The 58049-nt window shown below is 47.3% G+C and overlaps 2 protein-coding genes across 7 annotated transcripts; one reads left to right on the top strand and one right to left on the bottom strand.

Moving 5' to 3' along the window:
* Nucleotides 1–2966: 2966 nt before the first annotated feature.
* On the top strand, nucleotides 2967–47063 carry ITGB4 (integrin subunit beta 4). Of its 3 annotated transcripts, XM_036756717.1 has the most exons (41): nucleotides 2967–3076; nucleotides 8415–8497; nucleotides 9102–9184; nucleotides 10213–10314; nucleotides 11238–11442; nucleotides 11804–11900; nucleotides 12565–12736; nucleotides 14149–14412; nucleotides 14715–14804; nucleotides 15517–15639; nucleotides 15994–16158; nucleotides 16390–16466; nucleotides 16703–16905; nucleotides 23439–23542; nucleotides 23807–23905; nucleotides 24086–24215; nucleotides 24651–24773; nucleotides 25160–25266; nucleotides 29076–29109; nucleotides 29389–29571; nucleotides 29920–30023; nucleotides 31096–31154; nucleotides 31437–31460; nucleotides 32425–32573; nucleotides 33176–33355; nucleotides 34100–34248; nucleotides 36860–37055; nucleotides 37633–37796; nucleotides 38228–38408; nucleotides 39285–39422; nucleotides 40316–40498; nucleotides 40588–40719; nucleotides 42032–42232; nucleotides 43193–43423; nucleotides 43623–43778; nucleotides 44260–44409; nucleotides 45440–45628; nucleotides 45767–45919; nucleotides 46085–46249; nucleotides 46359–46472; nucleotides 46619–47063. In XM_036756717.1, exons 2-41 carry the CDS (start codon nucleotides 8425–8427, stop codon nucleotides 46759–46761), a joined length of 5595 nt encoding a protein of 1864 aa, XP_036612612.1. In that variant the 5' UTR covers nucleotides 2967–3076; nucleotides 8415–8424; the 3' UTR covers nucleotides 46762–47063. The 3 variants fall into 3 exon arrangements, with proteins under 3 accessions (XP_036612612.1, XP_036612611.1, XP_036612610.1); XM_036756716.1 differs by lacking the exon at nucleotides 42032–42232; XM_036756715.1 differs by lacking the exons at nucleotides 2967–3076; nucleotides 42032–42232; nucleotides 43623–43778 and having other exon boundaries at nucleotides 8425–8497.
* Nucleotides 47064–47224: 161 nt separating this feature from the next.
* GALK1 (galactokinase 1) lies at nucleotides 47225–51392 on the bottom strand. 4 transcript variants are annotated; one of them, XM_036756027.1, is made up of 9 exons: nucleotides 51141–51392; nucleotides 50832–51006; nucleotides 49298–49487; nucleotides 48910–49032; nucleotides 48495–48630; nucleotides 48161–48342; nucleotides 47750–47900; nucleotides 47485–47647; nucleotides 47225–47407 (listed from the first exon to the last, which is right to left on the bottom strand). In XM_036756027.1, the coding sequence occupies exons 2-9, from the start codon at nucleotides 50994–50996 to the stop codon at nucleotides 47336–47338; spliced, it is 1182 nt and encodes a 393-aa protein (XP_036611922.1). In that variant the 5' UTR covers nucleotides 50997–51006; nucleotides 51141–51392; the 3' UTR covers nucleotides 47225–47335. The 4 variants fall into 4 exon arrangements, with proteins under 4 accessions (XP_036611922.1, XP_036611919.1, XP_036611920.1 ...); XM_036756024.1 differs by having other exon boundaries at nucleotides 48910–49029; nucleotides 50832–51391; XM_036756025.1 differs by lacking the exon at nucleotides 51141–51392 and having other exon boundaries at nucleotides 48254–48342; nucleotides 50832–51132.
* Nucleotides 51393–58049: the final 6657 nt, after the last annotated feature.

Genomic DNA, 58049 nt, shown 5'->3' with positions numbered 1-58049 from the left:
AGACACAGTGCTAAGCACATTATAAATACCTCATTTTGATCATCATGATGACCCTGTGAGGTAGGAGATATTATTATCCCCATTTTACAGTTCAGGAAACTGAGGTTGAGAAGAGTTAAGTGACTTACTCAGGGTCTCACAGCTTAGTATGTATCTGAGGCTAGATTCAAATTCTGGTCTTCCTGACTCCAGGCACAGAGCTTTATCTACTGTACCACCTACTTGGTAGCACATACCATCTCTTTTGGGGTCAATAATCAAGCATCTGAAAATGTTTTCCAGATCTCCATATACCTTATTCTCTCTTCTAAGCTCCAGTCCCACGTCTCAAGCTGCTTATTGAACATTTCAAACTTGATGTCTTATATTCGTCTCAAATCCAACATTATCAAAAATTCTTCCCAACATTCTTATTGAAGGCACCACTAATCTGCCAGGTATTCCAGGCTAGAAACCTTCATCCTCGATTCCTCATTCTCAGTAACTCTACGTATCCAAGCATTTGCCCAATGTTGTCATTTTTACATTCGTGAGAATTCTCACATACATCCCCTTCTCCCTACTCACATAGCCACCACCCCAGTGCCAGCTCTTAGCTCCTTCCACCTAGAATAGTGCAGTAGCCTTCTAATTGGCCTCCCTGGGCTTCAGTCTCTACCCCCTCCGATCCATCCTCCACTCCACCGACGCAGGGATTTTGCTGAAGTGCAGGTCTGACTGTGTCACCCCTGCTCCATGGACTCCAGCAGCTCTCTGTTTCAAATCAAATACAAAGACCCTTTGCCCTTTACAATCATCTCATCTGATCCTCACAACAACCCCGAGAGATAGGTGCTATGAGAGGTAGGTGCCATTGCTAGCCTCATTTTATGAATGAGGAAACTGGAGCAAACAGGTTAAATGAATTGCCCAGGGTCACACAGCTAGCAAGTGTGGGAGGCTAGGTTTACACTCAGGAGTCTTCTAGGTCCAGTGCTCTATCCACTGCCTCACAAAGTAATTTTGATGGGGTCAGAGCTCAAATAACAGGGGGCGTTCATGCAAAGCGTCCTGTAGGAGGTGGCACCTGAGCCAAGCTTTGAGGGAAGTAAGGGATTCTTCAAGGTAGAGGTAAGGAAGGAGTGCATTGCAGATATGCCTTACATTTCTATGGTGATTTAACATCTTCAAAGTGCTTTCACATAATTCAGTATAAATATTTATTAAGCTCCTATGCTATGCAGAAGGACAGTTAGGTGGCACAGTGGATAGGCTTGGAATCAAGAAGACTCATCCTCAAGTTCAAATCTCACTTCAGACACTAACCCTGTGACCCTGCACAAGTCACTTAACCCTTCTTGCCTCAGTTTCCTCATCTGTAAAATGAACTGGAGAAGAAAATAGCAAACCACTCCAGTATCTTTGCCAAGAAAACCCCGTATGGAGTCATGAAGAGTCAGCCATAACTAAAACGATTGAACAAAATGCTATGCAGAGTACTATGCCAAGGTACTAGAAGAGAGATGCATCTTTTAGTGAAGGCATAGTCTCTTCCCTCACAGAGATTACAATGCAGTAGGAGATGACACATATACAGAAAAACTATGAAACAAAATATTATTTAAGTACATAAGACAGGAACAATACGCTAGGTGAGGTCCAAGGGAGGAAACGCCAACTCCAACAAGCAGGGGGACCCAGAAAACTCCTTGGAATGGGGGCATTTGAATTGGTTTTTGAGGAGTACTTAGAAACTCAATGGGCAGGAGAGAGGAGTAAGGTATTGCATGTACAGGGAACAGCATTAGTAAAGGCATGGGGGCAAGACATCACAAGGTATTTGCAAGGAACAGTGAACAGTCGGACTTGTTTGGCTCACAGTGTCTGTGGAGAGGAGGAGTAAAAGGATAAATAAGTAGCATGGCCCCAAGTTGTGGTAGCCCAGGCATACATCATTTCACTTGATCCCCACACCAGAGAGCTCTATGAGATAGGCAGAGGAGGTACTGTCCCCGTTTTATAGATGAAGGGACTGAGGCTTAGAGATGATGACTTGGGTGGGGGCTTCATGAGAAAGGTCTTCTAGTTTCTTACTCCAATGTTCTTTCCAAGCTCACCAGTCCCCATGGAAGAGCCCAAACTCCCCAACTTTCTCCCAGATTTGGTAAATCCAAGCTCCTTTACCAGAACCGCAAGGTGGAGGGAGAGGCACGGTTGTCAGCATCCCTCTCCGACAAAAAGTGGGACCCGAACACTCGGGTCATCTTTCAATGATAGTTCAGAGGTGAGAGGTGGGGACTCATTGGAGCATAGTCTTAGGAGACGTTTAATTATCCCCAGACACCAGCCTTGGAAGTCTGGAGGAAGAGCTCTTAGGACAGTGAGGAGGTACCAGAGGAACAGTGGACAGCAAATGAGCTTTTCAAAAGTTCCAGCAAAGTCAGAGCAGCCCAAGGTACCTGAGCTGAGAACCCAGGAGTTCAACAGGGAAGCCTCCGCTGAGTGAGTCCCCCAAGCTGGTGGAAAGGGTGAGAGAGGGAGGGCTGACTCCTCCTCTTCTGTTCTGAAAACAAAACATTCTCTCTTCCTCCCCATCCTCCTCCCCACTCAATGAGGATCAGGGACTGAGAGCTGTTTCCACTCCCCCGCCCCTTCGCCCCTTCAAACAGTCCTGCTCCCACCTCCCTTCCAGTGCCCACAGGGCGGGGTGATGCCCTGCTGGAACACCAGCCCTTTTCCTGGAGGGGAGGGGGGTGCAGCCTAGAGGAGACGGCGGATCTCTGCTCTTGCCCGAACAGGTGTGCATCGCACAGGAATGCGTGCTCGGTGACTCACCAGCGCCCTCCTACCTGAGCTGGATAAAGCTGTCTCTTCTCTGCCCACCCCTATGTCTCTCTCTTCTTTTCCTCCTTTCTTTCCTCCCTCCCTCCCTCCCTCTCTGACAGTGTCGTGCGCTCTCTCTCTTTAACACACACGCACACAAACTCACACATACATACTCACACATAACATACTCACACACGGGAGAGCAGCTCCTAATAGCCAGGGAGGAGGGGGGAAGACAATCAGAAGCAGAAAGGACGAGACCCCAGCAAAGGTATGTCAAGTCTGCCAACTGCTGCCCCACTTCTCCTAGGGGCTGGGCGCTGGGGCAGGGGAGGGGGGAAAAGGGGCTGGGGTGGGAAGACCGAGGCTGGGGGCCACAGGGCTTGGCAGCGTCTGGCTCCAGAAAGTTCCTGCAGGAACTTTGCCTAGGAGTCCAGGCATGCATGCAAGGTGGGTGGGTGGATTTAATTAGCCGCCCACTCTGCTAATTACCACCACCACCCCTCAGAGGAGAGTAAAGCTGCTCCCCAACTGCCTTTCCACTCCAGTGGGGGTTGGGGGATTACTAACGGGGTCTTTTGTTCCCTCTCATCCCCTTCCTGAAAGGTTGGCATTTGCCAACGCCCTGTACTCAGTGGCCCTGGCACCTTATGGCCAGTCCTGCCGGTGGAATAATGGCTGTCCCCAGGAAGTAATGGGGGAGTGGTGGAGGGCTTCTGGAATTAAACTGATCTGGGCATTCCAGGGGGCTATGAGCTCAAAGGGGAGGTAGTGGGTAGGGAACAAGGAGGAAGAGGCATGGCCCCTATGCCTTGGCTCCACCAGAGAGAATAACAACTGAATTTCTATAGGCGTTAACGTTTGCCAAGTGCTTCTCACACGGAACTGTGAACCTTACAAAAGCCCTATGAGCTAGGAGGTTCTCTGGGCATTATTAGTCCCATTCAACAGATTAAAAAAAAAAAAAAACTCAGGCTCAGAGAGATTAAGTACTGTACAACTGATAAGTGTCAAAAATTGGGATTTGAACCCGGGTCTTCCTGATTCCAGGTCTAGCACTCTATCCATTATACCACATTTTCTGTGGTGGGGTGAGAAAGAAGAGAGAGAGGTGACTGGCTTGTTCTGGAAGGGGAGCATTGAGGAACTTAGTCTCCGAAGATGCAGAGATGTCCCAGGGAGCCTAGGGCTACGGACTCTGAGTGGGCTGCCCATGGGACTCTTTACTAAGTAATGGGAAGCAGCTACCCAGCCCAACTGGTCCTACATGGGACAAGCCCAAGGGGTGCCGGTGGTTGGAAGGGTGCTCCTGCTGTGACCTACAGCCAGTGTATGTCCCCTGACCCTTTCCTCCCCTCTGCCGAATCTCATACCTCCCCTTCTTTCAAAATCTGCTCCAGACTCACGTACTGCAATAAGCTTTCTAAGATTAATTCCTCCACCCTTCCCATCCCTCTGCCTCTGGTCCTTATCTTTACTATAGCACCGCCCACCACCACCATTCCAGGAAGCTTCTCCCTTCCCCAAAGGCCCTTCCACAGTGAAGAGGATGCCCTGGTGGGTTTATGTTGGTGCATCTGGATCTCTGTCCCTTATCCACATAGATTTGAGCCTCATAACAGCCCAAGAGTGGGGTGGAGGGAGACAAGGACTGTTTCTCCTCCTCCAACTCCATTTCTGCCCTGTATGGCTCTTGTGATTCCTCCAGGCAGGGCTGGAAGTGATGACTGGGTATCCTTGAGGGATCTAGGGGGTAGTATGGAGGGAGGAGTTAGAAACTCCTAACCTTAGCCTATGAACACAGGATAGCCTGGCATGAAGCTGGGATGCAGAAATGGAGGGATCTGGAGGTCCATGAAGAGACTCCACAAATGAAGATGGAAGGTCCATCTTCTTAGTCATTTTTTGTTGCTGTTCAGCTCCATTTCCTGAGCCTATGTGGGTAAGATCACCACAGCCACAGAGTTTCAGAGGCAGTATTAGACTGCAGCTGTGGTAGCAATACTAGGGATCTGAGGTTGGAGACCCGGACAATCCACTCTATCTCAACTAAGAGCCAGCCCCTCTCAGACAGAGCACCGAAGATCAGCTCTTCACGGGGAGGGGTAGTGGGGAATGAGGGTAGGGGCAGAAGATATCTTCAAGAGGCCTACCTCTAAGTACCCTTCCTAACCCCAGGGACTTTAGCCCACAGCACCTATACTTACCGAGCCAGTATGTGTGTTCTCTGAAGAAAGTGTGTCTGTCTATGGGCATAAATTTGTACATGTGTGTGTTTAAATGTTCTATGTATGGGACAGCAAGAAGCAGCAGTCTGGGGACCACCGTTCTCATCTAGGCTATCCCACTCAAGAAAGTAATTTAACCTAAGTCTCATTACCCACGTTCTGCCTGGGTAGGAACAAATTTAAAGGCCCCTAAAATATAGCTAGGTGGTAAAGTAGATGGAGCAGTGGGCCTGGAGTTAGGAAGACCTGAGTTCAAATCTGGCCTCAGACACTTACCAGCTGTGTGACCCTGGGCAAGTCACTTAACCCTGTTTGCCTCAGTTTCCTCATCTGTAAAACGAGCTAGAGAAGAAAGGGCAAACCACTCCAGTATCTTTGCCAAGAAAACCCCAAATGGGGTCATGAAGAGTCGGAAACGACTGAAAAAGAGCTGAACAACAAAAAATATACCTGACTTCTTTATACCAGAAAAAAAATCTCTCACATGAGGGTTGCATCTAGAAAATGGGTCTTTAATAAGACCAGCCCTGCCCTACCTTACAGGGTTCATTATGAGGGTCAAATGAGATAACGCCCATGAAAGAGCTCTGTAGATTGTAAAGGGCAGTAGACTTGTAAGGGGTCATTGTGAAGATTTGTGGCACATTGGAAAAAACTCTGGCCTTGGCATCAGCAGTCCTGTCTCTGGGGACTGACTAGCTGGGTGACCTTGGGCAAAATATTTTATCCTTTTGAGAGTCTATAAAATAAGGTTACACAAAATATAAAATGCTTTGTTCACTTTAAAGTACCGTATCAATGTTGCTTCTTATTATCGTTGTTTAAGAACTTTAATTGGACAGGCTCTCGGGTCCCTTCCAACTCTGATATCCTGGGATCCTTGTGTAATAACGCCCGTAGGTATGTGTCTGCCTTACTTCATTGTAAGTAAGGGTGGGTATGGGTGCGGCACTTCACAAATCCCATGGCTTCTAGGAAGCCATTTCACCCCACAGTCCACACCCTGACTGGCTCAGGGATTACCCATTCTACAGTTATTTGCTGCTTTCTCACCCTTAGGCAAGGGTTTCTTTCTCCTTCCTGGTCTCTGGCCCAGTGGAGCTCCCTCTGCCTCTGGACTGGATAGAATATTAATATAGTCACTGCAGCCTCCATGACCTTTGGAACCCCAGGACTGGCTCGAATTGAAGGGACCACTCCCATTAGACCCAAGCCCTAATCTGACAAGAGTCTGAGCCTCTCTTTCCTGAAACTTCAGCCACACACCACTCACACCTGACCCCTGCTACAGAGCTCTCCCAAGGGAATTGTCCCACTGAATTAAGACACATCTTTACCCTGCTGCTTTGGGCATGTTAAGTCACTTCATCTTCTCTGAGACTTGGTCCTCTTCTTTCTTAAATGGGACAATCTACTTAAAGCATTGAGCACAATGGATACAGTGCCAGACCCGGAGTCAGGAAAACTAATCTTCGTGAGATCAAATCTGGCCTGAGACACTTACTAGCTGGGTGACCCTGGGCAAGTCACGTTCACCCTATTTGCCTCAGTTTCCTCATCTGTAAAATAAGCTGGAGAAGGAAATGGCAAACAAATCACTTCAGTCTGCCAAGAAAACCCCAAATGGGAATCATGAAAAGTCGGGCATGACTGAAAAATGACTCAACAACGATTTAAAGCACGTTTCTAACTTGAAGGGGCAATATAAGTTGTTTCTGTTATTATTCTGAAGACGTTGGACCAGAAAATCTCTCAGTTCCCTTGAAGACCTAAGTCCTATGACTGTAGGAACTCCACCCCAGAGACTAGAGCTGTAACTGGGGATTCTTTCATTCAGGGCAAAAACACTGGAGGGAGTTGGGGTTACAACAGCACAGCCCGCTGTCCAATGGTGGAAAGGACAATCAGTGCGGCAGTAGGACCATCTTGGAATCTTGGGTACCAAGCCCAATTTATTCCATGCTTGTTATGCTTGGACACAGCAGGTTCTATAACCTGACTTTACTTGGAGACCTATCCTCAAGAAAGAGATTGAAAGAGTGATTTGGGTTCACAAGACTATATGTTCTCGATGTGAAGAGGGTTTCTAGGAAAATGTGGTGGGGTTCTCTGATTTTTTTATTTCTTTCAGCTCTACTGGCCTGGGTGACTCACACCGAGTCTCTTCAGATTGTAAAATGATCTCAAAGACATCCCTTCTTCCTCATCTGCCCCCACTATCCTGGGGCTTCCCTCCTTTGCTTCTCCCATTTTTTTCTTTTTTCAAATTTTTTTTTCAATTTTTGTTGATGTCTTTTGTTTTTCCACCAGCTTTATTTCCAGATATGTCTCTCCCCCCACCCCTCCCTATCAAGCTATTACTCATAACAAAGAATAAAAAGGAAATGAAGGGGAAGCAGATTAGTAAAATCAACATTAGTTAACTCTAAACGTATATGTAGTTTTGTTCCATACTTACAATTCCCCACTTCTGCAAAGAATTTCCTCTGGTTTTTTAAAGAAATAAGTAGGAAACAGTGGTTCCCTGGATGTCTTAAGGTAAATCTTCAAGGTGGAAGAGTGAGAGTTACCACAACAGGCTAGCCCAAAATGGGGATGACCACTGGAAGCAGATGTTGTTCAAAGAGCTGATGTTCCCATTGGGGTAGGGAAGACATACTCCTCCCTGTCTCTTTCTACCTCTGTCTCTCTGTCTTTCTGTCTCTATTTCTCTCTTTCTGAATCTCTGTCTCTGTTTCTCTCTGTTTCCGTTTCTCTCTCTCTGTCTCTTTCTTTGTCTTTGTCTCTCTGGCTTTCTCTCTTCAATGTCTTCTCAGGCTTCTACTCTCCACTTAGGGACTGGCACAAAGGCATGAAGCAAACACCAGGTTTCATCCTATTGAGCTAGGTCAACCATGACCAGTGCATGACAGTGCCCAATGACTGGCCTTCTCTTTTTAGCCTCCCCACCCTGGTCCCTATATTCCATTGAAGGACCCTTGAGTAAAACACTCCTGTCACTGCCATTCACAATGAATGACAGATAGCACAAGCCTAGGGACAACTGGGCAAGGGGGGGCCTGTGCCACCAACTAGATTGGTACCCAGACCTGAGATATCCCCAACCCCCTCCCACTTTCTCCCAGGCCAAGCTTTGATTTAGTCAAAGCTAAGGGGTGGGGCGGGGGGGTGGGGAATGGGATAAAGTCCACATGTCACAACAGGAAGAACACAGCTGGGCATGGGAGACAACAGTTCTACAAGTCTATGACTTGGCAGGAAGGAGTTTCTCTGAGAAGAGGGGCTTCTTCCAAAAATCTCCAGAAGTGACACTATTCTTCATCCTGTGCCATGTGGTGCTCATGACACAGGCATACAGAATGAACACTGTGGTTGTTTCAGGAGGAAGAGGATGCCCTGGCCAGGGTCATGGGCTGGTCTGCTGTTCTGGGCAGTGCTATGTTTCACCTTCCAAGGGAACATGGGTAAGTCAGAGGACCTCTCCCTGAGACACCCCAGAGGACGTTGGTTAGCCTCTTTCCCCTTAAGCATTTCTGAGGTCACTCAGTTGCCCTGACCAGATGGCCTACCAACACATCCTGTCAACCACTTTCCATTCATTCATTCTTCCAACCACCCAACAGACGTTATTTAAGCACCTCCTGTATACAGTTAGGCACAGTGAAAGTACAAAGATGATTAAGACAAAGTCCCTACCCTCAGGAAGTTTAAAGTCTAATATGGAAGACAGGTATGCAGATAAAGATAAGAGAGGAATGAATGTGATAAGTGCCATAAGAGAGCAATCAGCAAAGTGCTATAAGAGTTCAAAGGAGAGGGAAGGTGTAGATCATTCGCATAATAATTACCCCTTTCCAAGATTCTCCAAGCACAGTCAGCTAGAGGCCCCATTACATGAATAGGAAACTAACACCAAACACCCACAGGGATGTTCAGCCAGAACACTGAGCCACCCAGCTTGCTCCCCTTCTTTCCTGGGAGTGACTGTTTGACCCAATGGCCTCTCCAGTTCAGGCCTGGCCTGTGCCCAGACCCCACCCCTGTCTTTGACTCCTGTTCCCCATCTAGCTAATCGCTGCAAGAAGGCCCTGGTGAAGAGCTGTACCGAGTGCATCCGTATAGACAAAGACTGTGCCTACTGCACTGATGAGGTGAGGACTGCACCCCCACCCCCAGCCCTGACCACTGGGCCTTCCCCACATGGTGGCCTGCAAGTATAGAACCTGTGGCAGGACCCCAGATTTCCCCCACATTCCTTCCTACAAGCCTGTGGCCAGATCCACACTTACCATACCTTCTGCAAGACTCTGGTGCCCAGGATAGAATTCTGGGAAAGGGAAACCCTATATGCATGTATCATATTGTATAAAAGGAACTAGTGGGCAGAACCATAATTAGCATTTCTGGCACCTGTGGCAAGCAAAGAAAAAAAGGTAGTAAAGAAGACTAGAGGAGAGATATCCTTAGCAAACAAGGTCCTATGGGGAAAGAGACCCCCAGTATGCCACCTATGAGAGGAGATAGAGACCCTGAGACACCCCAATGCCACTGCTGGGGAGCATGCTCCCAGGAGAGGGTGTAGAGTGGGCTAGGCCAGGGAGGGTGCTCACCTACAGTACAAGAGGGCCTCACAATCCCTCGTTAAGCCAGGCTTCACCTTCATTGTGGTTCACATACAGAGTTCAATCCTCTCCAGTCAGGTGGAGTTGCACCAGGGCCAGAGGGTCTGGTCCACCCTTCCTGGTCCCCACCTCTCCAGCTGCTAGGAGGAGGCTGAGGTTGGGAAATACTAGCCAAGATGAGATAGTGGAGGAAGGTGCTGGAAATCATCTCCCTCAGCCCTGAGCCTCAGGCCCTGGAAAAGAAAGGGATGCAATAGTATATATTCCAGAAGAGTATATACTCCAGCAGCTGGAGTTGGGGGAGTAAAGATAATCATGCTTCATATGTGAGGGCCCTGGGCTCAGAATTGACAAAAGACTGAAATATGGGATATATGCCCCCTTGCTCCAGTGTCAGGTGCCCTAGTACAAAGCCTTGGTTATATGGGCCTCGTCACAGCTCTTAGGGGGGCTTCTCAACTGAAAGCCAAGACCAAGTATTTGGATGAAGAAATAGGTGAGGGTACAAGAGACACTGAGAACTATCCTATCCCCTTTTCCATTCTTCCACTGACTAGACATTCAAGGACCGTCGCTGTAACACTAGAGAGGAGCTGCTGGCCATGGGCTGTGAGGCCGAAAGTGTGGTGTACAAGGAAAGCAGCTTCCAGATCACAGAGGTGAGAGCCAGGGAGGAGGGGTCAGCATGGGTGTCAAAGTGAGGTCACACACTAGAAATAAGGAATCACATCCTCAGAGGCAAGTAGGTGGCTCAGCGGGTGAGAATGCCAGAAGAAGTCTAAAGACCCGAGTTCAAATTCTGCCTTAAATATTTCCTACCTGTTACGACACACCGTTTCACCTCTTGACTTCTATTTCCCCATATGTCAAACGGAAGTAATAATAATATTGGCTACTTTTTTTTTTAGGGGATGTTCAAAGGTTATTTTTTTTACATAATACTTATTTGAGATGATGAAGAAACCTAGTCTGGTAGAAGAAGCATTGGCCTAGGGAGTAAGGAGACTTTAGGCCTAGTCCCATGCTCTGTTACTAATTGGTCAGATGACCATGGGCATTTCCCTTCTCTGGGTCCAAATTTCACCATCTATAAAATGGATTAGAAGAGAACACTGGGGAAAAAGAAAACAACCACTGGAAGTGGAGTCAGGGGAGCTAGGTTTAAGCTCAGCTCTGATCCTCGTCGCCAACAGGACCTTGGTCAAGGGCAAGCCACCTCCCCTCTCTGGGCTCCATTTTCTCATCTATCACTGTGACATTCTGTCGTTTTTTAGAGGCCCCTGGGCAGCTTTCCACAGGGGCCATAGAAGGGATGAAGGAGAGATTGCTCATCCATGGGAAAGGAGGGGGTCACTTTGAGCTGGGTCCAGAGAAAGAAGCTGGGCCAAGGTGAGAGAGTGATGCCTGCTGGAATGCCAGGAGTCAGGGTACCAGGGAGAGATGCTCAAGCCCTGTGTCTCCCTCTTGCTGTGGTACACAAATCCAGTGTATCTATATGTGTGTGTACGTATGTGTATGCACATATACATTATACATTTGTACACATCCATGCACATATGTCTATACATGTTCCACTTGGCAGTACACCGAGATTGATACCACCCTAAAGAAGAGCCAGGTGTCACCCCAAGCCATGCAGTTGCAGCTGAGGCCCGGAGAGGAGCAAAGCTTTGAGTTTCAAGTGTTTGAGCCCCTCGAGAGCCCCGTGGACCTGTACATTCTCATGGATTTCTCCTACTCCATGTCTGACGATCTGGCTAACCTCAAGCAGATGGGCCAGAACTTGGGTATGTCAGGGCACCTGGAAGCAAGGGCAGGATAAGCGTCACCACCAAGGCCAGGCACATCCCCAGGAAGCTAGGCCGCTGGCAACGTGTCCAGCTGTTTCCTTCCCCAGCTATGGAAATACAGACTCTGCATAGACACGTGTTCCCTGGGGTTACTGAGCCCTCTCCACTGTTCTCCAGCAGGGGTGTCAAGGAATTGCCATTAGAGCTACGAGTGGGTCCCTGAAGTCACCTTGGTGCCCAGGATGGGGGTTTGCAGGATCCAAACTCTTTAGCCCTGGCCCATTGTCCTGCTGGAGATGGGGTCAGAGTTCTGTCTAATGGACTTGCCTGTCCTCTCTTCACTGTCCTGTATCCCTAGCCGGGGTCTTGAGCCAGCTCACGAGCGACTACACCATTGGCTTCGGCAAGTTTGTGGACAAAGTCAGCGTCCCACAGACAGACATGAGGCCAGACAAGTAAGTGACCTACCCTGAGAATTCTATCACTTGGTACAAGTTCAGTTAAGACTGGGGGAGGAACTGTTCACCACCAATGCTGATCCCTGAAATATAAGGTGGCCCAGGTCCCTGGGCAAACCCGTACTACCCCTACCCCGCCCAGTCAGATCAGTCACAGAGGTGTATCAACATGGGCTCTGCTAGACAGGAATCTGCCAACGATAGGATGCTTGTGCGGTGGCAGCCCAGCGCTAGTCAAAGGAGAGGGTGAAAGGAGAGCTCCCTCCCTCAAGGTGCCATCGGGGGTAGGAGAAGGCAGTATGCTTCCTCTCCGGCAGTCCTGGAGGTCCTCCACCTGTCCAGCACAGAAGGATAAAACATATCCCACCCTATATCAGTACCCTTGGAGGAAAAAGCACTCTCATGTTGGCATCTTGAAACAAAGCCTCATTTGCCCCATAATAGTTAGATATCAGGCTGAACAAGGCCCCACTAGCTGTGCTAGACCAGGAAGGGGCATGGGGGCATGGTATTCTGTTCTCCAGTTCCCATGCACCCCACTGGAGAAAGAAATAAAGGGTGTTGTTGAGAGTGAAGGGAGGGGCTCCTTTACTGAGCAGGGAGGAGACATAAAGGTCTGGTACCCCCTCCCACCTGATGTCTCTGTCCTCCCCACCCCAAGGCTGAAGGAGCCCTGGCCCAACAGTGACCCGCCCTTCTCCTTCAAGAACGTAATCAGCCTGACTAAAGATTTGGAAGAATTCCGGAACAAGCTGCAGCGGGAACGAATCTCAGGCAACCTGGATGCACCCGAGGGTGGCTTTGATGCCATCCTGCAGACGGCTGTGTGCACGGTAAGGCCAGTGAGGGTGCTGCCAGCCTGCGCATGCCTATCCCATCCCCCTCTCTGCTAGGGGGCCAGTGCTTCAGAGCACAGGGGGTTTCTTTTTCTGCACGTCAGCCTGAGTGACTAAGAGGCCCCTTCTTAGTCTCTGGGCCTCTTTGGGAAGAAGGAAAACACAGAGCATCATTGTGTAGGTGGTGGGGAGGTCTCTAAGGCCTGGGATGCACAGATTTCAATAGCATCTATGAACTTGGAACTTGGAATATTTTTTAAATTTATCTTATATTTATTTTATTTATTTATTTTTTGTTAAATTTCGAGTTCCAAGTTGTCTCCCTGCTTCCCTCCCAACCCCGCATTGAGACAGCCAACTTTTGATACAGATTTACATGTGGAACCATACAATACATACTTCCATATAGCAGCTCTTTCTCTGGAGGGGAATAGCATTTTCTGTCGTAAGACCTTCGTAGCTGATTGGAATATTCATAGCTTCACCATTCAGTTATTCTTCGAACAATATTGCTGCTACTGTATCTGACGTTTTCTTGGTTCTGCTTGTTTCACATGGTATTATTTCAGCAAGTCATTTCTTATAGCACACGAGCATTGCATCAGAAACTTGTAATACTTTGATAACGGTATTTTAATAAAATTGGCTTCCTTTGTAATCCTATATATTTTATTTTATGCATTTAAAAACGTTATTCCAAGAAGGAGTTCATAGACATCACCAGAATGCCAGAGAAGTCCATGACACAAAAAAGTGAAAAATTTTTGCTCTGATAGGAAGGACTTTGGGGTTAATGGGCAGGGGGTGGTCTCAGGTCATGCCCAACCTGGCCTACAATCAAACTACATCACTTTTGTCCTGAGCTGGATGGTTTGAAAAACTGTTAGTGGATCTGACAAGATAGCCCAAAGGATAGAGCATCAGATATTGGGTTTGAATGTTGCCTCAAGAAAGAAGGAACTAGGCACTTATTAAATGCCTGCTGTGTTCTAGGCATTGTGCTAAGGTCTTTACAAATATTATCTCATTTAATCTTCACACCAACCCTGAAAGGTAGGTGCTATTATCGCTCCCACTTTATAGTCAAGGAAACCGAGTCAGACAGAGTTAAGTGACTTGCCCTGGGTCACACAGCTAGTAAGTACCTGAGGTTGAATTTGAACTCAGGACTTCCTGACTCCAGGCCCCGTACTATCCACCCAGGTAGCTAGCTATATGGTTTCTCCTATCTCCTAACGCTGGTATTTTGAAGTGTTCAAGCCAAATAAGAGAGGGATGTTTCCCACTGTCTGGGAGACACAGGGGCATTCGTTCACGTGGCATCAAGCAAGCAGCATTTGCTCCAGGACTATCCTGGAAGGTTGAAGAGGGCACCTTTAAATAGGTATGCTTCTCTTTACCCTCCCCAGAAGGAAATTGGCTGGAGGAAAGACAGCACCCACCTGCTGGTGTTCTCCACAGAGTCGGCCTTCCATTATGAGGCAGATGGTGCCAACGTGCTGGCAGGCAACATGATGCGGAACAGTGAGCATTGCTACCTGGACTCCACGGGCACCTACACCCAGTACAATCAGCAGGACTACCCCTCAGTTCCCACCCTGGTGCGCCTGCTTGCCCAGTACAATATCATCCCCATCTTTGCTGTCACCAACCACTCCTACAGCTACTACGAGGTATGTGTATGTGCGTGTGTGCATGTGCACACATGTGTAGGTGTCCTGAGAGAAGAACCATTCTCAAAACCTTTAGGGACTGTTGTAGATTAGAGATCCCACAAGTCTCTTCTCCCTAAGTTCCCAAGTTTAAACTTTAAAAAAAAAATACTAGTATTAAGTTCATGATAGAGATTCCTAGATCTTTTCAATGGGCTGGATTAAGTAATCACTAAGGCTCCTTTCAATCAGCAGAGACTATCATTCTGTGTCTTCTTCATCCTCCTTATCATCTTTTTCTTCTCTCTTTTTTTTAAAAACAGAAGCTGCATACCTATTTCCCAGTCTCCTCTCTGGGCTTGTTGCATGAGGACTCCGCCAACATAGTGGAACTACTTGAAGAGGCCTTTTATGTAAGGGGTTTGGGGTTAGGAGAGGAGCTTGGAACTTTGGGACCTGAGAGGGAGACCGATGGCTGAGAGTAGGGCCACATGGGACATGGTTGGACAGGGCCAGGGACTCAGAGTTGGAGTCAAAGATGGGGACTGAGGGTAGAGACACAAATTTCACCCCCATTCTCATTCCTGGCTACCTTTCCCTAGAAAATTTCCTGTCCTGAGCTGATCCTCTGTCTTTGAAGGGCTAGCTCTCAGCTGAGACCCCTTCCCAGGGATAGCCTTGCTCACACCACCTTCAGTCTAATAATGTGAAGTCTGGGACCCAGGGGTGTGATAGTCTTCAAAGAAAGCTGCCCCCACCTCACCTCCCACCCCCAATCTCTCTTGCCTCGAGGGAGGCTCTGGTACCTACCAAAGATACCAGGTGAGCTCCAGCGGTATGTCATCTCTGATCAGCATTGGAGTCTACTGTTTTCATTTGGGTGATTAGGAATACTTATTGATAAAGATAAATGTGTGAGCACTGTGTGTGCAAGGAGAGCTGGTGAGTGCCAGGAAGTGAGGCAACTGGGGGCCCTGGCTGCCAGAATCTCCCTGCCCTTGAAGAAAAAAGATAGGGAGGGTAGAGTCAGTCACTCTTTATCAATAATATTTTTATCAACATTAGAGAGAGTAGGATGAGGGTTGTTCTTTCCTAATCCTACTATCCACTATACCTCCCCACCAGCGTATCAGATCCAACTTGCATATCACAGCTCTCAATATCCCCCGAGGCCTGCGAACAGAAGTCACCTCCAAAAGATACATCAAGACAAAGACTGGGTCTTTCCAAATCAAGCGTGGGGAAGTGGTATGTTTCCATTGGGGCTGGCATTTGAGGGACCTGTTGACCACAGGGTTAGGGCAGGGATTTATTATAGACCCAGGCCCTGATAAGGAGTAGGCAGTCACAGTTTTCTTTCCTGAATGGAATCAAGTTATTTTCCAGGATAGAGGATAGATCAAGTGGTCCTTTCCCCCAACCCACCTTCAGAGAACCATGAGCTGTAGGGTTTAGGCAGAATGGAATATATCTAAGAGGCCAGAATAAGAGTATGGAGGGGGCTCCCTTTTCTCTAGAAAAAGCCCAGACAGTCCACGTGTACCTGCCACCTTTGACCTCTGGGGAAAGGAGACCTTGGCTGATGGGGCTCTGTTATTACAGGGAACTTACCACGTGCAGCTGCGGGCTGCGGAGCAAGTGGACGGGCGGCATGTGTGCCAGCTCCCTCTTGAGGATCAGGAAGGTGAAATCCATCTGAAGCCCTCTTTCTCCGATGGACTCAAAATTGATGCCAGCATCATCTGTGACGTGTGCCCTTGTGAGCTGGTGGGTAGTGAGACCTGTCAAATGAGAATAATATTTGGAAAAATGACCCATGGAGCTGAGAGCCGGGGAGAGTGGGGCGGTATTCAGTGACCACAGTCCACACAGGGGATGGGGACACCACCTGCTGCCACCTTGGTTCTGGGCTTGGTTCCTGCAGGAGAAATACCATTCAAGGCAGGCAGGCCTTGAAGTCAAGGCAGCCAAGTCCAATGACACCCCTATCTTTTACAGCAAAAGGAACCTCTGTCAGCCAAATGCAGCTTCAATGGAAACTTCACATGTGGGCACTGTATGTGCAAGGAGGGCTGGTGAGTGGCAGGGGGTGGGGCAAGTGGGGGCCCAGGTTCCCAGAGTCACTTTGCCCTTGATGAAAAGAAGATAGGGAGGGTAAAGAGTCTGTGACTCCAAGAGGTCTCAGTGCTGGAAGCACCAAGGTGTGCCAGACAAAGGAGGGAAGAAAGGGATGGAAGTGAGTAAGGTCTAAGAGAGAGAGCAGAAAGGCGACTGTTTCTCCAAAAGTCAGTCTTTCCCTGGTCCCTCCCAGGAGTGGCAAGGCTTGTAACTGCTCCACGGGCTCCCAGAGTGACACGAAGCCTTGCATACGGGATGGGGAGGACAAGGTTTGCTCCGGGCGAGGAGAATGCCAGTGTGGGCGCTGCGTATGCTATGGAGACGGACGCTACGATGGCCAGTTCTGCGAATACGACAATTTCCAGTGTCCCAGAACCTCAGGCTTTCTGTGCAATGGTAAGTGGGGGTCGAGGGTGAGGCTGGTGACCAGAATGAGAAAAAAGCCTGAACTCCCTCATCTATAATCAGATTCACTGGTGCTTCTTCTTCTTTTCTCATTCTTTCTTGCACTTTTTTACTTCCCTTCATTCCTTCCTTCAATCAATACATCAACAAGGATTATCAGGTTCCTATGATGTGTCAGGCACTATGCTAGGATATAGGGTGCAAAGATTTTTGCCAAGAAAACCCCAAATGGGGTCGTGAAGAATTAGACACAACTGAAAAAAAAACTGAATAAAATTTATTTACTATCCCACTCACCACAGTGGCTCTTCTAAACCTTTTCATCCCCTCTGAAACCTCCCATGGCTCCCTTTCCCCCTCCATCTCCCAGAATATTTCATTTCCTTCCCTCTCTCTCTGAGAACCTTGCCTAATATTTTATTGACTAAAACTGAGGCCATTCACAGAGAGCTCCTTCTTCTCCCCTCCTAATTTCATATCGCCCAGATGCCTTCTGCCACCATGTGCTCATTCACCCCTGTCTCACAGGAAGCCGTGACCCTTCCATTTGCCAAGGCAAATCCCTCCAAATGCACAAGTCACCTCATTCCTTCTCATCTTCTCCAGCAGATTGTACCCTCCTCATCCCCATCTCCTAGTTTATTTTCAGTCTCTCCCTATCTTCTGTCTCATTCCCTACTGCCCACAAAGATGCACATGTCTCCTCCATCCTCAAAAACCCTCACTTGATCTATCTCTCTCCACTAGCTTTTGTCCCTTATTATTCTCCTTTTGTAATTAAACTTCTTAGAATGGTTGTCTGTATGCTTCCTCCTCCTTTCTTCCCACTCTCTTCTTAAATCTCTACAATCTGGCTTCTGATCTCGTCATTCAGCTGGAATTGTTTTCTCCAAAGTTACCAAAGATTTCTTCATTGCCAAATCTAATGGCTTTTTTTCAGTCCTTATCTTGACCTCTCAATAGTCTCTAACACTATCAATCACTCTTCTGTTTGATGCCTTCTTCTCTTTAGGTTTCCATGGCGTTACTCTATCCTGGTTTTCCTCTTACCTGCCTGACTGCATCTTCTTAGTCTTCTTTCCTAGGTCTTCATCCAGGACACACCCAATAAAGGTGGGTGTCCCCTAGGGCTCTGTCTTGGCCACTATTCTCTACTCCCTCTATGCTATTTCACCTGGAACTCTCATCAGCTCCCACAGATGCTGAATGTCCAGTAAACATCTTAAACTCTCTGTTTCCAAAACTGAACTCATCTTTTCCCCAAAACCCTCCCTTCTTCAGAACCTTCCCATGTCTGTTGAGGGTACCACCATCCTCCCAGTCCCCAGACTCAAAACCTAAGCATCATCCTCTACTCCTCACTCTCTCCCAGCCCTCATTTGTAATCTGTGGCTAAGTTCTAACAATTGTACTTCCTTAGTATTTCTCCTATATGGCCCCTTCTCTCCTCTGACACTGCCACCACTCTGGTGCAAGCCCTTGTCACCTCACACCCAGCCCACTCTACCTTGTCTCCCTGCCTCAAGTCTCTCCCCAGTCCAGCCCATCTTCTACTCAGCTATCAAATGAATCTCCCTGAAGTGCGGATCTGACTCTGTCAGCCCTCTAATCAGTAAATTCCAATGGATTTCTATCATGTCCAGGATCAAACATAAAATTCTCCCTTTGGCATTTAAAGCCCTTCATACCCTAGCTCCCCACGCAACCCTTTCCAGTCTTCTCACACCTAACAACACCCCACGTACTCTGACCCAGTGACAGTGGCCTCCTTGCTGCTTCTCTGGGTGTCCCTCAAGTCCCAGGTAAAAAATCCCACCTTCTCCAAATCGGCTTTTTCTGTTCCCCTTCAAAGCTAGTGCCTTCCCTCTGTTGATCATCTCCAGCTTATCCTAACCCCAAATGGTGTCATGAAGAGTTGGCCATGGCTGAAATGATTGAACAACAACAACAAACTTGTTTGTAAATAATTGTGCGCACGTTGTCTCCCCAATTAGATTGCGAGTTCCTCAAGGGTAGGGACTTTTTGTATCCCCAGTACTTAGCAAAGTGTCTGGTACTTAGTAGGCACTTAATAAATGGTTATCAACTGACTGCACTCAATAGAGATAGAGAATGTGATGACACAGGACTGGAGCTCAAGACAAGAGATTGGGGCTGGATGTATAGATCTGGGAGTCAACAGCAAGTGATAATAATTAAACTCACAAGTCGTTGAAGAGGTCACCAAGAAAGAGTGTAGAGGAAAGAGAAGAGAGGATCCAAGACAGAGACTTATAGAATGCCCACATTTAGGGGGTGTGCTGTAGATAATGATTCAGCAAAGGAGATTTAGAAGGGGCAGACAGGTAGAAGGAGAACCAAGAGAGAGCAGTGTCAGGAAAACCCAGAGAAGAGTGAGCATCCAAAAAGACAAGTGGTTAACAAGAGTGTCCAGTACTGCAGAAAGATCAAGAAGGAGGAGATTTTGCAATTGAGTGATGCATAGCCAATTTGGAGAAAGCAAATTCAGTCGAGTAATGAGGTTAGAAGCTAAATTGCAAAGGACTGATAAGAGAGGAAATGGAGACAATGAATGTAGATAACTTTTTCTGGGAATTCGGCTTAAAAAAGAAGATATACAATGATAGCTTGAATGGGGTTTTGGTGGGGTTTTTTTTTTTTTTGGTTTTTTTTAGGATAAGGGAAACTTTGGAGTGTTTGATGGTAATGGAGAGGGAACCGGTAGATGGGGAGAAATTGAAGACCAGAGAGAAAGAGGAGATGATTATAAGAACAATTTGCTGAAGAAGAAGGTGGGAGGAAGTGGGACCCCAGCATTACAGATATAGAGCTGGAAGGGATCTTAGCTTCCAGAATAACCCCCTCATTTTACAAATGAGGAAACTGAGGCTCAAGAGTGCCTGTAAAGGGCTTATCCATAGTGACTACGTTCATGTCTTCAACAGATTTTCTTTCCTTTCTGCCTTAAACTCACGCATACAGATATCAATAGCAGCTAACTAATAGATAATATTATAATCTCTTCTAGTCATCACGATGATACATTCACATGTGTGTCAGTACAAATATAAAACTCCTTTGGATCGCCAAAGAGCTTAATATTGCCTCAAAATATTTGTCTTTAAAGTCCAGGGCAATTGGTGTCATAGGTTCACTTTTGTTTCTCTCAGCACACCCCCCCAACCACTTCAGGGAAACAGTTATGCCCCAAATTCCTGGAATTCAGTCACTTCAGAGCTCCCAGATCAGAGAAGAAATCTTTATCTTTCATATCCACGGAGCAGAAAGTGGCTTCATTGTTCTGTGGTACATTGGAGGGAAAAAAATCTCCTCTAGCTAGAGTGTTTCCCCTTATTACTCATTCCTTTATAGCGAACACTCAAAATGCAATGTCAGCTTATCTTTAGATAAATCTATTATAAAGCTTTAAACTGCAAATAAAAAAGATATAAAAAAGAGCTGGACACTCCCAAAGGATAAATAATGTAATGCTAGTTTGCCAGGCAGTAATAAGGCAGGGCAGGAAGGGGAGGAGGTGGAGTGGATAATTTCACCAGGTGTCCAGCAGCGTTGAAGAGCACCCAGGGATGGGGAGCCTATGGCCTCAAGGCCACATGTGGCCCTCTAGGTCCTCGAGTGTGGCCCTTTGCCTGAATCCTAACTTCACAGAACAAATCTCCTTTATAAAAGGATTTATTCTGTAAAACTGGGACTTAGTCAAAAGGCCACACCCAAGGCCACTGGAAGGCCACATGTGGTCACGGGTTCCCCACACCTGGCCCAAGGCAAATAATAAATTCTGCCCAGAGAGATCATTCCTTAAGCCAATAAGTGAGCCAGACAAAGTTCCAGTTTCTCAGAATTATAATCAATTTTGTAGTCAGTCTGCCCTTCACTTCCAATCAACTCCCCATGATGGCCTGCATCCACACCTACATCTGTCTCTCCACAGAGACTCAGAGTTTCCCAGGCTCCCCTTTCCTGTATGATTCCCACATCTCTCAAACTTTCAGTCTCCTTCCAGTTGGGAAAACTACATTTTCCAGCAGCCCTTATTGATGAAAGAGGGTTATATTCATTTACATATAACACATATATAGTTTTTAGATTTTACAGTATATAATTATAGTAATTTTGGTCCTTTTAAAAAACTTTACATTATTTATCATGGACATTTTATACAGCTGTGCATTTTTCATATATCGAAGTATCCCAGTACAGTATTCTCCAGACACTGGACTTTACTTTGTTTCTAGTCATTTGTTATTATAAATGTGATAGTTATAAACATCTTTGTACAAATAGATTTTTCCCTACTTTGCCTTATTTCCTTCATGGTCCTTCCTCTGGTGCGGAGGTAACATTTGGGTTCTCGAAACGTAGGCTAGCAGTACATTAGTAGGTCCCATCAAGCAGAAAAGGCTTTGAGTATAGGCCTGGCAAGAGATTTTGTGCCTGTTGTCCAAGGACCAACCTAGTTAAGTCCAGAGATGTTCATTGCCAGAAGGTTGTCCATTTGGGGTGCTTTATTTTTCATTTATAGAAATTCATAAAGAAGACTGGGATCTCTGTTAGTGTAGGGCACACACACACACACACACACACACACACACACACACACACGAAAATCAGGGATCTTTAAAGTGTTGAAATGTCAACCTGTATCTGCCATTTAGCTTGCTGGGAAAATTACACTTCCTCACAGCCCAGATGGTCACTACAAGGCTACCAAAATATGAAGTACTATTTCCACTACCACTACTTCCACCACCCCCAGCCATAGGACCATGTGGTCAAATGGTGTGACTATTTTGGTGGTTTTATTGCGCAGAGTCAGATTGCTTTTAAGAAAGAGTATGTCACTTTGCATGCTCACCAACAGTGTCTGAGTGTGTCGGCTCCCTCACAGTCCTGACAACCTTAGGTTTTATGCCTGTGCACGTGTGCATGGGCATGTGTGCATGCATGTATATGTGTGTGTGTCTGGGCATGTGTGCGTGCATGTATGTGTGTGTACACGGGCATGTGCACATACATGCATGTGTGTGGTCATGTGTGAGTGCATATGTGCACATGCATGTATGTGTGTGTGCATGAGCATATGTGAGTGCGTGTGTGTGTGTGCATGTATATATGTGTGTGTGTATTTTTTCAGCTTTTGCCAGCTAATGGTTCCTGTTTTCATTTGCACCTCTGTAACTAGCATTGGTGCTGAACATTTCCTCGAGGGCATATTTACTACTTGTACTTCCTCTTCTGTGAAGTTTTGTTTATATCCTTTCTATTCAGTTCAACTAAAAACATTTATCAAACATTACCATGTTCAAGGCAGTCAGCTAAGTACTAGGATCTTATACCATCTATGGTCTTGACCATTGATCCAAATTCTAGACTTTCTTTAAGGAAGGCCTCCCTCAAGTGTCATGGACTGAGAACTAAAAGCCCTGAGCTTACTCCTGGCTCTACTGCTAACTACTGTGTGACCTTGGACAAGTCAATTGCCTCCTCCATAAAATGAAAGGATTGTACCAGGGGTTATTAATCTGAGGCCTGTGAAGTTAGGTTTTTTTAATTACATTTTTATGTATTTAAATTGGTTTCCTTTGTAATCCTATTTACTTTGTTTTATGCATTTGAAACATTATTCTGAGAAAGGTTTCACCAGACAGTCAAAGGGGTCTATGACCAAAATATGCAAAGAAACCCTGGTATCGGTGATTTTGAAGGTCCCTTCCAGCTGTAATATCCTGTGGCTCTTAGTCTCACCTCTTTCTTTCATGGAGCCTCCTTTCATTACTCCAACCAGTAATAGTCTTTCCCTTCTCTGAATTCTTCTTGCACACATTTTAACACACAGTTATTTTGTCAGATAGGTCTTGCTTTTTTGAAAGCTCCCTAAGACCAGCAACTCTGACAAAAACTAGAAATTTCATCGAGAGCAAAACTAATTAGGGAGATTGGGTGATGGCACAGAGGATAGACATTCACGTATTGAGAGGATTGGATAGGGCATGTCAGCAATACAGAGTGCAGTATAACCTCCCCTGCTTTCCTGGGGATTGGAAAAGAAAGTTTCCCCTGAAGGGAGGGCGGGAAATTTAAGGCATTGAAACTCTTGGGAATGGCATAAAGGACGATGAAGTGTGGGGAAGATTGTCTCCAGACCTCTGTGAGAAAGAACTAAGGCAAGACCCTTGGAAGGAAGCATACTTCTCCAGCCTCTGAATCAGTCTTAGTCACCCTGCCCTAGCTATTTCTTTGCATAGGCATATTCTGTATTTTCTCATAGCCTTTAGTAGAGAACTGCCTGGACATAGCAGGCACTAGATAATTTTAAGTGGTTGGATGAATAGATGGAGGGCCTTTACCCCAGGCCCTACCGCTGGCTGGATTTATAGCCCTTCTTCTTGGTCCTTAGCTGTCCCGCAGCTACCAAGTTTTGACTCCCCTTGCTTTCCCCCATTGGGCAGGAGATCTAGACTGGAAGTGTGAGTTCTGCTTTCCTTTCTTCCCACTCCTTACAGACCGGGGCCGCTGCTCCATGGGCCAGTGCATATGCGAAAGGGGCTGGACAGGAAAGAGCTGTGAGTGCCCCCTCAGCAACGCCACCTGCATCGACAGCAATGGGGTAGGACGGGGAACAGTATGGTCAGTCACTATGGCCATGGGATGGGATGAACAGAAGATATTTCTTGGGGAATGAGGATTGGGAGTCTCCTAGAAGTTGGGGCAAAACACCAGAGGACTGTACCAATTTTTGCCACTCTCTAAAAAAGAGATTGGGAGGGCAAGGCATGGAGGTTTGTGAGGTCCTCTTCCCCAAAAATGACTGGGTTCTGGCCAAACTAGGACTTTTCTGGTTGCTGAGTGGTAATGGATCCTCTCTCTGCAGGGCATATGTAACGGGCGAGGCCACTGTGAGTGTGGACGTTGCCACTGTGACCAAGTCTCCCTCTATACTGATACCACCTGTGAGATCAGCTACTCTGCGGTGAGCACAGGATGGGACTGGGCAGAGGGAAGGAGTGGGCATGGGAAATGGAGAAACACAGGAGTAAGGCTGGAGGGCGGGAGGCAGAAGAGGGTCAAAGGGACTCTCCAGAGGTGGTTCTAGAGTTCAGGGAGCCTCTTCACCCATCCGGCACCATTTCCGGCTGCTTCCCCCATTCAGGCATTCCTAGGAGTATGTGAGGACCTGCGTTCCTGTGTTCAATGCCAAGCCTGGGGCACAGGTGTAAAGAAGGGGCAGAAGTGTGCCAGCTGTAACTTCCAGGTGAAGATGGTGGAGGAGCTGAAGAAAGGTAATAGGGAAGCTGTGAGCATACCCTAGGGATGTTGGGAGAGTGAAGGACAGTGGCACATAATATCCCAGGGATGGGCCAACACTTCCCTATAGGCCAGGAAAGTTCTCAGAATGGCCCTAGGCAAAGCTAGGTGCCCAGCTAAGTGCCTTGGGTCCTCCTTATTAGAGTGGAATGCCTTTCTCAAAGCATGCCCAGCACAACCCCACTGGGCATTTTCTAGGGACTCAGACCACTCTTACCCTTCTCATCCACTCAGGAAAGCTTAACCTAGTCAGATTCCCCCTAGACCTTTGCTTCATTGCTCTCTGGGATCTCACTTACTTCGTTTTCATCCCTCTCCCATCCCTGGGGAAAGAATTAGGAGGCAGGAGGGTGGGAGCAGTGTGCATAGTTAGGAATTCTACCTAATGGGGTGGCATGTTGTGCATGCAGCGGAAGAGGTGCTGGAATACTGTTCCTTCCGTGATGAGGATGACGACTGCACATACAGCTATACTGTAGAAGGGAATGAAGCTATTGGGCCCAACAGTACCGTCCTTGTGCATAAGAAGAAAGGTTAGTGCCATTTAGGCCCCTGGAGAGAAATGACTTTGATCCGAGGCCAAAAGAGAGGAAGAAAGGGGGGGAGCTCCTGTCCCAAGTGGGAAGGGGAGCAGGATGGGGGAGAAAGTAGCCTCCCCTAAGGGGCAAGGTCTATCTAGTTACCCAGAAAGAGGATGATTTCCTTCTGCTCTTCCCCAAGGGGGTCCCCAAACACACTCTTGATCACCCTGGGCAAGTCACTTATTTCCTTCTTTACTCCTTAGATTCCTTGGCTGTAAAATGAAAGAATTGGTTTCCAAGGTCTCTAATATTCTGCAGTTCTACAAGTTGTTGTTTCATGGCCCTCTTCTTCCCATCCCTCCCTGTTCCATAACTTTTTGTGTCTGCCCCTGTCCTAGAGTGTCCTCCTGGAAACTTCTGGTGGCTCATCCCACTGCTCATCTTCCTCCTGCTGCTCTTGGCCCTGCTGCTTCTGCTCTGCTGGAAGTACTGTGCCTGCTGCAAGGTAAGCCCCCTCCCCATCCCTAGCTCGCCTTACCTTCCTGACCCACTTTGCTGAGACATATTCACTAAGGCCCAGCTTTACCCTGTCTCTCCATGTGGTTCTGGATCAATTAATTGACCAATGTGCCAACTAACATTTATTGGGTGTCTTATAGATGTCTAGCATTGTGCCACCTTATATGGGGATAAGGAAGACATAGGCCCTGACTTCTAAGCAATTAGAGTCTGACTGGTTACAGGAGATGGGCATGCATGAGACTATTAAAGAAACAAAATGGTAGCAATGAGGTATAAAAGACATATCTCTTTGATGTAACACTAAGAAAGGGGGGAGGCACAGCTAGGTGGTGGCAGTGAATAGAGCACTGGCCCTGGAGTCAGGAGGACCTGAGTTCAAATCCAGCCTCAGACACTTGACATTTACTAGCTGTAAAGGCAAGTCACTTAACCCCAATTGGAAGAAGAAGGAAGGGGGGGGGAGGGGAGAGGGGGAGGGGAGAGGAGGAAGAAGAAGAGGAGGAGGAGGAAGAGGAAGAATGGTTTGTGAAGTGGGAGAGAAATAACCAATGGACAAGCCTCGTGTTCCACTGGTACCCATGAAATGTCGAGAGAGCTAGAGGAAAGCCTCTACTACGCTGGGTAGACGCCTATGGAGGATTCATGGGAGTTTGTGAACAAGAGTCATTTGGGATGTGATGGTGTAGATGAGTTGCAATCTGCACCCTTGAAAGTTGTATCTATACTGGTCAAATCACAAATCCATCAATCAGGAAGCATTTGTTAAGTGCCTACTATGTGTCAGGCACTATGCTAGGTGCTAGTGACACAAGGAGTTGGCCACGAGTACATATATGGACATATACAAAATATATGCAAAGATAATACAAGGTTACCTCGGCTGGAGTTAGGGTTAGAAAGGATGGAGGCATTACCAGCTGGGGGATCAGGAAAGGCTTCATGTAACATGTAGTACTTTAGCTGAGTCTTGAAGAAAACTATGGAGTCTAAGAAGCAGAGGTGAGGAGAGAATGCTAACTGGACACAGGGGATAGTAGGTCAGTTTGGCTGGACCATAGAAAGGCATAATATGTAATACATCTGGAAAAGGTTAGGTTGGGGCTAGGCTGTGAAGGCCTTACAGGTTCAAGGAATCTATGAATCAACCAACCAAACAATAAGCATTTATTAAGCACTTACTACATGCCAAGCATTGGGTTAAGTGCTGGGGATCCAAAGAAAAAGCCTTCAAAGAGCTTTAGGGAATGCTCACATTTAGGGTGATGACCCAGCAAAGGGGATTGAGAAGCAGCAATCAGACAAATAGAGGAAGCAAGAAAAAGCAACGTCAGGAAAACCTTGATAGGCTGGGGTCAGAGAGGAGAGTATCCAAGACAAGAAATGGTCAGAAGCTAACAGCCACAGTGTGCGATGACTGATTCTGATGGACTTAGTTCTTCTCAGCAATGCAAGGACCTAAAACAATTCTGAAGGACTCATGATGGAAAATGCTATCCACATCCAGAGAAAGAACTATGGAGTCTGAACGCAGAGTGAGGCAGACTTTTCTTTTCTTTTCTTTTTCTTTCTCGTGGCTTCTCCCATTCTTTATAATTCTCCTGTACAACATAATTAATGTGAAAATATGTTTAATAGAAATGTATATGTAGAGCCTATATCAGATTGCAGGCCATCTTGGGGAGGGAGGGAGAGAAAATTTAAAACTTATGGAAGTGAATGTTGAAAATTAAAAATAAATAACTTTTAAAAAGAGATGGGCAAAAGTATCAAATGCTGCAGAGAATCAAATAGGATGAGGATTGAGAAAATGCCATCAGATTCAAATTTTGTCATTAACATATGATCGACAACTTTGGAGAAAGCCATTTCAGTTGAGGTATGAAATTAGAATCCAAATCGTTAAGGACTGAAAGGAAGTGGAGACAGTGAGTGCAAACATCTTTTTCTAGGAGTTTGGTTGAGAAAGAGGGAAGCAATAAAAAGTAACTTGAGAGGATGATGGGCAAGAGTCCTTCTGTTTGTTTTTGTCTTTGTCGTTAAGAACGAGGAGATGCAGGCATGTTTTCAAGCAGTGGGGAAGGAACCAACAGATAGGGAGAGATGGAAGATTAGAGAATGAGTGGGGTTGATTATGGGGGCATTCTGCTCAAGAAGCTTAGAAGGGATTGAATCAAGCCTATATTGGTTGGCCTGGTGGGGAGAAGGACCACCTCTATCAGACTGCTGTCAAAAACAGAGTGGAGGAATGATGTCAAGAGGTTACAAGACGTAGATGAGAAGAGAGAGCTCACAGAGAAGACCTGATTTTCTCTTTAAAGGTTGAGGCGAAGTCAGCTGAGAGGGTAAAGAAAGGGGAAGTGGAGGAGGCTTGAGCAGAGAGGAAAAAAAAAAGGCTTAGAATAGCAGCCACAGGGAGTTAGAGAATCAATTAGGGAGGAGTAAACAGATTTCCTTACCATAGTGAGGGCCCAGTTGAGATTAGATAAAATCTATTTGTAGCAGACTGTCAGCTGGATTGCATGACTTCCTCCAGCGCTGTTCAATTAAAAACTGCTCAAGTAAAAACGGAGGAGGGGGGATAGTGAGGGGATGGGCCGGTGTTGTCAAAGAAAGAGTAGTGATAGGAAAAGGAGTTAAAGGATTTGACAATAAAGCGTTCAGGATGCGACGCTGTGGAAAGGTTGCAATCTGCACCGTTGAAGGCTGCATCCACACAGATCCATACATTGGTCTGTCAATCAGGAAGCATTTATTAGGTGCCTACTATGTGCCAGACACTATAGCAGGCACTAAGAGTACAAGGATCATGCCAGATAGCCAAGGAAGACAATAGGTACATATTGTGAATAGAACACTAGGCCTGGAATCAAGAAGACTTGAATTTAAATCTGGCCTCAGACACTAGCTATGTGACCCTGGGGAAGTCACTTAACCTTTGCCTTAGTTTCTTCATCTGTAAAATGGAGATGATAATAACACCTACCTCCTAAGGGTGTTGTAAGGCTCAAATGAGTTAATGTTAATAGAGCACTTGGCACAGTGCCTGGCACATAGCAAGCAATTTAATGTTTGTTTCCTTCTACATGGATATAACAAAATACATACAAAGAAAATACAAGGTCATTTCAAGGGGAAGGGGAGAAAGTTCTCTTTTTAAATGTTCTATTGATATCTTTACGTAGCTGTCATTTCCCAAGGACTACTCCCGACCCCCCATAGAACCTTCTCTTGTAACAATTAGCAAAATAACCACATTGGCCACATCTGAAAATATATGCCCCACTCCATACCTGTAATACACCACCTTTCTGTCAAGGGGCAAGACATGCTTCACCCTCAATCTCCTGAAAGCATGACTCGTGCCTGCATTAATCAATAAATCTTTCAGTATTGTTGCAGTAATATAGGGCTGAACTGGTTAATTAAAGGATGGGATCTGGGAAGGGAAGAAAGGGGAGCCAGAAGAGGAGTGACAGATAACCTAGAAGGACTGGAAGTCACTATGGATAGGATAGAAACCAGGCAAGGGCTAAGTGAAGTGGGACAAGACCTCCATAGACATGTTTCTGAACACCTCTACCATCATAACTTCTAATACCTACTCCCTTTGCCCTACCCCAGGCCTCAGGCCCTGCCACCATCTAGTACTACTAGGTGTCTCAGGAAAGGAATAGCCACCTTGCCCCTGAGGCATGAAAGAAGGGGCCCTAAAAGAAGCACATAACCCAGGGCTAGGAGCAGCTCAGGTGACTAAGCCTCCTTCCCTTTCTGTTCCTTCTGTCTCTCTCACAGGCCTGCCTGGCCCTGCTCCCCTGCTGTAACAAAGGTATTGAACGGGTACTGTTGTGGGGAGGGGGAGGGAGAATGGAGCTCTGGCTGAAGCCATACACTTCCTTGAAGGCAGTGATAGAGGAGGGGAAGAGGGAGCAGTGACTCCCAGACGGATGATAAATTAAGCTCAGGATGATGGAAACTGAGTTAGTGGCTTCAGGTGTCTTTCCTGATCTGGTATCCTTGGGTACGAGGAGGAAGGGGTATTGGCGCTGTACCCCGTGAGTATCGTAAGGGTGTTGCTGGTACTGAAATCTCCCTGCCCTTCCTGCAGGTCACATGGTGGGCTTCAAGGAAGATCACTATGTGCTGAGGGAGAACCTTATGGCCTCAGACCACCTGGATACGCCAATGGTACGCAGTGGGAACCTGAAAAGCCGTGATATGGTCCGCTGGAAGATCAACAATGTACAGTCTTCTGGTATCACCACCCACGCTGCCAGTCCCAAAGAGCTGGGTAAGAGGCATGGCCAGGGGGTGCCTTCCTCAGAAAGGCATCCTGAGCAGTGATACTGTGGATACTGCTTGCTTTGAATTTGGGGGCCCAAGGGCTCATCTTAGTCCCTTATCAGGGCATCTGACAGGGTTCTAAGAACCTAGAGCAGCCAACTATGGAGCCAATTTCCATTTTTTCTCACCATGCTAGTACTTTTAAACACTAAAAATCCCACGCCAACAATATACCAGGCTTGCTATTCTACTAGGCTACCTATCCATGACAAAGTTCTGTGAGTTCTGAGTGGTGGGAATTCTATAGTGGCCTCCATGAAAGAGTGCCCGCATGACCTGTCCTTTCTCCAAACAGTCCCGTATGGGTTATCCCTGCGCCTTGCCCGCCTCTGCACCGAGAACTTGCTGAAACCTGATACTCGGGAGTGTGAACAGCTGCGCCAAGAAGTGGAAGACAATGTAAGGCTGAGGGCAGTGCCTGGTGGAGGGGAAAGAATAAAGAATCTCTGGGCAAGGGTGAATATGGTAGATCAAAGGAGAAGGTGGAAAAGAGTATGTGGGAAGGAGTTAACTCAAGGGTAGGACTCTTCTGGAGAGTATGTGCTCAGCAAGAAGGGGTAGCCTACGAGGGACTCTACCATTTGCATTTTCCCAAAAAATAAAGCTGCAATGGTCTGAGCCACTGGAAACTCTGCTCCGAGGCTTGGGTAAATTTCCTTACCCCAGGAGGATTCTGACTAGAGAGTTCATTCTTGGTTCTGAATCAATTAATCAATCTTTATTAATTGCTTACTTTTTGATTGGCACTGTACCAAGCACTACGGATACAAAGCAAAAGCAAAAACTGTCCCTACCTTCAAGAAGCTTACATTCTAAAGGGACAGATAACATGGAGGGATGTATGTGAATTTAAATAGAGCCAAAGTAGATTGAAGGGAACTTTAGAGAAGAGGATACCAGCAGTTGAGGGGAACTAGGAAAGGCCTCCTGTCAGACATGATGGTGCCTACTTGTAGCTCCTTCTGCTGGGAAGGCTGAGGCTGGTGGATTGCTTGGGTTCTGGATTTCTGAGCTACAATAAGGCAAAAGTCAATCAGGCGTCTGCACTAAATTTAGTACTAATAGGGATGGGCCCTTGAGAGTGAAGGGTTAACAGGAGAGATGTACTGGGCCAGGTCAGAAAGATGGAGCACTTTAAAATTTCCATATTGGTCAGTATTAAGATGAGGCCTATGTGAGTGGCTGTTATCCTTCCAGTCTGGATGAGATAGAGAGACCCAGGCTCAAAAGGAAAAAAGAAGGGAAGGAAAAAGAGGAGAAGGGGAAAAAGGGAAGGGACAAGGCCTCCTTTGGCTGAGGGTCAAAAGATGCCAGAGATTCTAAGAGGCACAGGTGAAGAGGGAAGATATTTTAGGCATGGGAGACGGTGAGTGCAAAGACAGTTGTGGGAACAGGGCTGTAGGTGGTCTTTATTGTGCCAGACTCTTCCAAGGAGACAACCTCACTTCCCCTCGCCTCTATTCTCTTCCAGCTGAACGAAGTTTACAGACAGATCCCTGGGGTTCATAAGCTTCAGCAGACCAAGTTTCGGTGAGCACTTAACATCTGGGTCCATTGGTTGCCTGTGCCATCCTGGTCCAAGATTCTCTGGATGGTATTTCAGAAGAGTAAGGTGGTCCATCCCATTGGTCCTGGGTCAGCGCTATACTAACTCTACAGCCTGGTAGTGGATTGTGGGGTGGGCCACTAGCACAGGAAAACACCAAAAATCCTAAATATCCCTGCCCAACCCCCCCACCCCCACCTCACTCCAGCCCTTCTCAAGTGTCTAAAAACAGCACAGCCCACTCATTTCTTCTGTTTCTCCCACAGGCAACAGCCCAATGCTGGAAAAAAGTGAGTGGATCATTAGCTGGTGGCCCTAGGACTATCACTCTCTGTCCCTTTAATCTGAACTCTGTTTACCTGCCTTAACATTTTCTTTCCTTTGGGGGTTGGGAAGGGGTTGAGGGAAAAAAAGAGCAACGCATCTGTGTCCCCCAGTGGAGGACTTGCATTCTACTAATTCTGTGCCAACTGAGGGCCCTGTGCCTAGCGCCATTATCCTTATGTTCTCCCAAAAAAGCATATGGCATCTGAGCACCCACAGTGCTTTGTTTTCTGAGTCCCAGGTCCTGGGCACCCTTGTCAATATATATCTGATTATGGGAAATGCAGAGGACTCTACCAAGAAGGAATTGTATAGTGATGGGGAGGGTGCCCCCTTGACAGCCTTCTCAGGTGGGTGCTCAGCTGCCAAAAACCAACAAACAAAAAAACCAGATTAGTACCCCTCCCTCCTTTCCTCTTTTCTTCCTTCCTTCCTTTCTTCCTTCCTTCCTTTCTTTCTTCCTTTCTTCCTTCCTTCCTTCCTTCCTTCCTTCCTTCCTTCTTTTCTGACAGGTTAACAAGAAAAGTAACCAATATCCCACCCATGACCTCCCACTGTTCCCAGTTGGTGGCCTACATTCATGTTTGGTAGATAGCCAAAAATGCGGGGGAGAGAAAAGGACAGAAAAGAAGACAGGACAGAATTGGGAGTTGGTGGGGGGCAGGGGAGATAGAGACCTGCAAGTGGGAAGAAGGTACAAATGGGGACAAGAAGAACAGAAAGAAGGAGCTCTCAGGATCTGCCCATCCATGCGTAGTCATTCAAGAAACCTCCTTCTATCCCACAGTCACTGTGCTAGGAGGTGCTGAGTTGGATAACAAAGAATAAGAAAGCCACACTGTCGTCTTATAGATCCCTCTAGTGGACCGAGATAAGACATGTACGTGGAATCTGGACCTTGATGATCTCCTTTTCTTCCCCTGGAGTTAGGCAGGACCATACGATTGTGGACACAGTGCTGATGGCCCCACGGTCAGCCAAGGTGCCTCTGCTGAAGTTGACAGAGAAGCAGGTGTCACAGGGGGCATTCCATGAGCTTAAGGTGGCCCCTGGCTACTACACCCTCACCGGAGATCAGGGTAGGTGGCATGGCCCATCAAGCTTTGTGCTGACCACATTCAGAGGATACTCTGACTTGGGTGTAATGAAAGGAGAACTGGATCGGCAGTCAGAGGTCCTGAATTCAAATCCTGACTCTGGCACCTACCATCTGTTGACTTGGGCAAGTCATTTAAACACTTGAGGCTGGTTCCTTCATCTATAAAATCAGGGGGTTGGAATGGATGATCATCAGATGGAGCACTGGATAGGAGTATTGGACTCGGAGTCAGGAGTACTTGAGTTCAAATCCTCAGACACTTACTAGTTCTGTGACCTTGGAAGAGACACTCAACCTCTGTCTGCTTCATGTTCCTCAACTATAAAATGGGGATGATAGCACTTACCTCCTGGGATTGTCGTAAGGATAAATGAGATAATTCAGGGTGTCCCCAAAGTTTTAGTGGACAGTGGGATCCGAGGAGAGGAATCCTATATAAATGCCAGCTGTTATTTTATCATCATCATCATCATCATCATCTAAGGGCCTGTCCCTGCTCTAAATCCTATGATTGCCTTCCTTTCTCCACCTTGCTCCTCTCATCCAGTGTGTCTTCCCCCTTTTCCTTCTTTCTCCATCCAGATGCTCGAGGCATGGTGGAGTTTCAGGAGGGAGTGGAGCTGGTAGATGTTCGGGTCCCTCTTTTCATCCGTCCAGATAATGACGACGATGAGCACCTGGTGGTAGAGGCCATTGATGTACCCCTGGGCACTGCCACCATTGGGCGCCGCCTGGTCAACATAACCATCATTAAGGAACAAGGTTAGAATTGACGTTCAGGGTGAAGTAGAACACGGTGGCAGGATGGAAGAGGAGGATGGCATAGGATCCTTTCTTCCATTTCACATGGGTCCAAGAGTTCTTTGGATGCTACTGGACGCATTGCCAAGATGCCTGGTCTGCTGCTTCCCACTTCTGATGAATTTCAATCTTGCCTCCAACACCTGTACTGCCTGACCTGGGCAAGCCACAGCTTCTCTGAATCTCGGTTTCCATATCTGTGGTAGCTCCTGCATAGGGTTGTTGTGAAGATCAGATGAGATAATTGCTTTGCAAACCTTAAAATGCTACATAAATATCATTCGATATAGGAGAGAGAAATCTGTCCTCAGTGCCAGGAAGGACCTGAGTTCAAATCCTCCCTCTGATATGTACCATCTGTGTGACCCTAGACAAGCTACTTAACCTGTGAGTGCCTTAGGTAGTTTTCTAAGATTACAGGAGGCACAGAAGGGTGCCAGCCTGCATCTATAGAGGAACTTTCTTCAGCCAGAAGAGCTATACCAATGAAATCCCAGGTCCAGCCTCAATCTCTTTATTATTATTATTAATTATTATTATTATTATTAATCTCATTCTTCTCATTTCAATGAAAATTATGGGAAGATGTTTTCTCTGTTGTTCATATGGCTTCAGGAGCAAGGTTAGGAGATGCAAATAAGGGGGTTCCTCCTGTGACCCAAGAAAGCTCTCCCTGCCCATACCATCTGCCTTGGTTTCTTGCAGCCAGTGGGATAGTGTCATTTGAACGGTCAGAGTATTCCTTCAGCCATGTGGACCAGGTAGCCCGGATTCCTGTTACCAGACGCATCATGGACAGTGGCAAGTCTCAAGTCTCCTATCGTACACAAGACAATACAGCCCGTGCCAACCGGGTAAGAGCTTTCTTAAAGCTGGCATTGTTCAGAAGACACTGGGGCAGGTGCCCAGAGGAGACAATATGATGCCCCTTTTCCTCCCTCCCTCTCCCTCCCCCTCTCCCTCTCCTTCTCCCTCTCCCTCTCTCTCTCCTTCTCCCTCTCCCTCTCCTTCTCCTTCCCCCTCTCCCTCTCCTTCTCCCCCCCCTCTCCTTCTCTCCTTCTCCCTCTCCCTCTCCTTCTCCTTCCCCCTCTCCCTCTCCTTCTCCCCCCCCTCTCCTTCTCCCCCCACTCCCTCTCCTTCTCCCTCTCCCTCTCCTTCTCCCTCTCCCTCTCCTTCTCCCTCTCTCTCTCCTTCTCCCTCTCCTTCTCTCTCCCTCTCTCTCCCTCTCCCTCTCTCTCTCCCTCTCCCTCTCTCTCTCCTCTCTCCCTCTCTCTCCCTCTCCCTCTCCCTCTCCCTCTTCTTCCTCTCTCTCTGTCTCTCCCTCTCCCTCTTGTGTTCCCTCTCCCTCTCTTTCTACCTGTCTTCTCCCTGTGTGTTTCTGTGTGCATGTGTGTGTGTGAATGGGGAGGAGTAGTGGCTTGGGTCTTCAAGAATTTGCCTTTGTGATTTGGTCTCTTTTGAGGATACGCCCAAACGGCCTTGGATAGATAATCTTCCTTCCTACCCTCACCTCCCCGGATTCCTTCCTAGTACCAAAGCCTCCCCAAGAAATATCAGAAATGCCACACGAGTCAGATATTTGGTCCATTCAGTGCACTGTGGTGTTGGCACTGAGGTATATTCTGTGGTAGCTTTTCTCCATGATGGCATCTACACCGATCAGATGGTGCATTCAATAGAGCCCTAGGCTGGGAGTCAGGAAGACCTGAGTTCCCATCAAGCCTTAAACACTTACTAGTTGTGGGACTTTGGACAAGTCACTTTATTGCTGTCCGCCTCAGTTTCCTCAACTGTAAAATTTTGGAATAACAAATAGCAACTACCTCCCAGAGTTGTTATACGGATCAAATGAGATAATGTAAAGCGCTTAGCACAGAGGAGGCACTGTATAAAAACCAGCTGTTATTACTATATCCTAAGCATTTCTACCTCACCTTCAATATTTTAGAAAGCATAAGTAAAATTTTGGTCTTAAAACTCTTAGAATTCCTCATGTTTACTCTGATGCCTTTTCCATCTTGGGGGATGTCCAACATAAGCTCATAGAACCAAGGTCATGCCAGGATCACAACTAGGAATCCTTTCACTTAACCTAAAAAATAGTTCTAGTGGTAAAAGCAGCAGAATACAGACTGACTGAATGTACCTTCCCATGTTCGTACCCTGGACAAAGCCCTAGAGGTCCTGCCCTAGTTACAGCTCTGCCTCAGGCTTCAGGGAACATTTCCCCTCCCCAGGAGGAGAGAAATGCTAAATGGCTTGACATCATTTGGACTTCTCTGCCCAGGTAGATGATTGCTCTGCCCTACCCCACCCCCACCCCCCTTATCCATTTCCAGTGACCCAGAGCTATGAGAGAAGATAGAAAAGGCTGAGGACTCCAGAAGGAGGGAGCAGGGGGCAAAACCTCTCAGGACTACACACATGCAGCCACAACTCACCCAGCTACATGCCAGAAACAGCTTAAGGAAGTTTTTATTACAAAAGAGGCAGCTCACATGTGGAGCTCATTACCACCAGAGGTTTTTGTTGTCGTTTAGTTAGTTACTTGTACCTGACTGTGTGTGATCCCGTTTGGGGTTTTCTTGGCAAAGATACTGGAGTAGTTTGCCTTTTCCTTCTCCAGCTCATTTTACAGATGAGGAAACTGAGGCAAACAGGGTTAAATTAATTGCCCAGGTTAACACAGCTAGTAAGTGTCTGAGGTCACATTTGAACTCAGGTCCTCCTGACTCCAGGGCCAGCATTCTATCCATTGTGCCACCAGAGGTAGTACAAACAAACTGAAAATACAGAGCACCAAAAGGACCACAAGGGAGTACAGGATTGGGTGGACCATGAGTCTGACCCTAACATGATTCTTGTATGTGTGCTTCTGTATATGTGTGTGTATATATATATATGCGTGTGTATACACACATATACATATGTACACATACAGACAGACATACACACACATATATATATATACACATATATATTTATATTTTTGGACCAGACCTATGATTTCATTGGTAGGGGGAACACTGAATATGGAAACTCCTTCTACCGATGTAGAGGACATGGTGAGGTTAAGTGACTTGTGAAAAGTCACACTGTCAGAGATTGGACTTGAACCTGGGTGTCCCTAACTTCAAGACCAGGCCACACTGCCAGTTGTGTCTTCAAACACCTGTTTAAGATAATCCCCACCGTCAATGGGGATCTCACCATAGAACCATCATTAAGGAACAAGGTTAGAATTGACATTTAGGGTGGAGTCAAACACCATGGCAAGATGGAAGAGGAGAGGGGTGGGCCACTGTATATGACTGTAATAGCCATCGTGTCTGTGTCTGTACTCAGACATGTTTGGGTATGATTGGATGGGTGTCTCCGTGTGGTTCTGTGATTTCTCCTGCTCCCCATGTGCCCACATTCCTGATATTAGCTTCTCACTGTGTATCTAACCCTACTTTTCCCCAGGACTACATCCCTGTGGAAGGAGACCTGCTCTTCCAGCCAGGGGAGACAAAGAAGGAGCTGCAAGTGAAGTTACTAGATCTACAGGAAATGGACTCCCTCCTTTTGGGTCACCAATCCCGACGTTTCCACATTCACCTAACCAACCCCAAGTATGGCGCTCGATTGGGCGAGCCACACTCTGCCACCGTCCTCATCGGTAATTAATGTGATGGAGAGACAGAGGGGGAATTTCTGGGGAAGACCCTCCCTGGATGGAGGAGTAATTTGGAGAGTCTACCTCTTAAATTCCCATGCTTAAAATGCCACCATTAGGGCTTTGGGCCTCCCTCTTTAAAAATTTCTGGAAGGAGCAATATATTAAACCGTTTTCAGTTCTAAATATCTTCATGCCTTATGACTAAGGGGGTTTCAGATCCTAGAGAAAGGTAGAGAAACAATTGAGAGTCCTGGGTGACAGATGGGAAAGCCACCAGAGCTGCAGAACAGAGGAACTAAGAACAAAATTTGCTTATTGCCATCTTGAAACCTTCGGTGTCCTGCTGGCAGGTGGGGATCTTGAGACCCCGTCTGACGTGGTCATACCTCTAGAAGCATTTCTCAGAACTTTTCCTTACTGAAGAGTGAGATTCTAAACCTCAACCAGCCCCTATGGACCTCATAGAAATCAGTCCTAACTTGAGGATCATCTGTTGAGTGTCTAGCTCCCACTAGTGGCACAAAAGCCACCGGGTTCTCTGTGTTTTAACAAGGATGTCCCTCCCCTCTCTTCTCAGTCACTCCAGAAAGTATGGACAGGGAGTTCGTTGGCCAGACCACTTCATCATATTCTACCCGGGCTGATCCAGGTGCCCCTCAGAACCCCAGTGCCATGGCCATTGATTCACGTAGGATCCGTTTCAACTGGATACCACCTCCTGGCAAGCCGTTTGGGTACAAGGTAAAAGGGCTGACTCCGCCACCTACTGGTCTCCTTGGGTCAATTACTGGCTAACAATTCTGGCTTAAATGGTTTAACATCTCTGGGCCTGTTTCCTTCTTTATCTATAAAATAAGGGGTTTGGATTAGATGATTTCTAAATCTGTGGTCCTGTGATTATTTTAACTTCTTTTCAACAGAGTCACTGAAGGCATAGCGTATCTGCTCACATTTTGAAAGCCTTGCCCCTGTGATTATGAATTCCTTGAGAGAATATATCCCCACCACTTAGCACAGTGCCTACCACATAGTTGGTACTTAATAAACGTTTAACTGACTGGTGGACTGTCCTTGGCTATTTCCTGACATATGGCTTATCATTCATAAGCCACAATGTATGATAACCCAAGGGAGAGTCCTTTTCCTTCTGACACCTTTCCCTGTGGGTACAGGTAAAATACTGGATACAGGGTGACCCTGAATCAGAGGCTCGGTTCGTTGATTGCCAAGTACCCTCAGTGGAGCTCACCAACTTATACCCGTACTGTGACTATGAGATGAAGGTCTGTGCCTATGGGCCAATGGGTGAGGGGCCTTACAGCCCCATGGTGTCCTGCCGTACCAATGAAGAAGGTAAGTCTTTCCCAGGCCTTCTACCCCCTTGGTTATTCCTTCTTTTTAAAAAAATTATTTCATTTTTAATTTGTGGAATAAAATAAGCATTTCCATAACATAATATAAAAAAAAGATGATTGTACATTAAACTGCAAATCTACTATGTACAACTCACTATTCCTTTTAAATATACAACAAAGTTATCATGTCAATTTCTTTTTTTAAATTTTCTTTTTCTTTCCTTCCCCACCCTGCCCTAGCCCTAGAGATGGCTACCATTAGTCATAAATAGGTATATATATATATATATATATATATATATATATATATATATATATATATATATATATATATGTATATGTATGTATAACTCTGGATGTAGTATCTTTCTTCATATGTCCTTTATAGCTAATTTGGCTATTTATAATAGTCAAAATAACTTATTCATTCAAAGTCCTTTTTAAAACAATATTGCCGTTACTGTATACAATGTTTTCTTGGTTCTACTCATTTTGCTCCTCATTATTTTGTGCAAATCTTCCCATGTTTTTCTAAGTCCATTGTGCTCATCATTTTCTTATAAACAAAATAGTATCCCATCACAATCATATACCACAACTTGTTCAGCCATTCCCCAAATGATGGGCATCCCCGCGATTTCCAGTTCTTTGCTAAAGTTATTTCTTCTTACCTCTCTTGTCCCAAAGCAAGATAAATCCCTCCTCTTCTCATCCCCATGGCTCCTAGAGGAGCCTTCCTACTCCAGCCTTCAGAAGACCCTTCTCTCTTTTCCTCATTTACCACATTCTCATGCCTCCTGACCCCTGGGGACTCCCGCTCCTCTTCCCGCCAATGACTGCTTTCCCCTTGTCTCCCCACTCTGATCAACCACAGTCCCCAGTGAACCTGGACGCCTGGCCTTCAATGTTGTTTCCTCCACTGTCACCCAGCTAAGCTGGGCTGAGCCGGCCGAGACCAATGGGGAGATCACAGCCTATGAGGTCTGCTACGGACTGGTCAACGAAGACAACAGTAAGCACTCTGTGACCCCTTCCCACCCCACAACGACTTGTGGTGTCAGCCTCCACCATCTGAGACCTCTTAGGGAGAGTGGTGGTAATGTCAAAACACATTTGGGCATATGTAGAAGGGGAGAGAAGCCAGAGGGGTAAAAGCTATAGCTTCAACAAAGCATAGTAACAACAGCATATCTAACGTTCCGCTACGTGGAGGATACAGTGCTGCAATTAATCCTGACTGATTGATAATCCAGAAATCACAGGGGTGAGAGTAGAGGACATTCCCTGATTTTTTTCCTTACAAGTTTATAATATATTGGCTCTACTTGGGCCCACAGCTGACAATCAGATACTGTTACACTGAACAATGGCAGAAAAGGGTGGGATTCACAGAGGGGGAGGAAAGGCCATAAGGAAGCTGGTATGAAATTTTATAGGTGCTATAAATTGAGTAAATTGAATAAAAATTGACTGTGACCGTAATCAAGTGCATCTTATATTTCTATTGGATTTTGATCTCTAATTCTATCATTACACTCCTGGTAGACAGATACATAGACACATAGACAGATAGATAAACATATACATACATACATACATAGTCAGAACAAGCATTTGTTAAGTGCTTACTGTGTGCCTAGCACTATCCTAAGCATGGGGGATAACAAATACAAGCAAACAAGAAGCCTCTGCCCTGAAGGAGCTTACCTTCTAATGAGGAAAGATAGTACATGTAGGGATGTGGGAAGGAAAGGGAAGAGGGTGTTTTTGCAAAGTCAGCCCCATTGCTGTATAAGGGAAAATGGGTACCCAAAGAGCTAAAATTACTTTCTTGAGGTCACCCAGTGAGTCTATGTTAGAACTAAGACCAGATTCCATGAAACATGATCTTCTCTCTTGCCCCAGAACCCATCGGGCCCATGAAGAAAGTACTGGTGGATACACCCAAGAAACGAACATTGTTAATTGAGAACCTTCGAGAATCACAGCCCTACAGATACACAGTAAAGGCTCGCAATGGGGCAGGCTGGGGGCCAGAGAGAGAAGCCATTATCAATCTTGCTACCCAACCTAAACGGCCCATGTCTAGTGAGTATCCGGGCTAGGTAGGGAGGCCAAGAGGGAGAAAGGAATAGTCCGATAAATCCCAGCTCACTTCCTCCCCCTCCCGTCTCTAGTCCCCATCATCCCAGACATCCCCATCGTAGATGCCCAGGGAGGAGAAGACTATGAAAGCTTCCTCATGTACAGTGATGATGTCTTGCGCTCCCCTGCCAGCAGCCAGAGACCCAGCGTCTCTGACGACACAGGTACATTGAGTTTGGAAGGCAAAGGTTGGGAGGGGTAGATCCTGGTTGGGGACAGCTTTTGGACAAAGGAGGGCAGGACTGATGCCGGAGGGAGGGAGTTGGGAAGACAACACCCATTTTTTTGTCACTCACCCATCGTGAATTGTCATGGGATCAGAGTGTCCCATCAAGTAAATGAATGCTGGGTTATGTGTATTTGAAAACTTATGGGGAAACATACAATGTAGCCTTAAGGGACTGTTGGAAGGACCCTGGAGATTCATTCAATGAGAACATCTGCCTGTCACCCTCACAATCAGCAGTAACCAAAGCAGTTGTGTCTGAGGTAGGCATAGCAAAAGTCACCCTGCCTCAGTTGGCAGGAAAACAGGCAGACAGTCCTAACTTGCCTCAAGTTCCAACTGAGAGACATCTCTCCAGACTATTAGGTGGGAGAGGTCTGGGACCCCTGGACTGGAGCCAGTCATTCTCCTAGCAGGACCTGAGACAGCTCTCAATGATATTGTGCCCTATCACCCCCTTCCCCCCCATATACCTCTTTCTCTTCTTTTATCTTTTCCACCTTTCTCTTGTCCCTTCTTTCCTCTGCCTGCCAAGTGTGGCAGATAGAGGGTCCTCTCCTGGCACTACTACTAATTCCTAGTGTGACTTCTATCATGGGTTGTTGCAAGAATCATGGGAAATAATAGATTTGAAAGGATTTTTAATATGAAGTGCTAATAGCAATGTGCAGTACCGCCACCAATTTCCTCTGGGCCTTGTAGGAGGCCCCATGGGCATTACTTAGCTTTATGTATAGGAGGGATTTTAGCAGAAGGAGGCCACTGACCTGTTTTAAGAGGCTGGGGTTCGATGGTGAAGAGCCCTAGTTTGGGATATGAATTCAAGTCCCAGCTCTAATAATAACTAGCTAAGTGACCCTGACTATGTAATTTTCCCTCCCTAGGCTTGTTCCTTTAATTTTATAGCTACAACATTCCAGGACTGTGGTCCCAGACTGAGGGAAACACACTTTCAATCTGACCAGCTTTTATCCTCCTGTGAAGTCATTTCGATGCTCTTCTTTGCTTTCTTCCCCTGACCTTCTCTCTTGATATCAACAACTAAACATAAAAACCCTTTGTTCTTCCTCAGTGTTCAGGTTGTTCCAAATGATGGGCAGATGGCTCAGATACCAACTGTCTGGCCATATGCAGGCAGCTAGTTCTGGCCCAACCCTGCCAAGCAGTTACAGGTTGTCACTCCTATCAAGCTAGACCTATCTCCTCCACCCCAGGGGGCAGTGCCAACCTGCCCCTTCATTGTTCCCAAGGCTCCTGCTGGAAGTTCGAGCCACTGCCAGGAGAGAACCTGAATTTCCGGCAGATCACGTGGCAGCTGCCCCCAGAATTCATCCCCCGCCTATCCAGCAGCAGCGGGCTCTCCTCTGAGGCTGAGGGGCTCATCCTGCCCCAAGATGATAGCAACCCAGGAGGCAGCCTTCCCCGAAGGGGGACGCCCCATCCCCCAGCAGGTGACAGAGGAAGCCCCTGCCCTGCTGCCCGAGAGTCAGGCACACACGACTTTTGCTCCTTAAACAACTTCCCCATCCCCTCTTCCCCTGACACCATACCCTGATGGATAAGCCGGCACAGATGACAGTGCCCCACATACACACCAAAGATAGGTACACATATGTCCACTCTATGTACCTTGGCAGGAGAATGGCCACAGTATTCAGTGTGATGGAATAGAACTGGTGTTCAGTAAGGCCAAAAATGTGGCTCATGAGAGGAGCTGATCTCAGCTAATCTCGGGATCAGCCTGATTCCTATCAAGGTAGAGGCTGGCATGTCTTCTCTGGAAGATGCTGCCTTGAAGAGCAAGGAGTCTCCCCAACCCCTTTCTAGAACTGAGAAGGAACAGGAAGCAAATGAAGCCCTTCCTTCTGGGGCTTCCAGAAGTGGTTCAGGAGCCAGCCAGAGGAAGAGTGTGCAGTCTGCAGGAAGCAGGCACAATGAGGGCAGAATTTATGTAAAGACTGACATAAATCAGACCCTAGCCGGCTCCACTGAGAGTTCGGGGTCCAATTAGAAGGGCCTCGACCCCAAGGAAATTGAGTTTGGGCCAAAACTCCTAGGAATCTGATTCTCTGCTTTCCCCATCCCTCCCCCACCCCCCATGCCCAGATGGCAAGTGATAGTAATCTTTTCTGAATCAGGTTTAGGGGTGGGATGAGGCTTTACCTCAGAAGTTCACCACGGTGAAAGATTAGGCTATACCTGGGACATTTGGCAGCGTGGAGTAGAAAGACTCCACTTGGAGCCAGATTATCATCTGACCAACCTTTGGGCAAGACCTCTTGGCTTCTATTTCCTCATCAGTAAAATGAGGAGGTTGGATTCAGTGGCTTCTGAAATCTTTTCCATGTCCTGACCTTCGCAGCCTGATTCTCTTATCTGTTCCCCATCCCCTCCCCCACCCCCCCATGCAGAGCACTTACTGAATGGGAGGCTGGACTTCGCTTTCCCAGGCAGTGCTAACTCACTGCACAGGATGACCACCACCACATCAGCCTATGGCACCCACCTGAGCCCCCATCCACAGCACCGAGTACTAAGCACTTCCTCCACTCTCACCCAAGATTATCATTCCCTGACTCGCACAGAGCATTCAACAACCCTACCCAGAGACTACTCCACCCTTGCATCTGTCTCTTCCTATGGTGAGTGACCAATGACTGAAGGGGGGATGAGGGGATGCGGGGAGGGGGCTTTCTGCCCGCCTTTATCTGTCCTCAGGCGGCACTCATTAGTGCCCCTCCCCGTTCTTCGGTTAATCCTGTCTTTCTAGATTTCCACAGGCTTGACACAACAGGCGGATGCAGCCCCAACCTGTCACTCTCTCCATTTTATCCACCTTAGGCCTCCCTCCCATTCAGGAAGATGGGGGGAACAGGTACACTGGGGCTCAGGTTTCTGTGCCAAAGGACGGAGTTCAGGTGAAGGTTTTCCACTCCTACAGTGGCTTTCAGGACTCTGTAATCCTGGCCAGACCAACAACACACACCTGGGGCCCAGGTAGAGCCTGCGGTGGTCTGTTCCATTGCAGTGGCTGCTCTGTCCTCATCTACACACTTGCCCATTTCGACCACCACCTCATCATCTTCCATTCCATCTACAGATTCCATGCTGGGCCCACTAGAGCTGCTAACCATTCACCTCCCTGCTTGTGCTGTGGTTCTAATGACACTCCCATATCTCTTTCCTGGGGAGGAAGGCTTGCTGCAGAAGGGGAAGGGTTAAAACCTTCAGTTGTTCCTCTATGGGAAAGTTGACTGGGGGCTCTTGGCAAAGATAAGGGACTAAATTCCTTTTGAGGGCATATTACCAGGTAAATGAGCCAACCTTGGGCTGGTTACTAGTGTAAGATTGAGTTTCTTGTTTTCGGGACCCTTACCCACCATGACACGAGAAAGACAGCCAGGTCCTTTTATAGAAGCTGACTCCAAACTTGACTCTGCCCCCTCTCCTTTCCACCCACCATCTCTCCTTCCTCCAGAATCCCGCCTGCCCTCCGGGGTGCCCGATACCCCCACCCGCCTGGTGTTCTCAGCCCTGGGACCCACATCCCTGAAAGTGAGCTGGCAGGAGCCACAATGTGATCGAGCCCTGCAAGGCTACAGCATGGAGTACCAACTGCTGAGTGGAGGTGAGAGGCACCCCCATGGGTGCCCTTTCATGCCACGCCCTCAGGCTAGCTTGTGAGGCTGATCTATATGATGGTGCCTAGGGAAGAAAGGGGTTAAACTTAATGGCTCCTACTCCAGATCAAAGGGCTAGCTCTTTGGGCCAATAGTTGCCAGACAATGACCTTCTGGAGTACTCCTATTGAAGTTCAAAAAGGGCTGGGGTCATGTGAGGAAAAGAAACATTCCAGCCACCAATCCTAGATAGTAAAATTCCTGCCCAAGGAAGTGACACCAGATCAGGAATGCAATGGAATTTCTGAATTGCTAACTGTCTGAAATTCTAAGATCTCACAATATAGCCCTGGGCGGGCTATATCAGCTCATTTCTCAACTTGGCTCTCTTGATGCTTTAATGAAGTTAGTTAAATACAAAAGAAACACAATGGTTTTCTTTCTACCACCAAGTCCTAGACCAGGGGCTGGGAACCTGTGTCCTCTAGGTCACATGTGGCCCTCTAGGTCTTCAAGTGCAGCCCTTTGACTGAATCCAAATTTCACAGAACAAATCCCCTTAACGAAAGGATTTGTTCTGTAAAACTTGGAGGTTTTGTAAAACAAAAGGCTGAACCCAAGGACCTAGAAGGCCACATGTGGCCTCCAGGCTGCCTCAGAGCTAAGCATAGAAATTTATGGGAGGAATGAAATGAATTCTCCATTTGCAAATTTCTGAAGAAGTGCTCTAAATATTCCCCAAAGCATTCATACTTCTTCCTGCTATAGCAGGTCTTCCTTCCTTACCCTCCTCTGGTCCTATTCTTTCCTTTTTCTCGTTTTTGCATTCCAAAGACCTTCACTGGGTCTAGTCTCACCCCAGTAATTTCAACCCACCATCTCACAAATGGAAATCTAGTCCAGGGAGGCCCTTGGGTGCCATCTTTGAGGCAGCACGTCACAAAGTGAACAGGGCTGGGAGAAAAACATTCCAGTGCTTGGTCTTGGACCCCAAGGTATGGTGGTGACCCACTCCCCTTTGTTCATTCCCTCCCCAAGGTGAGCTACGCAGGCTACACATTCCCGACCCTCACCAGACCTCCGTAGTAGTGGAAGACCTCCTGCCTAATCACTCCTACGTCTTCCGTGTCCGGGCACAGAGCCAGGAAGGCTGGGGTCCAGAGCGTGAAGGCGTCATCACCATTGAGTCCCAGGTGCACCCCCAAAGCCCACTCTGTCCTCTGCCAGGTGAGACCAACCTTCCTGCCCCCCACTCAATTTTTGCTTGGGAAGCTAAATTGGGCTTGACTGAGCATGACCCAAGAGGGGCTCCCCTCTCGTTTCCATACTCTCTACCATCTCACCTCCGTCCCACTATTTCCTCAGGTTCGGCCTTTACTCTGAGCACTCCCAGTGCCCCAGGCCCCTTGGTATTCACAGCCCTTAGTCCGGACTCACTGCAGATGAGCTGGGAACGGCCTCGCCGGCCCAATGGTGACATTCTGGGCTACCTGGTGACCTGTGAGATGGCCCAAGGAGGTAGCTGCCTATGGCTCCCAAACCCAGGGATCACACTTTCTCTAGACCCATAATCTCTACAAGATAAAAGGGAGGGACCTGAGGAAGTGGGAACAGGAGAGAGAGGACTGACAGGGGACATCTAGGAAGTAAAGAACCTTGCTCTTGACCCACATCTCCCTCCAGGTCCATCTACTACCTTCCAAGTGGACGGTGACAGCCTGGAGAACCGGCTGACAGTGCCAGGTCTGAGTGAGAATGTGCCTTACAAATTCAAAGTCCAGGCAAAGACAACTCAAGGTTTTGGGCCAGAGCGTGAGGGCATCATTACCATTGAGTCTCAAGATGGTGGTAGGTCAAGTACCCCACTCCCCCCAGCCTTGCCTTTCCGTTTTCCCCATCAAACCCCTGAACAACCTCCTACCACTCCCATGACCACCCCTGGCTATCCCTGTTCCAGGTCCCTTTCCACAGCTGGGACACCTTGGGCTTCAGCAGGAGACAGCTCAGTTTCCCAGAGAGTACAGCAGCATCACCACAGCAACCCACTCCACCGTCACAAAGCCCTTCTTAGGTGAGGCTTGGTATTTGTGGGAGGGTTTGTCCTGGCCAGGCTGGGACAGGGAGCGCACAACTCACTAATTACATTTTATGAGGACCAAGTGAGGCTCCCCTAATACGCCCAGAGCTCTTACCTCCAATTCTGCTTATCCCCTACAGATGGACTGGCCCTAGGGACCCAGCAGCTAGAGGCTAGCGGCTCCCTCACTCGCCATGTGACTACTCAGGAATTTGTGAGCCGAACACTGACATCTAGCGGGACCTTAACCAAGCAGCTGGAACGCCCATTTTTCCAGACATGAGAGTCCCACAGGCACCAGCACACCTTCCCCCACAGCTTTCCTTCCTTCCCCTAATTCAGCCTGTGTTGCTTCCTAGAGGGGCCAAGGGAATCATTACTCTTTGCCGAACCAACTGATTACCTCCAAGGGGGCAAAGCGGGGATACAGACTCCTTGGGAGGCAGGAGGAAAGGAGGGTTCAGTTGGTGGGAATGCTATCCCAGAAGCCTGGCCTGTCCTCTAGCTCCAAACCCAATTTGTAACCAAAGAGCTGAGGCAGGTCAGAGCATGGAGGGTGGGCTCTAATCTTTGCCTTGCCACTTAATATAATAAATGTTTTTGCTACCAAACTGCTTCTTCCACCTTCATGCCTCCAGGACCCAACATTATGCCAGCCCCCTGGGAGCAGAGGGGCTATCATCTTTGAGAGAAGGCCCTCTCCTGTGCCTGAACTGCTTTTGTAGATAGAAAACAACACTCAAAGCTGTAGAAATCTATTATGATTTAATGGCTCATACGCAGATGGCTTCCCCCATCACTGTCCATTGCCCACCCAGGGGAGGTGTCCAGCCTGTAGTTCTCTCCACAATGACCCTTCACAAAGGCTGCACCTTGGCCCCATCAGCTGCTTTTGAGAGGTAGAAAGAGGCGGTCCCTTTGTACTGTTCCTGTGGAAGAAAAAGGATCTGAGTAGAGAGCCCAAGACCCCCTTCTTCACTCCACCTACCCTCAGATGGCCACCTACCTGGATATGCTGCATGGCTCTGGTCGCTGCGTCTGCCTCCAGGAGGGTGACCGTACAGCCACCAAAACCTCCTCCAGTCATGCGGCTGCCATGCACTCCAGGTACCGAGAGGGCCAGAGTCACCAGCTGATCCAACTCAGGGCAGCTCACCTCATAGTCATCCCTGGACAAGTCACAAGGTTATGTAAAGTTTGGGGAAGAGCCCAGGCTCAGGGGACACCTGTTGGGCTAGCTAGGTGGGATGTGGGAAGACACCCAGTCCTACCTGAGGGAGTCGTGGCTTTCCACCATGAGTCGGCCAAAAGCTTTATAGTTACTTGCTCTCAGAGCAGCTGCAGCCTCAGATGTGCGCCGAATCTCCCCCACGACGTGCCGCGCCCGCCGGAATTCCTCCTTGGTCAGCAGCTCCTTCCCAGCTAAGAGAAAAAAGGTCCTTACGTGCTAGTGTCCACAAGACAGAAGAGAACCAGTCCTGCTCCCTGAGGTCTGAGTGGAGATTATGGCAAGGGCCTCTGGGTAGGTCTCAGGATTACTAGGTTTGGTAGTAAGTGGTGATCAGGAGGGAAGCTCAAGCTGAGGACTCTTGGTGTCTCTCTCTCTCTCTCTCTCTCTCTCTCACACACACACACAGCCCATCACCCTGCTCATTTCCCCAACAATATTACCAATCCCTCACCCTCTAGATCTTTCATGTCTACTTCTCGCAAACTCTTCTTGCCCAGTGCCTTGGCAGCTGATTCACACTGACGGCGCCGTATAGGGTACTCACTGGAACCAAGTGAGTGCCGGACATTGGAGTTGGTAATAAGCACAGCTACCCCTGGGTCTGACAAGGGCACCGGTTGTGTCTCTAAGGACCTGGGGACAGAAAAAAAAAACCAGGGGTCACCATCTCATGTCATCGAAAGGGCACCATCCACCCCTAGAGGCACAGGAAAAGGCCCCCAGGATGAGAGAAGCAGCAAGGAAGCCAGGAATAGAGAGTGTAGAAGAGAAGCAAAGTCCCTGACCTGCAATCAATGAGTAGTGCATGGTCCTTCTGCCCGAACAGTGAGATGAGCTGGTCCATGATGCCACAGGGCACCCCTGCAAAGCTGTGCTCTGCCCGCTGACACACCTGGGCACGCATGGCTGCTGCCCCAGAGTCTACAACACACAGATGGGGTGTAGGGGGAGAACTGAGGCTGAGTAGGGAACAAGGAAGCAAGGAAGGAGGCTGCCCCCGGAGTCCCTTATTTAGTGTTGGTCCAAGGTGGAAGGGCAGTAATAAGGGTGTAAGGGGAAGAGTTAGCCCCAAGGTGGGGGGCTCAGGGAAAGATTCCTAACCCCCTCCCTTAAATTAAGCCAAGGTAGGAATAAAGTTTCTCCAGTAATCAGGGGTTCCTAGTGGGAAAGGGCAGGGAAGCAGGGGCCTGGCCAAGATACCTGGACAAAGCTGCTGCAAGAAGGTATAAGTCGCCACTTCCAGGGATGCAGAACTGGACAGCCCACCCCCCAGAGGCACTGAGCTGGCCACCACTGCACTGAAGCCAGGGAGGGGACCAGCTGCTAGGGGAAAAATTAGAGGGAAAGAATTAGGGGGCTATGAGATGAGGCTACCGAGGTCCGAGAAGTCAAATTAGGTGTTAGTAGTGGCTGGCAAGTGAAAGAACTGTTGTGAGCTACATCCCTAGAGGGGTAGGGTGACCTGGTATCTGACAAAGTTGCCCCCCACCCCTGCCTCCATTATAAACTGTGTCTCATCCATCATTTCCCAGGGAATACAGCTACTGTTCAGAGGGACCCTTCTCCTTCCTTCTTCCTAATAACATACCTGGGTAATGCTGTATCACCCCCTTCACATAGTTGGCCCAACGAGGTATCCCAGGTTCCAGAGGCTTCTCTGCAGTAGGTACTGGGAACTCTACCCGCCTTGGTTCATCAACATACTCTGAGGTTGTTACAAGAGAGATGAGGCCATCCGACCGTGGAATTCCTACCAGCACTGTCACAAGCTCCAGAGCCTGATGAGGGAGGAAGAATAGAAAGGCTTTAGCCTATGTTATCCATTAGGACCTTCCCGAATGTTTAAAAATTTGGAAAGCGACAATAACAGATAATCCAGGGAGCTGAGGCCTTGGACTTCCCTTCCCACCAAACTGTTTTGGGTTCCCTGGACTCTGAAATGGGAACTGATCTCTATAGCCACCTGATGGGGGGGGAGGGGCAGAGTAAGGCCGAGGAAAGGGGGAGCTGGTCCCCAGAAAAACTCTTAGCACCAAACTGGCAGTAGGGGCTCTAACACTTTCCCAGCCCCCAATCCTCCTGGGTCTGCAGGGAACAGGCCAGCCGATACAATAAACACAGGTCTGGACTCTGCCCCATGAAGCAGGGGCTCCCAGTACTGTATGGTAAAGGGGAAGAGGTCAGAAGAAAGACAACAGCAAAGGGGCCCAGATCGCTTGAATGGGGAGCGTAACCTTGAACTTGAACATCTGCTTTTTTAAACAGCAATACAGGACAGCAGAGAGCGCCTTGGATCGGAAAGGCTTCTTAGGTCAGTGGTGGGGAGCCTCGAGGCCTGGTTCCCCACCCCTGTCCTAGGTTGTGCCAGAACTACTTATGTGACCTCTGGGTCTCATGTAAAAGAATGGTCTCTTACTCTCTCAAGTCCCTTACAGCTTTAAGTTTTTATAGTTTACCATATTCTGCAGTCTCAAGGCCACATGTGGTCCTCTAGGTCCTCAAGTGCGGCCCTTTGACAGAATCCAAACTTCTTCTGTGAAGTTTAGAGTCAGTCAAAGGGCCACACTTGACCACATGTGACTCTGAGACCGAAGGCTCCCCACCCCTAGTGTATAGGGACCAGAAGGGATTCCATCCAAACCTCTCCAAAATATGCCCCCTGGTTTTTGGAAACGCAGGCGATCCAGTGGGATGCACTGAAAGCTTGGGAGGAGGCGAAGCAGCAGCACAAACCAGGTCACATTTTCTCCCAGCAAATTTCTGTTTCCCCAGAGAATCCCTTTTCTTCCTTCCCAGTGACATGGGAGAAAGCCACCAACCCAAACCAGCTCGGCTACTCGCCCAGCTGGCTCTCACCCTCAACCCCAGGAGTCCCCAAAGGCACCAGAATCTAATGCAAGAGAAGTCCTCTCCGGACGCGCACGAGGAGACAGTGTTCCCCTGCCCGAGGAGCGCATTCCCTGGCCACAGTAACTGGGTACAGCAGATTCTCTTAAGAGGCTTTAACAGAAAAGGCGGAGAAGGGGGAAGCGAAGCGGGGAGAAGGGAGGCGGTGGCGGGGTGGCAGAGGTCTGTAAGGTTCACAGGTTCCCTCCACCCCCACCGAACTCCGGGACCCTCACCATGGGCAGCACCAAGCCATCGTTGTAGTCCGTGTGCTCCCCGATCAGGTTGACCCGACCGGGGGCGGACACGGCCAGTGTGGGTTCAGACCCAAACTCCTTGTGGAAGACTCTCCGGGCCTCTTCCAAAAGCGCAACGACCTCAGACTCCCGAGAAGTAGCCATGGTACTCTCCCTACGGCGCAGAGATGCAGACTGAGGGTCTAGCCACGACCACACCAATCACTCTAGCATGCTCCGGGGCGGAGCCTAGTACGGGGCGCTTCCTATCCCGTCCTGCCCCTCCCAGGAACGTTCCAGGTTCCGAACCTTTTGCCGCTCCAATATTCTATGGGTCAGGAGCCTCAAGCTCCTCCCCTAATCGAATTCCACCCAGTTTCTCCCTCGGGGGCACGGGACTGACGCGCCGGCGAGCGCCTATCTGCGTGCCTGCAGTTTGGCAGACCGCCTCGGAGTGGGCTACTGCAACCCCGTTCGTGGGGCCATAGCTTAGCTACAGAGTTAGAAGGGGCCTCCGAAACTATCTAGTCCAGCCCCTGATTTTACAGAGGAGGAAGCTGAAATCCCGAGAGCTTAAAGCCCCGGGCCTGTCCCGTTTCGCCTTGAAAATCGCTCCTCCCCTAGTCTTGCCTTCTGCAAACGTAGGGTGACGGCGGCGGCGGGTACGTCTAGTTTCCTCTGCAGAGAGGAGAGTCTGGTTGGGGAAAGAGGCGGGCCATCAGCCGTTTGAGTTATAGAGAACCGCTGCTGGGCTCCCCGAAAGGAAGGAGGGTGGGCTTTGACTCCGTGGAGACGCGCAAAGTATGGTGTCGACAATTAACGAACAAAATCAAAGCAGTTAAAGATAAGGAAAATTGTCAGTGGAGATGGGAGTCATGTCTAATACTATATCAGTGCTGTACAGGGTGTACCAAAAACCGTATTATATATATACACACACATATATTATATATGACGACACAAGTATATGTGATATACAGTACCCCAAAAGTCAATCTACATATTAACACAAGAATAAAAGATACATTGTACATTCCTCTGATGGGGCGATAGAACAGTATTTTTGAAATCAACCAAGGTTGGGCTGGGTCCAGCGTAACCGAATGAAGGGTTGGGCGTGGGGCCACAATGAAAGGACAGTAGAAAGGATCTCGGGGATGGATGATGCCTCAGGCAAACTCCAGAGATTAAGGGTGAGGGGCTGGGCTTTGTGGGAAAGTTTCTGGGGCCTTTAGAGGTCCAGGGCCCATTTCCATCATTCATATACCTTGCTTTCCCATGTACTCTGTGATACGGGTCACACTGGCCTCCTTTGATATTTCTCACACAAGACACTTCATCTTCTCACTGGGCATTTTTCCTGACTGTCTCCCTTTTTGCAGTGCTCTCCTTCCTCCTCTTTGCCACCTGGTTTCCCCTCTCTTTCTTCAAGAGGTAGAAAGGAGGAAAAGAGACTCCCAGATAACCCTCATGGAAAAGTCTGCATGAGGAAGGCACTTCGGAAGGATGGAATAAAAAGACAACTCGACTCCAGCTCCAAGGCCAGGAAAGCTGAGATTTCAGCTCCCTTGGTTCAGTGGGGTTGTCACTCTCTTTCTAGAGGGTTAAACTCAACAAGGACAAAACACAGAACGGCCCAAGTCTTAACAGATTCCTCTCTTATCCAAAGGGTTCAATAGGGCAAAAAACTTCCCCCTTCATTTCTTACAACATTAGTATGCCATTATACATTCATATACCATAATTTGCTTAGCCATTCCCCAATTAAGAGGCACCCCCTCAGTTTCTGGTTGTTTGCCAACAGCTAATCCCTTTGTTCTAGTACCCTTGAAGGGCCATCTTTAACATAACCTTGAGGAGATGGACAGGAGAAAGAGGAGGTCCTTAAGCTTTGATGAGGGCACAGTCTCTGGGAACCCCCTTGAACCTGGAGTAAAGTCTCTGGAAGCCCCCTTGAACTCTCCTTGAGTCTTCCAACTGGATCTGGCCTTTCCCTAAGGCCATGGATCTTGCATTATCATTGGGCCCAAGTCTCTGCCTAGCCTAGCCCTCCATCGTCCAGCTGTTTCCCACACTTAATCCTGATCAAAATATCTATACCCTAGCTCTGTTACCCTAGCCCTCTATTGTCTGTCATCTCCATGTAGCCTTCAGCTATTTCCCACCCTGGAGTGCGATTTCATCTCAGTCCCATCAAGCTCCTCCTTAGACTCCTCCTCAAGTCCCTCCCTAAACCCCTCCTCTAGTCACCCCAGACCACCCCACAATCTTTGTGTATATAATATCCATCTTGCCTCCATGAAGGTGCTCAGATTCAACCTAGTTCATTAGATTGAATCTGACTCACTTGTGAAAACAGGCATCACAAAGGGTGGGATTTCTTAAGACAACCCATTATGGCAAACCCTTAATAAACTTTGTCTTTTCCCTTGGCTGAGAAGGCTTGAGTCGAATTCTTTGGGCAGGACCTGGTGTGTCGGTACTTTGGGGTGTCGAGCACCCCTCAACCCCAAACCTCTTCAGCTTGACATGGCAGCCAGGGTCAGTGCTTACTGTTAGCTGGCTAAACAGAAATGTCAACTTATCTTAACTCTGGCCCTAGAATGGATTGTGTTTTAAAAGGGCCACACCTACGTGGACAATAGGAACAAAGAGCATGCATCTTAGGAACCCCAGCCTGAGACCTGAACTCTAACCACTGGTCTATCTGCTGTCCTACTGCAGCCCTCTATAGCTTAGAAGCACCAGCTATTTATCCAAGGACTCCAATACCTGTAGTGACTTAGTACTGGAACAGGAATAATTCTCTTCATTTTACGGATAGGGTCAGTGTAGATCCCAAAGTTACTATGTTTTACTCTAAGTTAGGGGTGGGGAACCTGTGGCCTCGAGGCCACATAAGACCCTCTAGGTCTTCAAGTGCAGCCCTTTGACTTCTAGTTTGGATTCGAATCACTTGGGGACCTAGAGGCTACAGGTTCCCCACCCCTGACCTAGGTCATAAGGGTTAGAACTGGGACTAGAAACCAGGTCTTCTAACCTCCCTCCACCCTGCACACTAGGGTGCTGGGTTCTCTCCATCCAATCAAAATAACTGGCTCTTTAAGTCTATATTCAGTCTAAATTCTGACTCACTCACACCAGCATTAGAATATAAGCTCCTTGAGGTCAGGCACTGTTTTTCCCCCTTACTTTGTATGTCCAGGGCTTAGCACAGTGCCTGGCAAATAGCAAGAATTTAATAAATACATGATGGTTTATTGGTTGGTTGACTAACATGTAACCAAAGGGAATCCAGGACTCCTAAGCTGGTTGCTTAGCCCAAGCATTCACTGTCCAACTGGCCTTTCCACGAGACAAGCTAAAATCCCACCTTTTCCAGGAAGCCTTTCTGGTTCCCCTTTAATTCTAGCGCTAGGCTAGAGTGAGGAATCAATAGTTCTGGCCAGAAGTGGTACCAGCTAGGACTGATATCCCCATAGACAGAAGAAAGGGGGGGGGGGGCAGAGAATGAGGAGAAACATCTGACTCCTGCTCCTTCCTTCCCTGCAGGGACTGAGGTCCTACATGTCTGGTACATGAAAGGTCTATACCTCCCAATCCTCTACCTCTGGTATAGGCTGTACTCTGAGTCACCCACTCCTGTTTCTTTGTTCGGAAAGAAATGTGTTTTTATTCTGAATCTAACAATCATCAAATAAAACAAGTCTTTCCATGCATAGTAGAACAGAAAAGGAGGATTATACATGAAACTGCAAGCCTTTATTTTTAAGTATATAAGTTCAGTTGATAGGTTAGAAAGCTTTCTTGCTTCTTTGTGCTTCTTTCTGGCCTTCCTTCTTTCTTCCTCTGCGCATTTTTAAAAAATTAAAGATTTTTTTCAATTATCAAGCATTTATTTCCACCACACACACCCCTCCCATTACAAAAACAAAGCAAAACAAACAAAACAAATTCCTATTGTGATACCTGAGTAGCCAGCTATTGCAGGAATTTATTAAGTGCCTTCTACATGTTAGGCCATCCACTGCTACACATGAGGCCATAGACCATAGTCTTGACTTTCATTTTGCCACAGGACTTCAATGACTTTGCCCAACTCTGCCATACTTAAATCCATTTCATATATCAAGACATCAGCCCATGGTGTCATTGGTCCTCTTCGAAATCCTACCTCCCAGGGAAAGCTAATTCAGATGAGTAGCTTACTGAATGTGTAGTTATAGCCTTTAGCCACAAGATGGTGCTCCAACTACCCATGAGTAACCTACCAGCAATTTCCCTAGATGGGTGTGGCTACTATAGTTGGCCCCCATTTCAATAGAAGTCCTCTAGTTGGAGAACCTGGGTTTAATTAATGGAGCTGCTACTTGGGCCTAAGTATGTAACTTTGCAAAAATCACTTCCCCTCTCCTGCTTTGTTTCCTCATAGGTAAAATGAGAGTGTTTAAGAACGATTCTCCATTCATGTTCTTCCCTTCTTTGCAGAGGTAGGGGACTGTGGAACTCTGCAAATATAATGCTGAGTCTGGTTAGTTTTGATAAACTTTTCTTTTTAATTCTTTATTTAAAGGGATGGTCCTCTGGGAGAGGAAGAGAAGGCAAATATACATATACATCATATACATGGAAATATAGGCCAATCTCCAGTAGAAAAAGTCACATGACATATATAGTTTTTCAAAAGAATTGAAATTTATAAATGACCACATGAAAACAGATTCCAAATCACAACAAATTAAAACAACCCTGCAATTTCACCTGACTCCACCCAAACTGGCAAAGATAAAAGATGATGGTGTGGAGGTGGCAAATGGTGGCAGTAATCCAGGATTGGGGTTTGACAGGGCATAATAAGGGTGTAGACCGGGGGCCATCAGGAAGTGGCCTCTAAAACTCATCTCCCAGATAAGTCACCACTTGCTCTGGCCACCATTGGGTGGAGCCTGACAAACCCACTGGACAGCTTGCCTTTTTCCATACTTCCAAAGAGACTAATCTTAAATACTGGACTTTTGTCTTTTCATCCTGATGAAAATATTACAGTACATACCCAGCCCCACCCAAACCCCATTTCTTTATCTTTTGTAACCAGTTCCTGTATCCCAGAGATTGACACTAAGGGGAACTTATCTTTCTTTCTCTTTCTTGTTTCTCTTTCTTATTTCTAGATGTACATTGATCCTTGGACTTTGATTTCACTTGGACAGAATGTTTTAAATAGCTTTTAATCCTACTCTCATTAACCTCATTCTTAAGTAACTTTGGCAGCAGGGAGGAGTCTTATTTTAATCTTCGAACTTCCTCCTAATTTCTTGAACTGCTAGATTAAGGGCTTTTGTGGAAGTTTCTGGTCTCTTAGGTTCACCGGCCCCAAGTCCGCATTATTGTAGGGTAGTGGAAAGAGGTCTAAACTTAGGAGTCTTGATATATCATTTCTTATCTTGGCTCTGTTGTATGTGACTTTGACCAAGTGACCTTTCTTCCCCAAGCCCTAATTTCCTCTTCTACAAAATGAACAGGGTTTAGATGATCACTAAGGATCCTAGTTCTGCCTCTCAGTACCTGCATGATCCTGAGGATATCACTTTACCATCCTGAGCTCAGTTTCTTCATTTGTAAAACAAAGGGGTTGGATTAGCTAGCTTCTGAGATTCCTTCTAGAGCTGTTTCAATGATGATCTTATGACTTTTTTAGCTGTAATATTTTGTGATTCCTGCTTTCCCTCAAGTCCTATGGATTCTTTTCTAAGTGGGGAGGGAGTGTGGTAGTCCATTCCAGAAATTATCAACTGAACCTGTTGTTTAGTCGTCTTCAGTCATGTTCAACTCTTTGTGACTTCTTTTGGGGGGTTTTCATGGCAAAGATACTACAGTGGTTTGCCATCTCTTTCTCCAGCTCATTTTATAGATGAGGAAATTGAGGCAAACAAGATTACATGACTAGCCTGGGGTCACACAGCTATACTAAATATCTGAGGTCAGATTTGAATTCAGGTCTTCTTGACTCCAAGCCTTGCCCTCTATCCACTGCCCCACCTGGCTGCTCCACTAAACCTGGCCCCTTTTTAGAAGCTACACTTTCCAGAGTCTTAGGCTATTGACACGGCATCTTGACTTTTTAGACCTGTTGTCCCTCAGTTCCTGGCTGGGAACACATTTTGTATGATAGATTTAGAGATGTAAGGGTCCTGAGAGATAGTTTAGTCCACCACCCTACCCATTTTACGGATGTAACAACAATACTGCTTGCCACTGTAGCTGTGCAAGACTAACAACATCAGCACACAGAAGGGCTGCCAGTACAGGTCCTTTGATCTGCTTTTCTAAGGAAAGCAACTGTAAAGGGTTAACAATCTCACTTTAATCAAACGTAAATATATCATTCACTTAGTTCAGCACCCTGAACTTCAGAACAAATACAAACAGAAATTACAAACAGAGACAATATAAACAGATCAAATAAACACAAATCAGTCTATCCATAGCAATACATAGTTACGAGAGAGAAGCACCAACATATCTGGGTTTTCAAAGCTGAGGCTCTGACAGCTATTACCCAGAGCCTCTTCTGGCCAAATCATACAACACTCTTGCAGTGAGTAAGAGCACCCAAACAAAATGTTAACCTCCATTTATATATACCCCTCCTAGGGCCGAAGGCTTCACACCTAATCAGCTAAAGGGTGTGGGCCTGGGGCTTCACACCTAGTTAGCACAAGGGTGTGGGCCTGGGGCTTTGCACCTAGCAAGACTTAATCAAAGGCTCTTCACTGCCCTAGTGCTGAAAAGTACTCCAAAACAAAAAACAGCAAAAAGTCTACTTTGTTTGCCATTACATTTGAAAGGCAAGACTCATTAAAGGTATTTGATTACCTTCGCATTTTAAAAGAGAAAACAAAAAAGTCCCACCCTAATTACCATAACAATGGATGAAGAAACTGAGGTCAGGAAAGCCAAATGACTTGCCTAACTGCTGTGGGCTAGGTCTCTATTGGAACTGGGGCAGAATAAGTTAATTAATTAATTCCCATACTTCCACACCGACCAGCTGACAACTCCAGTGTTCTCTTTTACTTCTCACTAGCATTCATCTCATATATCCAACCTGTTATGAAGTCATTTCTACCTTTATGACATCTCTTGTGTACACTCCCTTCTCTCTCCTGGCACAGTAAACTGGTAGTAGTACAGTAGTAGCCCTAGCACAGACCCTTA

This window comes from Trichosurus vulpecula, chromosome 4, assembly GCF_011100635.1.
Source record: "Trichosurus vulpecula isolate mTriVul1 chromosome 4, mTriVul1.pri, whole genome shotgun sequence".
In the NCBI taxonomy this organism is placed as follows: Eukaryota; Metazoa; Chordata; class Mammalia; order Diprotodontia; family Phalangeridae; genus Trichosurus; species Trichosurus vulpecula.
Note: the sequence above shows the minus strand (reverse complement) of the source record. Positions and strands in the feature narration are given on the sequence as shown.

Bases quoted from the DNA above. Each gene is read 5' to 3' on its own strand.
- GALK1 (XM_036756027.1), bottom strand. From the start codon at position 50,996: ATGGCTACTTCTCGGGAGTCTGAGGTCGTTGCGCTTTTGGAAGAGGCC. The intron at 49,033-49,297 runs GTATGTTATTAG...TTTTTCCCCTAG, and splicing joins GGTGATACAGCATTACCCAG to CAGCTGGTCCCCTCCCTGGC. The intron at 48,631-48,909 runs GTATCTTGGCCA...TGTGTGTTGTAG, and splicing joins CTTGCAGCAGCTTTGTCCAG to ACTCTGGGGCAGCAGCCATG.
- ITGB4 (XM_036756717.1), top strand. From the start codon at position 8,425: ATGCCCTGGCCAGGGTCATGGGCTGGTCTGCTGTTCTGGGCAGTGCTA. The intron at 10,315-11,237 runs GTGAGAGCCAGG...TCCACTTGGCAG, and splicing joins GCAGCTTCCAGATCACAGAG to TACACCGAGATTGATACCAC. The intron at 24,774-25,159 runs GTTAGTGCCATT...CCCCTGTCCTAG, and splicing joins CCTTGTGCATAAGAAGAAAG to AGTGTCCTCCTGGAAACTTC.